At 37.5% G+C, this 72,089-nt stretch overlaps 1 protein-coding gene across 1 annotated transcript; it reads left to right on the top strand.

Annotated features, from left to right (window-relative positions):
• Positions 1–43,820: 43,820 nt before the first annotated feature.
• Positions 43,821–68,247, top strand: TENT5B (terminal nucleotidyltransferase 5B). Its single transcript, XM_053706994.1, has 2 exons — positions 43,821–44,326; positions 61,802–68,247. The coding sequence occupies exons 1-2, from the start codon at positions 44,150–44,152 to the stop codon at positions 62,825–62,827; spliced, it is 1,203 nt and encodes a 400-aa protein (XP_053562969.1). The 5' UTR covers positions 43,821–44,149; the 3' UTR covers positions 62,828–68,247.
• Positions 68,248–72,089: the final 3,842 nt, after the last annotated feature.

Raw genomic sequence — 72,089 nt, 5'->3', positions numbered from 1 at the left:
TTGTGGTCCATCACACTAAAAATTACAACAACAAAAAGGAAAGAAAAATTGACAAAGGATGTGACAGAGCTGTGTGCTATAACTATGTGGGGAAATAATTTACACTCATTTAGTGGCATGTGGTTTGCATTCTTCAGCATGGAATTGTGCAGGGGCGTAATTTGGCTAAGCCAACTAGGTCTGTGCCTAGGGCAGTAGGATTTAGGTGTGGGGGCTTGTGATCAGTGGCCCACTCAATGTTTTGTGGGCCGATCCATGACAGAGAGGCTGGTATAATGGGTTATGTTATTGGCAGGGCCAGGAGTGTTATGCACAATGTTGGGTGGAGTCATGTGGTTTGTGGGGATGGTCGGTGGAGAAGTCTCTAGAAAGTGGGACATTTGCAATGGTGTGAAAGATGCAGGAGAACATGCAGACCTTGTAAGCCGTAACAATCCTGGAATAAACAGAACAGTTTGCAGTAGAAGCATGAAAAAATGCTGTAGAAATGTACTTCATGTATGCTAACAAGTGTCTTATTCCTCTGTAAGTGCAAAGTTGTTAATTTAGCAGATTGTTTCCCCCCCGCAAACTTAATTTATTTTCTAAAAGTGCTTAGTCTAATGGAAAAAAAGGTATGGTGCATAAGGAAAATCAGATAAAAACTAATTCATGTGGAAATAAAATCAGTTTAATGTCCTAAAAATGGCTTCATATCAGAGGCATAAAACAGTATAGCAGTGAAATGGTTAAAATGCCCCTTGAATAAGGGATCTAAAGCTAGTACTGCATAGAGTGTAACTGACGCATTTACTGCTCTTTACACCATAGAAAACGTTTATCCTGCAGAAGTTCTATCAATGCAATGCTAAATAATTTGAGGTTAAATGTGAGAATGAGAATGCCATATTAGACTTCTAACTGTGAATGTAAAGTGTATGTTTTGTTTACCCCACTTCAAAGTGATGCAGCATGGCTTTAAAAAGCTGACTAGAAAATATCACCTGAGCACCTCTATGTAAATGAGGAAGATATTTACCTCACAATTTCATACTTATTCACACCCCACTGTAATCAGGATGGTAGTAACATAACTTGCAAGGGAGCGTGCATCTGGCATGTGCAGGCACAGTCATGTTATTTTACTATTCAGTTTAAGGAAGTTTACTATGAAAGTATAACTGTTCACAGAGCACTTACACTGGTGAGCTGAAGAAATTGTGAGGTAAAATATCTTCTCTTTTTTCATAGAGATGTTCAGGTGATATTTTCCTGTCAGCTTTTTAGTTCTGCTGCATCACTTTCAAGTGATTTAGCATATGAGTATTATGTCTATTTAAGAGGAATACATTTACTGCAATGCTTTAACCAATGACAATTATTGGTTGAAAGGGGCAGTAAAGACAAAAATAAACTTTCGTAATTCAGACAGAGCTAACAAATTTAAGATACTTTTACAATTTACTTCTATAATCAAATGTACTACGTTCTCTTAGTATCTTATATAGAAAACCATATATAGGTATCTTCTAAAGCAGAAATGCACTACTAGGAGGGAGCTAACTGGGCATTGAAGCCTAATTCAATATGCTTCCTTTGGCTCACCATATGTCTTCAGCTAGCTCCCAGGATGTGAAGATAATACAAGTGAAAGTTATTTAAAGGGACATGAAACCCAAATATTTATTTCAGGATTTCAGGTAAGCAACATTCAACTTTATTTCTATTGTCTAATTTGCTTCATTCTTTCAATATCCTTTGTTGAAGAAATAGCAATGCACATGGCTAAGCCGATAACACTAGGCATGTATGTGCAGCCACCAATCAACAGCTACTGAGCCCATTTAGATATGCTATTCAACAAAGGATATCAAAAGAAAGAAGCAAATGAGATAATAGAAGTACATTGGAAAGCTGTTTAAAATTGCATGCTCTTTCTAAATCATGAAAGAAAAAAATGTGGCTTTTATTTCCCTTTAAAATTGTACGGTCTATCTGAATCATGAAAGTCAAAATTACAAACTTTTATGATTCAGACAGAACAAGCAATTTTGTTACTTTTCAATTTGCTTCTATAACCATATATACTTCATTCTCCTGGTATCTGATATAGACAGACAAGCATACTCAGGTAGGTTCCAAAGTAGCAATGGGAGTTAGCTGGGGTTCACAGGCTACATTTATATGCCTCTTGTCTTACTAGATGTGATGAGCGCCCAGTAGTGCGTTGGTAGATGTTTAAAAACTGTGAGACTAAGAGCTAGGGAAAACACCTTTAGCTCTATACAGAGGGTTTCCTAGAAAACCTAACAAAAGAGTATGAAAAGGAGGGTGGTAGAGAGCGCCTATAAAAACGGCTAAGGTGGCTAAAATTGGGTATATGTAATGCGTAAATTTAATGAAATCCGACTGTGTCAAACAACTGTCCAACGTAATTAAAAATACAATATAATATACATTAAAAACATGGATCCATGTGTAAACATTGTTAAATAGCAGTCCTAAAAACAGTTGATATTAAAAAAAATATTAATACAATAGGGTTATAGCAATATGAACGTTATGACATATCCCTAATATAAAGACTCTCAAAGGGCGTATCGTTAGGTACACCACCTAATAAGGACTGGCCTTGAAGCGGTGGAAAAAAATGTGGAAATTCAAAGACACAAAAAAAGTGTCCAAAGTTACTTAAAAAAGTGGAGCCATATGTAAAACGTGAGCAGAAATCCAAAAAATATAAAAAAGCAAATAGTGTAAAAAAATGCCAAAAATATGTGAAGATAAAAAATAAAAATGAATGAAAAATAGAACTTGCTGTGTCTGGATTATCCCAATGTGTCCAAAATAGATTCCTTGGGTTTCCTAGAAATCCTCGGGGAAATCCTGAAGTGTCCTGTAAAAATAAGTGACAATGGTGCAGAATATCTAAACCACCTTTGTATAGTATTTGGAATAGGCTTACCAGTGTGTGTCAACGCGTTTTGGCCCCTATAAGTAGGCCTTTATCAAGACTAAAACTGTAAGTTTCTGGTAGCCTTATATAGGGTGTATTACTTATCCTTAATTGTATTGTTTGGGCGCCAAATTTGTTGGGACCTGCCCACTTCCTGTCTAGCGTCACTTCCATGAGATGAAATCCAAAACCGGAAGTGTCGTCTGTTACCGGAAGTGATGTAGTTTGTTTACCTCACTTTCGCTTTCGTCGGTCAGTTTTCTGAATTAGTGCGGCTTCCTGGGGGCTTCTTATATAAAATGAGTGTGTAAGTTATCTCGCAGATACCTGTTGGCTTTAGTTAAATATTTTCCATAGGGTGTATGTTATATTTTATTGCCCGAATTCTCCATCTGGGACTGTTTACTTCCGGGCTAATTTAGCAGAATGTCGTTTCCGATTTTGGATACGTATTGTCTTCATTAGTATTTACAAGTATATGGAGATATCTATGAGTATGGCCATAGGAAACACTGTTCTCGGTTTAACATGTGTTTGGTATATATAGTCAACCTACATCAACATTAACAGATGTATTCTAGTGAATATTATAAGTGTATAAAACTTACTGGATCTGGCAGCAATGGTAAGAAATATATTAGATAGAAAAACATTATAAAATAGAATAAAATAAAATAGAGGAACATTATGGAAAAGTCTGCATTGTGAAAATGCTGCAATACGTTGTCATGCTACTGTATCTTTAACAGGGGGCATGGTCCTGTCTTCCAACTCTGCCTATTTAAACACGCCTCAGGCGGTTTATCGTTGCTTGTTAATGTCTGTGTTACATGTGTTGTAGCACAAGCTAGTAAGCCACATTGTGTTCCAAGTAAATTAACTAGAGATTATTTCTCATTTGAAGCTACTTCTTTACCTTAGTAGTGCTGTATACTTTTCCAGCACTTGTCTAACCCCTACAGCCTTTTTTGACCGGCAACTTCACAAGTAACCGCTTTTGCTGCTGCATCATCAGGAAGACACACCTCCTCTCTCCAGCCTGAACCACACTGTCGGACCAAGCAACACCCAGCACATCCGCCATCACAGCGTGTCAGCTAGATCGGACGGATCTCACCCAGTAGCCAGCACCGGTGTCTGTGAGCTGGACTTGTGCCTCAATCCGTTACCATCGCTCAGGAAAGTAAGTCAGTTACTACTTGTAAGCATTAAGTGAACTGTTATCACTACTCACACTGCACTTACTAATCAGTCAAAACGGCAAACTGTTACACTGCTCTGAACAATAACACAGGATATTATCTAATGCTACTGTTTATTGCAACCTTTATATTCCGCTGCATTTACTAATCAGTGTAACTTACATTAACAGGTAGATCGCTACTGTCTCTTATGCGACTAACAAACTGATACCTTTGCTTCTTGTATCCTTGAATATTCATATATGAACATAACAATTGTTATCCCCTTAACTCCTTGTTGCGCTAAGCACTGCGTACCATTATTAACCTTGCAGTTGCTGATATCATCATAAGTTAACATATTAATTGCCTATAAATGCTACTGATATGACGAGTTGTATTTGGTAACATTTGCTGGCTACAAACTAACTATAAAATTACCACAAACCTTAACTCTGTAAAAACAGATCCAAATTAATTACCAAAGCATTACATACGTTAAGTAAAAATAAAAATAGAATCAGTTCATTGACTAAAATAGATCAAATTAGAATTGAGGGGATTTTGGGTCAGACTGCATACTTCATATTTCTCGGTATCTCTCTTAGTGTATAAGAGGTCCTGATATCTCAAATTAAACATAATTGTAATGTTCATTGGAAAGTCCTTTCTGAGACCTTCCGCTAACCGCTGAGTGTAGTTAAGAGGTTTTCTATCCGATCATTGTTCGACCGAAAGTGCAATTTATTTCACTCTCTGAAGGTCCCTGGCTTAGTGGGCAAAGAATGGCTTTTTGCATTTAATCCAGGATGTGTCTATAGTCATATGTTGTTTAGAGGAAGGTGTGTTCCTATATTTCCGATGTGTGAGTGAGTGGTATGAGGATTACCATATTTATAGTTGATCTTATGGTTTCTATGTTATATCTAAGCAACAGCTGGGAGAGGTGTGTTCATATAATGTGAGATATATGCTATATGTGTCTGTTTCAAGCAGCATATAGTATCAAAATATTTGGCGATGGGAAGGTCCAAAAAGTGGGTTGCCACCCTCGCCACTTAATGTCTCTTATTCCCTTGGATGGATGTAAAACAGCTTCAACCTTTGGTCTACTGGAATTAGTGTCCTATGTGTCTTTAGGATGAAGCTTTCAAATGTATCTCAATGAGGACTAGTATGGAAATACATGTGATCATAGTGGGGCTTTATCCGCTTCATCTGTATCCAGCATTTATATTCTTATGTTCTGGAGGTGTGATAAGTCTCCTTTGGGCCTTTTGGGTACAAGCAGTCCAAGGTGAATATCCACTTGGCTTCTGCGATCAATAATTTCCTCTCGTAGTCACCACCTCTCCAATTCTTTCTAACTTTTTGAATCCCAAGAAAGCTGAGGTCCTTGATGTTGCCTTGATGTTTGGCTGTAAAATGTCTGAACAGCGGTGACTCTATATTCATCCTCTCAATGAGCAGTAGATGTTCCCTGATCCTATATTTTAGCCATCTCGATGTCTGCCCTACATATTGTAGTTCACATGTGCATTGGATTAGGTATACAACTCCTTTGTCCTGACATCGAATAAGATCACGAATTTCGTGTTATGTGAAAGGAAGTTGTTCATCTTTAGGCCACATTTGCATGCCTTGCAGCTTGGACATGAAAAAAATAATTTGATCGCTTTGCCACGGAAGTCACTCACACCTTGTTTCTTTTGTTTCGGTATGCTGGGTGCTATCATGTTCTCAAATTGTTTGTTTTCCTGTAGATAAGCCTCGGTTGTGTGGGCAGTCTTTCTTTAATTATGTTGTCATTTCTGAGTAAGGACCAATGTTTTTTGAATATCTTTTTGATGATATGTTTGTTCGCACTGTACTCTGTGATAATTGGGACATTGATAGTCTCCTCCTCCATCTCTTTCGGGATTCTGTCCTTATATCTAATTAGATCCTTCCGGTCTATCTTCCTTACTTCATTTATTTTCGTGTTCAGTGTTTCCTCCTCATACCCTCTTTCTATAAATCTGTTTTTTTAGTATTATAGCCTGCTCTTCCCATTTTTCAGAATTGGAGCAGTTCTTTTTGATCCTCAGTATTTGCCCTTTAGGAATGTTCACTTTCCAATTTTTATGATGACAGCTTAACTTATGTATATAGTTGTTATGATCAACTTCCTTGAAGTATGTTGATGTTTCCAATTTGCCGGCTTTTATTTCTATCTTCAGGTCAAGGAAGTTGACCTCTGTGTAGCTGTATTCATGTGTAAATCTTAGGTTGACAAAATTTGCATTCATGATCTTTATGGTGTATTTTAGGTCTTCCAATGATCCTTTCCATATGATGATGATGTTGTCTATATATCTTCGGTACAGGACCAGTTCCGCGCTGGCCGGGCATGATTCCCAGAATATGCGTTCCCATTTTCCCATGTAGAGATTCACATAACGTGGCACGAACCTGGTCCCCATTGCTGTACCACATGTTTGTTTATAGAATTTCCCATTGTTACAGAAATAATTATGTGTTAGGATGTAGTGTATACTGTCCAAAATAAAGTCACCTTGTTCTTTGGGTACAGCTGGGTCTTCTCTTAGAAAGAAATCCACAGCGTTTAGGCCTTCTGTGTGTGGGATGCTGGTGTATAGCGATGTTACGTCGCATGTTGCCAATATGTAGCTTTCCACCCAAATTATATTTTTTCAGATGTTTAAGATTTGTGTGGAGTCTCTCAGGTACGAAGAGAGTTTTGTGACATATTTTTATAGATTTCTGTCCACATACTATGATAGGTTACTAGATAATGAGCCTATTCCAGAGATGATCGGTCTACCCGGTGGGTTTTGTAAGGATTTATGTATTTTTGGCAGATAGTAGAACACTAGGGTTATTGGATACTTGACTCCAATGTATCTGAATTCTCTTTCATTTAGAACCCCCAGTGTTCTTGCATTTATTAGCATGTCGTCCAACTCTTTCTTGTAATTTTCCACCTGGTTACTCAATTATCTCTGGTATGTGTTATCACTTAGAATTCTATTGCTTTCTGGATTGTAATTACTTCTATTCAAGATAACGTTCCTGCTTCCCTTGTCAGCTGGCTTAATCGTTAGGTCATGATTGCTTTTGAGTCTTCTTATGGTCTCCATCTGTGATTTTGAAAGGTTGTGTTTCACATTTATAAGCTTACTTGGTTGTATATTTCTTATGTCATTATAGACTATGGTTTCAAATGTTTCAATTGCATTCCCTTTGCTGTTGATTGGATAGAATGTGGGTTTATGTTTCAGGTCTGCATCTTTGGCTATATGCGTGCTATAGCTCTTGGATTGTGAGGAGTCAATTTAAAGTGGTGATTTCATGAAGAATCTCTTCAGGGGGAGTTTTCTTACAAATTCTTTGGTGCTGACAAAGGTTTGAAATTTGTCAAGGCTCCTTGATGGTGCAAAGGTTAGTCCATAGTTTAATACCAGGGAACATCTACTGCTCATCGAGAGGATGAATATAGAGACACCGCTATACAGACATTTTACAGCCAAACATCAAGGCAACATCAAGGACCTCAGCTTTCTTGGGATTCAAAAAGTTAGAAAGAATTTGAGAGGTGGTGACTACGAGAGGAAATCGCAGAATCAAAATCGATATTCACCTTGGACTGCTTGTACCCAAAAGGCCTTAACAATAAAGAAGACCTTTCAAACCTTATGAACATAAGAATATAAATGCTGAATACAGAAGAAGCGGATAAAGCCCCACTATGATCACATGTATTTCTATACTAGTTCTCATGGAGAGAAATTTGAAAGCTTCATCCTAAAGACACATAGGGCAGGGTTGAAGCTGTTTTACATCAATCCAAGGGAATAAGATACATTAAGTGGCGAGGGTGGTAACCCACTTTTGGGACCTTCCCATCACCAAATATTTTGATGCTATATACTGCATGAAATAGACACATCTCACACTATATGAACACACCTCTCCCAGCTGTTGCTTAGATATAACATAGAAACCATAAGATTAACTATAAATATGGTAATCCTCATACCACTCACTCACACACCTTCCTCTAAACAACATATGGCTATACAGGGAGTGCAGAATTATTAGGCAAATTAGTATTTTGACCACATCATCCTCTTTATGCATGTTGTCTTACTCCAAGCTGTATAGGCTCGAAAGCCTACTACCAATTAAGCATATTAGGTGATGTGCATCTCTGTAATGAGAAGGGGTGTGGTCTAATGACATCAACACCCTATATCAGGTGTGCATAATTATTAGGCAACTTCCTTTCCTTTGGCAAAATGGGTCAAAAGAAGGACTTGACAGGCTCAGAAAAGTCAAAAATAGTGAGATATCTTGCAGAGGGATGCAGCACTCTTAAAATTGCAAAGCTTCTGAAGCGTGATCATCGAACAATCAAGCGTTTCATTCAAAATAGTCAACAGGGTCGCAAGAAGCATGTGGAAAAACCAAGGCGCAAAATAACTGCCCATGAACTGAGAAAAGTCAAGCGTGCAGCTGCCAAGATGCCACTTGCCACCAGTTTGGCCATATTTCAGAGCTGCAACATCACTGGAGTGCCCAAAAGCACAAGGTGTGCAATACTCAGAGACATGGCCAAGGTAAGAAAGGCTGAAAGATGACCCCCACTGAACAAGACACACAAGCTGAAACGTCAAGACTGGGCCAAGAAATATCTCAAGACTGATTTTTCTAAGGTTTTATGGACTGATGAAATGAGAGTGAGTCTTGATGGGCCAGATGGATGGGCCCGTGGCTGGATTGGTAAAGGGCAGAGAGCTCCAGTCCGACTCAGACGCCAGCAAGGTGGAGGTGGAGTACTGGTTTGGGCTGGTATCATCAAAGATGAGCTTGTGGGGCCTTTTCGGGTTGAGGATGGAGTCAAGCTCAACTCCCAGTCCTACTACCAGTTTCTGGAAGACACCTTCTTCAAGCAGTGGTACAGGAAGAGGTCTGCATCCTTCAAGAAAAACATGATTTTCATGCAGGACAATGCTCCATCACACGCGTCCAAGTACTCCACAGCGTGGCTGGCAAGAAAGGGTATAAAAGAAGAAAATCTAATGACATGGCCTCCTTGTTCACCTGATCTGAACCCCATTGAGAACCTGTGGTCCATCATCAAATGTGAGATTTACAAGGAGGGAAAACAGTACACCTCTCTGAACAGTGTCTGGGAGGCTGTGGTTGCTGCTGCACGCAATGTTGATGGTGAACAGATCAAAACACTGACAGAATCCATGGATGGCAGGCTTGTGAGTGTCCTTGCAAAGAAAGGTGGCTATATTGGTCACTGATTTGTTTTTGTTTTGTTTTTGAATGTCAGAAATGTATATTTGTGAATGTTGAGATGTTATATTGGTTTCACTGGTAAAAATAAATAATTGAAATGGGTATATATTTGTTTTTTGTTAAGTTGCCTAATAATTATGCACAGTAATAGTCACCTGCACACACAGATATCCCCCTAAAATAGCTATAACTAAAAACAAACTAAAAACTACTTCCAAAACTATTCAGCTTTGATATTAATGAGTTTTTTGGGTTCATTGAGAACATGGTTGTTGTTCAATAATAAAATTAATCCTCAAAAATACAACTTGCCTAATAATTCTGCACTCCCTGTAGACACATCCTGGACTAAATACAACAAGCCATACTTTGCCCACTAAGCCAGGGACCTCCAGAGAGCAAAAGAAATTGAACTTTTGGTCGAACAATGTTCGGATAGAAAACCTCTTAACTACACTCAGCGGTTAGCGGAAAGTCTCAGAAAGGACTTTCCAATAAACATTAAAATTGTGTTTAATTCAAGGGATCAGGACCTCTTATAGACTGAGACAGATACAGAGAAATATAAAGTATGTAGTCTGACCCAAAATCCCCTTAATTCTAATTTGATCTATTTTAGTCAATTAACTGATTCTATTTTTATTTTTACTTCACATATTGCAGCATTTCCACAATGCAGACTTTTCCATAATGTTCCTCTATTTTATACTATGTTATAATGGTTTTCTATTGATTACTGCCAGAGCTGGTACTTTTTATACACTTATGATATTCACTAGAATACATCTGTTGATGTAGGTTGACTATATATACCAAAGTATGTTAAACCGAGAATTGAGGTTCCTATTGCCATACACATTGATATCTCCATATACTTGTAAATACTAATGAAGACAATACGTATCCATCCAAAATCGGAAATTACGTCCTGCTATATCGGACTGAAAGTAAACAGACCCAGATGGAGAATTCAGACAATAACATATAACATACACCCTATGGAAAATATTTAACTAAAGCCAACAGGTATCTGCAAGATAACTTACACACTCATTTTATATAAGAAGCCCCCAGGAAGCCGCACTTATTCAGAAAACTGACAGACGAAAGCGAAAGTGAGGTAAACAAACTACGTCACTTCCGGTAACAGACGACACTTCCAGTTTTGGATTTCATCATATCGAAGTGACGCTAGACAGGAAGTGGGCAGGTCCCAACAAATTTGGCGCCCAAACAATACAATTAAGGATAAGTAATACACCCTATATAAGGCTACCAGAAACTTACAGTTTTAGTCTTGATAAAGGCCCACTTATAGGGGCCGAAACGTGTTGACACACACTGGTAAGCCTATTCCCAATACTGTACAAAGGTGGTTTAGATATTCTGCACCATTGTCACTTATTTTTACAGGACACTTCAGGATTTCCCCGAAGATTTCTAGGAAACCCAAGGAATCTATTTTGGACACATGTCAGCCGCTCTGGAATCAATCCGGGATGTAACCCAACTGCTAGCGTGAATTGAAAGCACACGCTAGCACACTGAGAAATATCCAGGACGTGACCCACTCAGGAAGCAGATTAGAAGATAACAAAAATGAATATTGTTCCAGAATGCAGGAAAGCCACAAAGGATAAAACGTCCCTTTAAGTAGTACAAAGAACAAACAGGAAATGCTCTTACTTGAAGCTTCTGAAAAAGGTCCTCTTTAGCAGGCTTGTAAAACAAAGGAAAAGTTCTCTTTTGCAGCTTGTAAAAGTATAATGTCCCTTTAAGCAGGTTTATCACAAACAGAAAGGCAAAGTTCTCTTTTGCAGCTTGTAAAAGTAAATGTCCCTTTTAAGCAGGTGTATAACAAACAGAAAGGCAAAGTTCTCTTTTGCAGCTTGTAAAAGTAAATGTCCCTTTTAAGCAGGTGTATAATAAACAGAAAGGCAAAGTTCTCTTTTGCAGCTTGTAAAAGTAAAATGTCCCTTTAAGCAGGTTTTGTTTATCAAAGAAAAGGTTTTAAAGGTAAAGGCAAAAGCAAGGTCAGGCAGGCAGAAGTCGGCATCCAAATATCAGCAAAAGGTATAGGCAAAAGACAAGGTCAGGCAAGCAGAAGTCGGCATCCAAGTATCAGCAAAAGGGTAAAAGCTACAGGCAAGGTCAGGCAGGCAGAAGTCAATATCCAAATATCAGCAAGTAGGGATTAGGCAAGAGGCTTGGTCAGGCAGGCAGAAGTCGGTACACAAAAGAACAAAATTGATATGGTACTCACAATCCAGGGAAACAAACAAACGGGCCCAGATTCAGATCTCCCGCCGAGATTTAAAGGGCAGGAGCGTAACCGTCATCAGAGGGGTGTGAGAGAAAGCGTCATGTTGCTAAGCAACATGACGTCAGAGGCACAGAGAAGTTCCGGGAGCCGCGGCGACACGGCGATGAACGGAAGCAATCATGACAGCACCCCCTCCTCAAGGACCCCTCCGGGGGACAGGACCAGGTCTATCAGGATGAGTCTTGTGGAAGGTCTTGACCAATATAGGAGCATTTACTTGATGAGCAGGTTCCCAAGAACGTTCCGTGACTGGATAACCCTTCCAATGAATGAGATAATACAATTTCTTGCCCCGTAACTTGGAATCTAGAATATGGCTGATCTCAAACTCAGGATGTCCATGCACCAATAACGGTGGAGGTTTAGAAAAAGGCTTAGAATACCTGTTAATCATCACAGGTTTTAAAAGAGAAACATGGAATACCGGATGGACTTTGAGAGACTTGGGTAAAGCTACCCGATAAGCAGTGGAACATACCTGACCCAGTATTCGGAAAGGACCCACATATCGTGGTCCCAATTTGTTAGAAGGTTGTTTCAGGCGAAGAAATCGAGAGGAAATCCAAACTTTATCACCAGGGCGATATTTGGGAGCCTTCTTCCGTCGAAGATCCGAAAAGAACTTGTAACGTCTAGAAGTTACAGAAAGAATACGATGTATCTTCTGCCAATGTCGAGTTAATCTTCGGGCTGTAAGATCAGAAGCAGGATTCACTGTGGAGGAAGTATGCAAAGGGAATGTCCTAGGCTGATATCCGTAAGCTGCATGAAAAGGAGAAGTCTGAAGGGAGGAATTGTACCGGGCATTATGAGCCAATTCAGCCAAAGGAAGGTAAGAAGTCCAGTTAGAGTGATAATGATCCACATAATGTCTAAGATATGTTTCAAGACACTGGTTTACTCTTTCAGTCTGACCATTCGATTGTGGGTGGTGAGAAGTAGAGAGAGATATAGTAGTACCAAAATGTTTACAAAGTGACCTCCAAAATCGAGAAACGAATTGTACCCCTCTATCTGAAACAATATCTAGAGGAAATCCATGGATTCTTACAATATGTAGAATAAAAAGTTCAGAGAGTCTTTTGGCAGATGGTAATCCTGGCAAGGGTACAAAATGAGCCGTCTTAGTGAACCTGTCGACCACCACCCAGATAGTATTGTTCCCAGTGGACAAGGGAAGATCGGTAATAAAGTCCATGGATACATGAGTCCAAGGCTGGTGAGGTATAGGCAATGGTTGGAGTAATCCTGAAGGAAGTTGGCGTGGAGTTTTGTTCATGGCACATTGTGTGCATACTGAGACGTAATCCTTCACATCTTGAGAGAGTGTAGGCCACCAGACATGTTGTTTGAGGTTTCGAGTGGTAATACTGATGCCAGGATGTCCAGAAAGGGGACTATCATGAGCCCAAAATAAAATCTTGGAACGAAGGCGTTCAGGAACAAAGAGTAAACCATCGGGAGGTTTACAGGACAAAGGAAGATGCTCTTGAGCGGACTGTAATTCTTGTAACCAAGAAGTTGTTAACTGGGCAATGACTTCATGAGGTTGGAGAATGGTACCAGACTCAGGAACTGGGGTATCTTGAAATTGTCTGGAAAGTGCGTCTGCTTTAATATTTTTTGAACCAGGTATGTAAGACAAATTATAGTGAAACCGAGAGAAGAATAATGACCAGCGTGCTTGCCTGGAATTTAGTCGTTTGGCTGTTTGGAGATACAGAAGGTTCTTATGATCAGTAAGTATAGTAAATGGCAAAGAAGTACCTTCCAGCCAATGTCTCCATTCATCCAATGCCATTTTGATGGCAAGCAACTCTTTATTCCCTACGTCATAGTTAAATTCGGAAGGAGTGAATTTTTTAGAGAAAAAAGCAACAGGATGAATCCTTCCAGTCTCTGGTATTCGTTGAGACAGAACAGCTCCAGCAGCAACAGAGGAAGCATCCACCTCCAGAATAAATTGAAACTCAGGATTTGGATGACGAAGGATAGGAGCTGAGGAAAAAGCTTCTTTGAGAGATTCAAAAGCTTCTATAGCCTCAGACGGCCATACTTTACAGTTTTGTCCTTTTCTTGTGAGAGAAGTAAGAGGAGAAGTAATAGTAGCAAAATTCTTGATGAACTTTCTGTAATAATTGGCGAAGCCTAGGAAACGTTGTAAAGCCTTCAAAGAATCAGGTCTAGGCCAATCCAAAATGGCAGAAAGTTTAGTAGGGTCCATTTCGAATCCAGATGCCGATATTACATAACCCAGAAAGGGTATGGATTTTTGATGGAAAGAACATTTCTCCAGTTTAGCAAACAGATGGAATTCTCTTAGACGTTGAAGTACTTTCTTGACGTGGTGCACATGATCTTGGGGGTTCTGAGAAAAAATTAAGATGTCGTCCAGGTATATGATAACAAAAATATTCAAAAAATCACGAAAGATCTCGTTTACAAAATGCTGGAAAACCGCCGGAGCATTGCATAGCCCGAAGGGCATGACCAAATATTCATAATGCCCAAATCGAGTGTTAAAGGCAGTCTTCCACTCATCTCCTTTGCGTATACGGATCAAGTTGTATGCACCACGTAGGTCGAGTTTGGTGAAAATGGTGGCTCCCTGAAGATAAGTAAAAAGTTCAGGAATAAGGGGCAGAGGATAACTGTTCTTGATGGTAATCTGATTCAATCCACGATAATCAATACAGGGTCTTAATCCGCCATCCTTTTTTCCCACAAAAAAGAAACCAGCCCCTACAGGAGAAGAGGAGGGTCGAATAAATCCTCTAGCCAGATTGTCTTTTATATATTCTTCCAGAGCCATGTTTTCTGGTTTAGAAAGTGGATATGTCTTGCCTCGAGGATAGGCAGCCCCAGGAAGGAGATCAATGGGACAATCAAAAGGGCGATGAGGAGGAAGACGTTCAGCTTCTTTTTTGGAGAAGACATCCACAAAGTCATGGTAATGCATAGGTAAGGATTCCGGAGTTTCAACTGTGAGAGCAATAGTGAGTGGTAACTTAGTAATCTTTTGAAGACATTTAGTCTGGCATATAGATCCCCAGGAAGTGAGTTCACCGAAAGTCCAAGAAAAAATGGGATTGTGAATCTGGAGCCAGGGTAATCCCAAGATAATGGGAAATTGCGGAGTGGGAATGACATCGAAACAAATTGTCTCAGAATGAAGTATTCCTACGGTGAGGAGTAAGGGTTGAGTAGAAAACTGAATGTATCCAGAACCCAAAGGATCTCCACTGACCGTAGAGACTGAAATGGAATACTCCTTCTTTAGTAAGGGTATAGAATGAGTAGAAACAAATGTAGAGTCAATGAACACACCTCCAGCACCAGAATCAATTAGAGCTTGGGTATAGATCTTCTTATGTCCAATTAGAAGAGTTACTGGAACAAAGAGTTTCTTGTATAGGGAATGACCACTATTTTGGCTTAACTCAGTTCCCTGGACTAGAGTTAAGCCCTGGCTTTTACTGGCCTAGTAGGACAATCCCTTAATAAATGCCCTTTAAGGCCACAGTACAGACATAAGCCAAGAGTCCGTCTTCTTAAGCGTTCAGTCTCAGTTAATTTTATACTTCCTACTTCCATGGGTTCAGCCTGATCAGTAGTAGGAGAGGCTGGAGTGACTGGATTAGAAAAACGAGGAGCTAAACGAAAAGGAGTTCGAGTGGAAGTCCTCTGTGTTCTATCCTTTTCTTGTTGGCGTTCACGGAACCTGGCGTCGAGACTGATACAGAGATTTATTAAGGCTTCTAAGGACTCTGGAAGTTCACGATACACCAATTCATCCTTGAGACGCTCAGAAAGTCCTTTACGGAAAGCGGCTCTGAGTGCTCCCTGATTCCAATTGGTTTCAGAGGCAAGGGTGCGGAACTCAATTGCATATTGAGAGACTGGTTGATTTCCTTGACGTAAATCCAGGAGAGTAGCTTCAGCAGCGGATGACCTTCCAGGTTTATCGAATACGTTTGAGAATGTAGATAGAAATGTATCAACATCCAACAGTATAGGATCATTCTTTTCTAGCAAAGGTGACACCCAAGCCAAGGCTTTTCCTTTCATTAAGGAAATAAGAAACGTGATTCTAGAAGAGGCAGTAGCAAAGAGAGTAGGGCTATTTCGGAAATGAAGACGGCATTGATTCAGAAAACCTCTACATTCTTCAGGATTCCCATCATATTTATCCGGAAGAGGTATCCTGGGACTTAGTTGTACCTGAGACTGATTGTTAGGAATCGGAGGAGGTAATGCCTCAATCGGATTTGGATTGGGATTAGGATTGGGAGGTGCGGTAGCAACCAAATTTTGTAATAGAGCAGTAATTTGATCAAGTTTAGTGTCCAGAGACTGCAAGTGAGTGGCATGAGAACCCAAGAGCTGTCCCTGGTGAGCCACGGCCATAGATAATTCAGTGGGGTCCATTTTTATGGCCCGTTTGTAATGTCAGCCGCTCTGGAATCAATCCGGGATGTAACCCAACTGCTAGCGTGAATTGAAAGCACACGCTAGCACACTGAGAAATATCCAGGACGTGACCCACTCAGGAAGCAGATTAGAAGATAACAAAAATGAATATTGTTCCAGAATGCAGGAAAGCCACAAAGGATAAAACGTCCCTTTAAGTAGTACAAAGAACAAACAGGAAATGCTCTTACTTGAAGCTTCTGAAAAAGGTCCTCTTTAGCAGGCTTGTAAAACAAAGGAAAAGTTCTCTTTTGCAGCTTGTAAAAGTATAATGTCCCTTTAAGCAGGTTTATCACAAACAGAAAGGCAAAGTTCTCTTTTGCAGCTTGTAAAAGTAAATGTCCCTTTTAAGCAGGTGTATAACAAACAGAAAGGCAAAGTTCTCTTTTGCAGCTTGTAAAAGTAAATGTCCCTTTTAAGCAGGTGTATAATAAACAGAAAGGCAAAGTTCTCTTTTGCAGCTTGTAAAAGTAAAATGTCCCTTTAAGCAGGTTTTGTTTATCAAAGAAAAGGTTTTAAAGGTAAAGGCAAAAGCAAGGTCAGGCAGGCAGAAGTCGGCATCCAAATATCAGCAAAAGGTATAGGCAAAAGACAAGGTCAGGCAAGCAGAAGTCGGCATCCAAGTATCAGCAAAAGGGTAAAAGCTACAGGCAAGGTCAGGCAGGCAGAAGTCAATATCCAAATATCAGCAAGTAGGGATTAGGCAAGAGGCTTGGTCAGGCAGGCAGAAGTCGGTACACAAAAGAACAAAATTGATATGGTACTCACAATCCAGGGAAACAAACAAACGGGCCCAGATTCAGATCTCCCGCCGAGATTTAAAGGGCAGGAGCGTAACCGTCATCAGAGGGGTGTGAGAGAAAGCGTCATGTTGCTAAGCAACATGACGTCAGAGGCACAGAGAAGTTCCGGGAGCCGCGGCGACACGGCGATGAACGGAAGCAATCATGACAACACATTGGGATAATCCAGACACAGCAAGTTCTATTTTTCATTAATTTTTATTTTTTATCTTCATATATTTTTGGCATTTTTTTTATATTTTTGGATTTCTGCTCACGTTTTACATATGGCTTCACTTTTTTAAGTAACTTTGGACACTTTTTTGTATCTTTGAATTTCCACATTTTTTTCCACAGCTTCAAGGCCAGTCCTTATTAGGTGTACCTAACGATACGCTCGTTGAGAGTCTTTATATTAGGGATATGTCATAACGTTCATATTGCTATAACCCTATTGTATTAATATTTGTTTTTAGTATCAACTGTTTTAGGACTGCTATTTAACATTGTTTACACATGGATCCATGTTTTTAATGTATATTATATTGTATTTTAAATGTATATTGTATTTTTAATTACGTTGGACAGTTGTTTAACACAGTCGGATTTCATTAAATATACTCATTAAATATTCACAATTTTAGCCACCTAAAATTTCATTAAATATACCCATTAAATATACCCAATTTTAGCCACAGCCTTTTGTGTAGGCGCTCTGTACCACCTTTTCATACTCATTGGTAGATGTTCGTAGTTATTTAACACATTGTTATATGCAATCAATAATGCATTAAAGAATTCATCTAACACATTACTGTATTTTCTTTTTGCAATATTATATCTCTAACTGTGAATCACTTCAATAACGTGTAAATACCTCATTATTTAGGTGCACTACTAATCTTACAATGTATTTTCTACTAATGTAAAATGACACCTGGATGGCTTATTTTAGGATCCTGTCTTTAACATAGATTTGGTGAAATATAGTCATGGATATATCAGGGCTTGACAAACCCACATGCCAGGGAGCCACTTGAGTCTTAAAATGAGACACTGGAGCCCTGGTTTAGAGTCCCCAAAACATGAAATGGTGCACTCCACTTCTCCCACCGGCTGCCACCAGTCACACATGAAATTTTAATTGGTGTGCAGCTGTATCCTTTCAGGTGCCAGATTTTCCAGAACCCATTACAAGACACCTCAGACATAAATTCGGGACACCTCATAAATGTTGAGGAGGAGTTAAAAATAAAAAAACTGTTGAAATGTTTTAATGTATACAGGCATGTGAAAACAGATTACCTACAATGAAAGCCAATAGTAAAAAATATTAAGATACTGCATATATAGAGGGGGGGCGGAGCCTACAGCTGTTGCGGCAGGACATGTGTGTGAAGAGCTCCTGGACTCAGTTAGCTTTTTTAGACTTTTCTAAATTTTCTGAATTTCAACTATTCTTTTCTGACATACAAATCCTGGCATGACTAGAGAGGAGTCTGAGAGTTTCTAGCATAGATCGGACCAGTCTATGTTCCTCAACTAACTTCAAAGCGGCTGGCCACAAGGTTGAGAGGCTTATTAGTGAGTCTGATCATCTGTGCTGTTGGGGCGGCCACGTACATATACCCCCACAGGACCCTGGGTTATCAAACCAGTTTAGTTATAACTGGCCAATTCTACACCCTAATTGCTCAGAGAGAACCGGCTACCCTGGTATAGTGGACACCTGTAGACTTTCGAAGTGGATCAGTTTACCCTATGCCAAGAAAATGGAGAGCATAGACAGATGGGAACAAAACCTGAAGCACCTCATACAAGACTACCACCAAAGTATACTGAGAGACTTATGCAAATCTCTTCCATGCACCGTGACTCGTTGTGGGAGCACACCCTGCTGTTGTTGACCAGCCCTCAGAGAACTATGTCTGCAGCACCACTCCGGATATGGCGGGACTGGCCGGCATACAGACATCACTCTGCTGCGATCAGATGGTCCAGGAATGCCTCACTGACATAGATCCTGGGCCCCACTAACCTGTGTCCTGAGGTCGATTACTGCCCCAGTGAGGGTTCGGGAGCCTGAGGAGAGCACAGTGGCCCCTTCTGACCCAACGGAGCCAGGGGATCTTGGCACCCACATGGCAGCAGAACCTGCTTATGAGCACAGGAGCAAGGCGAGCACTGGATTAGACAGGCTGCAAGCTACTGATCTGACCGGTGTTAACAAAGAGGGCTACACACTTCCAACTTCTGATAATGCCAGTGCTACAGCTGGAAACAAATTGAACTCCGATCATTCCTGGAGGTATGTGGCAATGGGTCAATCTCTAGAGACCTACGGATGGGACTGGCAATCATATTACTTAGATTATTATTCCCCAGAGGGTGTCCGTCAGGTCTGGCTACTCGGTGTGGGATAAACTATGATTTTTGCTCCGGGACTGACCCACATGCCACAAGCTGGACACAACTAAGCTGGAGAGACGTTTTTGTTTTTTCTGTAATTACCTATTGATGCTCAGTAGCATGGTTGTGGGCATAAGACTTGAGAACACTGCTGGCTGATTTGACCCAGAGGACTTTACAAAGCTCTACAATTAGCCATAACATATACCCTCATGACCTCCATTACACTCTTGTCCCTCTAAATGTTTTTCACTTACTTTACATGAGTGGAATGCTGCGATATGAGCTGTTTATCTGTTTGATCCTATTCCTTTATCCCAGTTACGTTTCCTTGTTTATGTCGATAAATATGTATAGGATGATTACTCAATTTGTACTACACTTCTAAGCTGAGGATGTTCTAGTTTGATATGTTCTATTTTTTTCTTTTTGCAATTCTGGGAAAACAATTGTTTTAATGCCTGGAGAGATACAGCTAAATGTTTACTGCCTTGTTTCTGGTATTTAGCAGTTTAACTACATAACGACTGTTCAACATATTTCCCAAAAAGTTTTGTAACCTAAATATGAGCAGGCTTATTTATCACTGTTTACAATAATCCCTGACCAAATATATTTGGGCAACATTAAGAACCCTACTATACACCGGATCATTATCAACCCTACATAGAAGGTAGAGACCTACATATGGTTAGTGAGTCAATATAATCTACTCTAACAGAACAATGTGCTCCCTGTGGTAGAGATGACACTTCTTGGCTCCCCTTGCTGACCAATACCACTGGTCTCAGATGGTAACTGCTCATTTTAGAACTAATATGGAATTCTCCCATCCCCCCACCAATATCACAAGACCCCATAGTTGTTTATTTATGCAGAGATGCACTACCCTTCATATTACTGATCTAGATGCTCCTACATAGTAACACATTCCTCTTTTATACTAAATGAGGTTACTATTGTTCATCCCCTATCATATACAATGAGCTGGTTCCCATAATGTTACGATTGACCATTCTACCATCTAGACCCAAAGTGGTCTTTTCCACTACTTTTCTCAGCACTCCCCATTTCCGTTCTATCTAAGCCATTGCAGCCCAAGAGTGGCTGATAAAATAACCTATGGGGACTTTACTTCTCGCTAAATATTCTGAACAACTCAAAATTTTAATCCCCACGTCAGTTCCTAAAGTTGCTAAGAAGCACAAAAGTGGCTTCTAAGAGAAATGGGCGATTTATTATGTATAAGTATAAGGTAAAAAAGAAAATGAGGTTGTGCGTTAACTAATTTGCCAAATGACTCATAGCTAGGCAACATATGGTTTATAGTTATTTGCGGTGTTCCTCTCACTTGATAATGTCATTCCCGTGATATATGTATTTGTCTATATGATGGCTCCGCCATTGATTATTGCACCTTGTGTAAGATTGTACCATTGTCTTATAGAGGCAAATTATGTTTGCAACTGTATTTTTCAAACCTCAATAAAAACTATTTATAAAAAAAATTTATTAAGATACAACTATAAATGCTAAAGCCCCAAACACATATCACCCGCCTCTGTGTGCCAGCACATGCTGTAGCTGTATCTACATATCTAATTTAAAGGATGCTAAGATTTTAACATATACTTAACCCCTTCACTACCGTGGCTTATAGAGAAAAAATTGCCCAAAATACCGGAGAATTTTTAGCATTTTTGCTATCACACCATTTAAACAGAAATAGAGCCTTGATTCTTTTTTTTTTTATTTACCTGTCAAAACTATATATATTTTTTAAGTAGACAACCCAAGGTATTTATCTAGGCCAATTTTGGTATATTTCATGCCACCATTTCACCGTCAAATGCAATCATATAAAAACAAATTGTTAACTTTTTCACAAACTTTTGTTTTCTCACTATAATTATTTCCATACTGCTTGTGCAATCATGGCAGAAATTATTGTAAAAGCTTCTCTGGGGTCCCCTTTATTCAGAAATAGCAGACATATATGGCTTTGCCATTTCTTTTTGGTAATTAGAAGGCCGCTAATTGCAGCTGCGCACCACACTTCTATTATTTCTGGCAGTGAAGGGGATAATCGGGTAGCTTGTAAGGTTACACTGCCACAAACAAAGTCTGAAGGGAAAAAGCACTCTCTTTCAGTCTGTAGAAAACGGCACAATGGAGAGTGGGTAATAGTATTCTTGTAGTGTTGGTCGGTCAGTGCTGCAACAGGTGTGTCTACTCCACACACAAAAATACAACAGGAATCCAAAGGTAGTGCGCTCCAACTCCCAACAAAGGACTATCCACAGCCGGGTAAAAAGAAAATCTTCAAACTTTATTTTTCCAAGTTAAAAACATCAGAGGTGAAGTAAAGAGGCTTACACAGGTAAGTGTAGTCTGGTCAAACGCAGACGTGTTTCGTGCGCATGCGCACTTAGTCATTGCATCTTGTAAGGTTAATTTTAGCTTTAGTGATCCCTACCTGATCCCTCCCAAACAGCTGTCTTACCTCCCTCACCCCACACTTAAGGCATTTTTTTTTTTAAATAAATATTTTTATATATTTTTATTTTTGCTGCAGTGAGTGTGGGATCCCCCCTTACCCTCCAACCTCCCTGATCCCTCCCAAACAGCTCTCTTACCCTCCCCCCTCTAACTATAGCGCACCATCTTAGGTACTGGCAGCTGTATGCTTTTGTTTTATTTGTCTTTATTTTTTCATGTTCTGTAGTGTAGTGGTCCACCAACCTCCCCCCTCCCACAATCATAAGTTAGGGCACCCCACATCCCCACCCCACCTTTTTTCTGTAGCACCCCTTCCCTCCCTCTCCCTTAATTTTTTATTGAAGGGCCCTACCACTCCCTCCCCCTCTGCTGCTGTTCGTTACAGATGGTGACACACACAGTGTCACCATCTGTAACAATCTGGCATCTGCCCTCATATGGAACCTGAGCACCGATCACGCTCCTGTTCCATATTTATTTAAATTTGCATTGTTCTCTTGGTATCTTTCATTGAAGAGTAAAACTAGGTAGGCTCATAAGAGCTCAGGACAAAGTTACAAATAATGTTGCAAAGCACTGCTGCCTCATTTGCCCTAGCTTTCCCTTTAAATTAAATTGATTAAAATTTCTGCAAAATAAGTAAAAAAAACAAATGGTTATATACATGCACATATCTTTATATTGGGAGTGTGTGTGACTGCCTTTTAAAAAACAGTAATAACTCCAATAAAGCTATAGGTTTTAAAATATATAAATAAATAATAAATTTATAAGGATATGTGCAAATATACATATATACTGCTCAGAGAATAAAGATATATATATATATATATATATATACACTTACACACATAGTAGGATGGCAAAAGTTTTTATTTTTAAGCATTACAGCAACAATACTCAATAAGTTTGTAACCTCAGATACACATACACACAATAAAGTGTCATAAGGTCTTTATTACTGTGTGAATAGAATGACTGGACAAAAGGAGATTTACACCAGCTACCAGGGAAACACCCTTGGCACCTCTTTGTTATTTTGTGTAGCCCTTGTCCGATGTTATAATGAAAGTCTGATGCCCTTGCAAGTTTAAAATGATGTTAGTAGACAATTTTAAAACACACACACACACACACACACACACATATATATATATATATATATATATTGAAATATAACATTCCAAATTGGGTGCTTACATATATCTTCATTACACTACTATGATATATAGGAATATATATAATTGCAACAAAAAATGCAAAATGTACTTTTCTTGTTTTCCAAGTAAGACCACAAACATTTAAAGTAAACAGAATATATATATATATATATATATATATATATATATATATATCATCCAATTCCAGATACAGAAAACAAAAAAAGCAAAAACATCTGCACAAAGCAAAAATTACACAGATATGAGGAGGAACATACATTGTTAATTTTGACAGAATGCATTCAATATAAACAATATTCATATTGCCATAAGTCAATTTCTGCCATATCATTTATAATTAACCAGGAATTGGATAATTTTCTGAATAAGCAAATGCAATACATGAGCTTGAACGACAATCATACAAGCAAACAAAAAGGAAAAAGTATCATGAAAACGTGAATTATTAAATTTGACAGTATCCATTTAATAGAGCATTATTCACTTGCTATAATCAAGTCCTGTCATATAGTTTATAACTGAACAAAAAAATGAGATATTAGTCTAAAAAAGCAAATGCAGCACATAAGCATACATAAAAGAGAAAACAAAAAAAATGGGTAACCAGACATAGAGGGGGGAATACCAAAATTTGTTGACAATGCGAAGGATATCAATCCAACTGTAACAGTTGGAGGAAGAGAGGGGAGGCACGAAATGGATCTAGGATTTGCAGTCGAGTCTCAATAAAAAGTGACAAAATAACTTTCTCCCATTTTAATAAAAAAAGCTTTTAATTTATTATCTGAGTATATCACTGGGTCTTGTTGTTCAACTGCTAATTGAAATAACATATTTTTAATAAAAGCAGAGATAGTTGGTGCCTTTCTGTCCTTCCAGGTTTTCAAAATCATTTGTCTTGCCACTAGGATTGCCAGATTGATTAACTGTTCTGAAAGCATCTTTGAATAACCAGAAAAAAACACTTGTTTAATATCTAATTTCATTCTAGTGGGAAGAAATCTATTAAGCCAGTAGGAAACTTGCATCCAAAATTTCTGAAGTTTAGGACACAAGAAAAATGTGTGAAGTAGATCTGTTGCCGACTTACTACATCTGGAGCATAGATTATTGCCCTGAGGGTACCATGCCATTTTTTTTGGAGTGATATATGATCTGTTTAATATTCTTATGTGTGCTTCTCTGAGAGAAATAGCCTTGGTATACTTGGCTACATTGGAGAAACTATTGCTAAAACAATTAAAATTGAGGCCTCGAATATCTATGCACCATTGTTGAAAAAGACCTGTAATTTTATCTTTTGCGTCCTGAGATATTAGAAGATTATATATCATTGAAATGGAGTGATTTCCAGAACTAAAACGATTAATAATAGTATTGAGGTCCCCCGAAGACCAGGAGTTTTGATCTAACAGACTATGACACAATAAAAAATGTCTAACCTGTAGGTAGGCAAAAAAATAGTTTTTTCTCTAAATTGAATTCTAGCATTAGTGATTCAAATGTTTTAACCATTTTGGACTGAGGATCAATTAATTGGGTTATGAACTTAAGGCCATTTTGTGCCCATTTTTTGAATACGTGAGTGTTACGAGCAATTTCAAATTCAGGATTAACCAAAAGTGAAATTTGCAAACCTTATTCCATGCTAAAAAGATGTTATTAATAGTATACTTTGGTATTCTCTTTTTATAGAGATTAATCTTATTTGGATGCAAACGAGCTCTAAGAGATTATGGTGAAACTAGGACTTCTTCTTCTGTATAGTTAGTAATATAATCAGAGCCAGTGAGCCAATCCAATGCTATCTTAGTCAGAGATGCCCAATTATAGAACTTGATATTAGGCAGAGCAAAGCCACGATCCTTTCTAAAATGTGACAATTTGTTTCTTGAAATACTAGGATTCCTCTTATCCCATAAAAACAGAGAACAGTTGGAGTTAAAAATTATGTCTTGGGAGTGCAGAAAGACTGAAATATTTTAGATCAAAAATAATATTTTGGGGAATATAATCATTTTAATAAGGGATATTCTAGCCGAAAGAGATATATGAAGCCAAGCCCAGTTGTGGAGGTGAAGTAAACATTTTTGCCATAAGGAAGAAAAATTAAGATCATACCATTCATTCGGCATGTTAGATATAATTATACTGAGATATTTAATTTTTCTATCAGCTTGCATAAAAGGGTTTGACACCAAACTGTCTTCCTTTTTCCCGATCCAGAGTATTTCCGACTTTTTAGGATTGATTTTATAGCCCGAAAATTTGCTAAATTCTGAGATTATATCTAAAAGTCAGGGTATATTTGTTTTGGTATTACCCATGTAAAAGAGAATATCGTCAGCATATAAGGATGGGATAAATCTTTTTTCCCCAATTAATATGCCCTCTAAGGTTTTCCTACACAATACAGCTAAAAGCTCTAATGCAATATTAAATAGGGGTGGCGAGAGAGGGCAACCCTGTCTGGTTCCTTTATATAATGTTATACTAGGTGAGAGGATTCCATTTATGCTTAACTGTGAAATCGGATTTTGATCAATCAGTTTTATAAAACTGGCAAAACAACCTGAAAAAACGAATTTCTCTAGTGATGTAAATAAATTATCCCATGCCTTTTCAGACTCATAAGTAGCGCAAAGTCATTCTGGATATCTGTCTTTTAAGTTGGGATAAAAAGTGCTCAATTAGCAACATAGCTAGTTTAATATTTTTCTGTGAAGTTCTGCCTGACATAAAACCTGTTTGGTCTGTGTATATTATATCTCCTATGATTTATTTTAATCAGTTATAATACTAGCCAGAATCTTATAGTCAGTGTTGAGGAGGGATATTGGTCAGTAGGAGTCCATGGAGTCAGGATCTTTGTCTTTTTTTAAGGATAAGTACTACATTGGATGCAGTGAAGTATATAGATGGTTTGTTTCCTTGGATAAAATAATTATTATATAGGCTAACAAGAAAGGGAGAGATTTGCTCCTCTAAGACTTTGTAAAATTCAGATGGTATTTGATCTGGGCCTGGAGCCTTACCGTTAGCTGACTTATGAATAGCCTGTGTAAATTCTTCTAATGTAATGTCACTGTTTAATATTGATAATTGATCTGGTGATTAATTTTCCCCCAGAAGCTTTCTTTAGCTTCGATATTAATATTATCAGGTGCATATAACTTCTGGAAGAACATATGGAATTGAGTCAGAATATCTTTAGGCAGATTATACTTTAACCCATTAACTTTGATTGCTCCAATGTAATTTTTTTTTTTTCCTACTCTTAACTAAATTAGCCAAAAATTTAGCAGATGTTGCCGTATACCTGTTGAATATTGCACTCTTTTTAATGTCTGCTTGTGTTGATTGTTGGTTGAAAAAAGCCTCCCTCTCCGTTTTAGCCTTCTGGCAGGCCAACCAATGGATTCTAGTAGGGTTTTCTATGTATTTAGCATATTTATTTTCCAATTGGTTAGCTAGTTGGAGGTCTCTTTTACCAATATTTTTTTCCTTTTGGACATATAAGCAATTATCTCACCTCTAAGAAAGGCTTTCACAGCCTCCCCAAAAAAATTCTGTTTTCGGGAGATAATTCATATTTAGGCTTTTAAATTTTCTCCATTTGTTGGAGAGCCAGTTTCTAAAATTAATATTGGAGGATAAAAATGATGGGAAGAAAAACATCCTGCACTGTTTTTTCCAAATTTGAATAGTGAGGGATATAATCACATGATCTGAAATTAATATATTCATTATTTTGGTAGAGATTTCAGCACTCAGGAGGAATTCATGAATCAGGAACATGTCAATTCTTGAGAAAGATTTAAACGACTTGAATTCACAAGAAAATGATCTCTCATCTGGGTGCTGAAGTCTCCATATATCTTTGATTTTTAAATTTTTTGCAAAATTGGATACTAATTTTGCTTCCTTTTGATATCTCTTCACATGCAAAGTGTTAAGACGATCCAGGTAAGGATTAAACATGCTTTTAACACCCCCCCCCCATTATCAGTTGTGTATCAACAAAATGTATTAATATTTCCAAAAAGGCCGGTTGGTACTCATTGGGAGCATATAAATTACACAGAGTAAAAATAGATCCTTGCGATTCAATTTTTAAAATTAAAATATCTACCCTCTTTGTCTTGGGTTTGAGAAATCACCTTAAAATCCAGGTTTTTATTGAACACACATGCCACCCCTCTCCTCCTCCCCACCGCTGGGACAGAAATCATCTCCCCAATCCATCCAAATCTCAATTTATCTGCCTCAAGGCAGTTCAGATGTGTTTCTTAAAGAAACACAATATCTGGGGAAAAATGTTTAAGGTATTGAGCTATTCTTTTTCTCTTGACTGTAGAGGTGATTCCCCCCACGTTCCATGAAAGGAAGTTAATTATATTCTTTATTTCTGTTTAAGCGGGGGGAAATAAAAACCACATTGAACGATCCAGCATAAAAAAAATTTCGGGTACATATTGTTTGAGACATTATAATTTAGCATTATCTATAAATTGTTTCACTTCCTCTACTTTATCTATAATAACGACTTTGGAATTATGAACATTTTTCAGTTTAGCTGGGTAGATCATAATAGCCTTAAATCCTAGATTGATTAGTTGTGTGCAGAGGGGAGCAAATATATGTCTCTTATTAAGTGCATCTGCAAAGTAATCTTGAAATATCAGGACACGTTCTTTATTAAAATTGAAAGACATTTTTTGGCGATATGACGCCAGAATTTTCTGCTTGTCCTGATATTTCAAGAACTCCACCATTATTGGTAGATTCTGGTGTCCCCACTATTTTTAGGTTATTTCTATGTGTTCTATCTTCTAGTTCGTCTAAACGAGATTGAAGAATTTGTATTGTCTTAGTTTGATGGTCTATAGAGTCTTGTTGGGAGTGTTGGAGATCATCTATATCTGAAATTCTATTTTCTATGTCTGATAGCCTATTAGAGAATTGCTTAATTTAATTAGTTAGAGATGTAAGGTCTTTATTTTTTTATTCCTTCAAAGTGTGGTATAAAGATGTCAGATATTTGTTTAACTAGAATATCGGTGTCAATAGTAGAATTGATACTAGATGGCTTATCTTCAATGCCTATTTCTAGGCTACAGAGACTATTGCAAGATTTCTTATCCTTTGGTTTTGGAGGCATGTTGGAGGGGTTAACCTTGCTAGTTAATAAAAACCTATCCATCAACTAGAGACCTGATAAGCCCAGAAAAGTTAGAGAGAGAAATAATTAAAGTGACAATAAAGTGCTTTAAATTAGTACTCAGAGGTTAGGGTTTCTGTAATAGAACAATAAGTGAAAAGTAGTGCTGTAAAGAGTGCAATAAATAAGAAGAGAGTGAAAAGATGAAAATGTGATTACGGTCTTCAATTAGACCAGATAATAGTGCAAAAATGTGAACAAGAAAAAATGAATGATATATAAATGAATGGGATATAGGTAAGTGGGCTTATTTTGTAAATGTATAATAAAGGGTGTGTAAGGTGTCTGGATAAATTGGTTTTACTTTCTATCCCTCCTCCTTTCCTCCAAGTCCCTAGTAACGATTCAGATTTAGCTATCTTACATTATCCTGTATGTTTGTCTTAGTAGATAAGAGATACAGTCAGGGCACTAAAGATAATAGGTCCAACCACTTGTATTAGGACACAAATAATTTCGCTTCTGAGAGATCAAAAATATTAAAGGGACAGTCAACCCAAAAAATGTTCTTACTCCGACAGATAAAATTTACTACGATAAATAGTTGAGACTGTAGCCCAATTTTGTTAAATATATAGTTTTCAAGTAAACTTACTTACTACATGACATGTCCCTCAGCCGTTTTGAAATTGCTGCTAGTCCCCTTCTCTATTTCGTCATATCTATCTTCCTTCCTTCCTCTTCTGCCAGTAACATCTCAATCCTCTGCATTCCCGTTTTTGGTGCATGCGCAATGTGCCGATTTAAAGTGAAGGGGCCTTTTGAAGCAGGAACTAAAAATAACCACTCAGTATCCTAGCGGTTCCTATATGCAGCGGACCAGTTGGCTTCTCTTCATCTACCGCCGCTTATAGGAATCACTAGGATACTGAGCGGTACCGATACTTGTCAACCTAATTAATTATAATATGAATAGGTGTTGGCTGAGGGTTTAGAAGAAAAAAAAATGCTGTATAGTATTTAGAGATTCACTTGCCAGCTCTAAACTTGTCACTTGTAGGTGCTAGAAGCATTGTTGTGTAGCTTTTAAACACAGCACGTCACTGTCTCAGTGATGTATCTGCCTGGAGATTGCACAACTAATTTGATTTCAAAACACCTCTGCACTGGAATGTTCCAAAGTCTACCAAAATAACCATTAACTTATCATAGTTTTTGGACTGCAATTAAGAACTATATTTGGTAGTTTAGAGCTGGCAAGTTTAGAGCTGGCAAGTAAATCTCTAAATACTATACAGCATTTATTTTCCTTCTAAAGCCTCAGCCAATAACTATTCATATTAAGTGGTGGACCAGTTGGCTTCTCTTCATCTACCGCCCCATATAGGAACCGTTAGGATACTGAGCGGTTCTGATGCTTGTCAACCTAATTAATTATAATATGAATAGGTTAGAGCTGACAAGTGAATCTCTAAATACTATACAGCATTTATTTTTCTTCTAAACCCTCCGCCAGCACCTATTCATATTGTAATTAATTAGGTTGACAAGATTCAGTACCGCTCAGTATCCTAGTGGTTCCTATAAGCAGCGGTAGATGAAGAGAAGCCAACTGGTCCGCCACATATAGGAACCGCTAGGATACTGAGCGGTTATTTTTAGTTCCTGCTTCAAAAGGCCCCTTCACTTTAAATTGGCGCATTTCGCATGCGCCAAAAACAGGAAAGCGGAGGATCGAGAGTTACTGGCAGAAGAGGAAGGAAGATAGGTATGACGAAATAGGGGGGGGTATCTGGAGGCCATTTAAAAACGGCTGAAGGACATGTAGTAAGTAAGTTTACTTGAAAACTATATATTTAACAAAATTGGGCTACAGTCTGAACTATTTTCCCTTTTAAACTTTAGCTGTAGGAGTAAGAACATTTTTTGGGTTGACTGTCCCTTTAAAGTCAAGGTGTGCCATAAGTTTCTAAAAGTCATACATCACTATTTAAGCGTATAAGTAGTACAGCATGGATTAAACCTTAAGACAGGTGTACTTAAACCTTGTGACAATCAGTGTTATATATATGACCATTTGAGACTATCACCTAGATCAGCGGTCGCCAACCAGTGGTCCACGAGAAGATGTTGGTGGTCCCTGACACCATCAAGCAGGAATTAATATTCTCTGATGGTGTCACCCTTGTCACACGGCAACTCCCTACAGTGCCTGGCTGGACATCAGTGAAAACCGGAGGAGGAGTTAAATTACAATTTCCCTACACATGTTGCGTAGTACTGCGCAATTTGTGTAGCTAGATTGTATATTTAACTCTACCTGCCCGGCGCACTGTTCAGAGAGGTTGATATAGTGGAACTGAAATAGTGGAATTAAAGTATATTAAAAAAGAAAATCTTTATTTTCATATATTTCATATATTTATTTTCATATATTTCATTTATTTTCTTTCATTTATTTTCTTCCCTTTACCTGTCTCTTTGTAGTAGTTTTCCTAATTTCTTCAGATGGACTTACATCTAAAAAACCTAAGCTACCCATTGACCTGAAAAAGGTATTTGTATGGGCATTGCCCTTAAAAGGGCATTTAGCTCTTTTACTGCCCAGACCCTAAACTAAAAAATAAAACCCACCCAATAAACCCTTAAAAAAGCCTAACACTAACCCCCTGACGATCCACTTACAGTTTTTGAAGTCCCGCTTGAACGATCTTCATCCCGGCGGCCTCTTCAATCTTCATCCCGGTGGCGATGTCCTGATCCAAGTGGCGAGAAGTCTTCATCCAGACGGCCTCTTCAATCTTCATCCAGGCGGTATCTTCTTTCTTGATCCCGTAGGTGCGGAGCGGGTCCATCCTGAAGACATCCGGCACTGAGTATCCTCTTCATAAGGTCGCCGACGTACATTGAATCTTCAATGCAAGGGACGCGTTTTAAGATGGCGTCCCTTGCATCCCTATTGGCTGAAATTTTTGAATCAGTCAATAGGAATTAGGGCTGCTAAAATCCTATTGGCTGTTCAAATCAGCCAATAGATTTTAAAGGGACACCGAACCCAATTTTTTTCTTTTGTGATTCAGATAGAGCATGCAATTTTAGGCAACTTTGCAATTTACTCCTATTATCAATTGTTATTTGTTCTCTTGCTATCTTTATTTAAAAAGAAGGCATCTAAGCTTTTTTTTTGTTTCAGTACTCTGGACAGCACTTTTTTATTGGTGGATGAATTTATCCACCAATCAGCAAGAACAACCCAGGTTGTTCACAAAAATGGGCCGGCATCTAAACTCACATTATTGCATTTCAAATAAAGATACCAAGAGAATGAAGAAATTTTGATAATAGGAGTAAATTAGAAAGTTGCTTAAAATTGCATGCTCTATCTCAGTGATTTGCAACCTTTTTTTTGCCGTGGCACACTTTTTTACATTAAAAAATCCTGCGGCACACCACAATCCCAAAATTTTACAAAATGACACATTGTAGCCTAATACAGGATATATATATATATATATATATATATACACACACACACATACTGTATATACACACACACACACACACTGTACTGTGCTATCATGCCATGCCTCCTACAAACTATACATGACATATTGAAATTATTTTACAAACAATCATAATGATTGTCTGTGAATGAATGTCAATGTCATGGTTGTAAATGATGCCTGATGAGCCTGTCACATACCTCCCAATATTTCAAAATTTGAAAGAGGGACACCCCTGCACTGTTGTCAATCTGCCGTGGCACACCTGAGGATCTCTCACGGCACACTAGTGTGCCACGGCACACTGGTTGAAAAACACTGCTCTATCTGAATGATGAAAGAAAACATTTGGGTTCAGTGTCCCTGTAAGCATCTCTCATTCTATTGGCTAATTCGAATTAGCCAATAGAATGAGAGATGCTTAAATCCTATTGGCTGATCGGAATAGCCAATAGGATTTTAGCAGCCCTAATTTCTATTGGCTGATTCAAAATTTTCAGCCAATAGGAATACAAGGGACGCCATCTTAAATTTCATCCCTTGCATTGAAGATTCAGTGTACGGCAGCAAACGTATGAAGAGGATGCTCCGCGCCGGATGTCTTCAGGGTGGACCCGCTCTGCGCCGGCTAGATGAAGATCGAAGAGGCTGCCTGGATGAAGACTTATTGCCGTCTGGATGAGGACTTCACCGGCTGGATGAAGAGCCTTCAAGCAGGATGTCAACAACTGTAAGTTGATCGTCGGGGGTTAGTGTTAGGTTTTTTTTTTTTTAATTTAGGGTCTGGGCAGTAAAAGAGCTAAATGCCCTTTTAAGGGCAATGCCCATACAAATGCCCTTTTCAGGGCAATGGTTAGCTTAGGTTATTTTAGATAGTTTTTTTATTTGGGGGATTGGTTGGGTGGTGGGTATTACTGTTGGGGGGTGTTTGTATTTTTTTAAAGGTAAAAGTGCTGATATCTTTGGGGCAATACCCCATAAAAGGCCCTTTTAAGGGCCATTGGTAGTTTATTGTGGGCTAGGTTTTAGTTTTTTTTTGGGGGGGGGTATTTTGGTAGGGCTATTAGATTAGGCGTAATTTTTTGTTGTTGATAATTTGTTTGTTATTTTTTGTAATTTAGTCAGTTTTTTTGTAATTAGATACTTTTTGTAATTTTTAGAGTAGTGTTAGGATTTTTTTATTGGTAGTTTAGTTTTATTTAATTGGTAGTTAGTTTAATTGTTAGTTTAAAATGTTTTTTTTTTACTTTGACAGGTAAGTTTTTAAATTTAAGATAGGGAAATTGTAATTTTAATATAAAGTTAGGGGGTCAATAGGTTTAGGGGATACTAGTTCAAATTAGTTTATTTCGTTGTGGGGGGCTTTCGGTTTAGGGGTTAATAGTTTATTTTAGTATATTTCGTTGTGGGGGCTTGCGGTTTAGGGGTTAATAGGTTTATGATAGCGGCTGTGTGGATGGATGGCAGATTAGGGGTTAATAATATTTAATTAGTGTTTGCGATGCGGGAGGGCGGCGGTTTAGGGGTTAATACGTTTATTATAGTGGCAACAATGTCGGGGAGTGGCGGAATAGGGGTTAATACATTTTTTTAGTGGCGGTGATATCAGGAGCGGCAAATTAGGTGTTAATAGGTGTTAATACATTTATTACAGTGTTTGCGATGCGGGAGGGCCTTGGTTTAGGGGTTAATAGGTAGTTCATGGGTGTACTTTGTAACACTTTAGTTATGAGTTTTATGTAACAGCTTTGTAGTGTAAAACTCATAACTACTGACTTTATATGGCGGTACAGATCTTGTCGTTTTAGAGTATAACGCTCGCTTTTTAGCCTCACCGCAAAACTCATAATACCGGCGCTATGGGAATCCCATGAAAAAACGTAATTTTTACGTATGTGGGACTGACGTTGCGTTACAGGCTAAAAGGTGTGCGGTACAGCTATACCGACAACACTTGTAATAGCTGCAGTGCTGTTTTAACGCTGAAAATGCCATATTTTCAGCGTTATAAGCCGCAACGCAAAACATGTAATCTAGGTGTTAGTTAATTCCAAAAAATTTAGCTATGGTTATACTAGTTATGTATAGTATGTGTGTGTATATATACTGTGTGTATGTGTATATATATATATACATACACACACACACACATTATAGAGGTTTGTACCTTTTTTTTAAAAAAATCATGTTAGTGGTCCACGGGATTCAAAATTGTGAGTTTAGTGGTCCCTGGGGTCCAAAAAATTGGCGACCCCTGATACAAGTTTTGCGCTATAGAGGGTGCGAAACGAACGCAACCAATGTTTTGTTATTTCACCCTCAATAGCGCTGGCATTACGAGTTTTTGAAAAGCCGCCTTGTACGTGCGATATGGTTCCGTTAAGCTCCATACCGCACAAAATCCAAGCACTACTTTGACGTGCTCGTGCGCGCTTTCCCCATAGACATCAATGGGGAGAGAGTGTTAGAAAAAAACTAACACCTGCGATCGCGGAATGAAAAGCTCTGTAACGCAGCCCCATTGATGTCTATGGGAAAAAAAAGGTTATGTTTAAACCTAACCTATTGTAGCTAGCTTAGGTTTTTATTTCACAGGTTTGTATTTATTTTAACTAAGTAAACTAGATAGTAAATAGTTATTAACTATTTACTAACTACCTAGTTAAAATAAATATCAACTTACCTGTGAAATAAAAGTAAAACCTAAGCTGCCTTACACTAAAACCTAACATTAGAAAAAAAAAAACCTACCATTACAAAAAATAAAAAAACACTAAAATTACAAATTACAAAAAATAACAAATGAAATTATCCAAAACAATAAAAAATATTCCTATTCTAAAACCCTGTTTAAAAAAAACACCCCAAAATAAAAACCCCTAATCTATAATAAACTACCAAGGGCCCTTAAAATGGCCTTTTGTAGGGCATTGCCCTAAAGAAATCAGCTCTTTTTCTAAAAAAGATAAACAAACACCCCCTAACAGTATACAAACCCCCACCCCCCAAATCCACAAAATAAAAATAAAGTTAAACCTAATCTACCCATTGCCCTGAAAAGGGCATTTGTATGGGCATTGCCCTTAAAAGGGCACTCAGCTCTTTTACTGCCCATTAAAAATAAAAAATGGCTATTCTAAATTTTAAAAAAAACACCCCAAAAAGGAAAGAAAAAAATAACACAAAATAACAAATGAATTATACAAAATAATAAAACGTATTCCTGTTCTAATACCCCGTTTTAAAAAAAAAACACCCCAAAATAAAAGAACCCTAATATATAATAAACTACTAATAGCCCTTAAAAGGGCCTTTTGTAGGGCATTGCCCTAAAGAAATCAGCTCTTTTGCTACAAAATAAAAACAAACACCCCCTAACATTATAAACCCCCACAGGTAAGTTTTTATTTATTTTAAGATAGGGATATTGTAATTTTAAATTAAAGTTAGGGGGTTGTTATGATTAGGGGTTAATAGTTTAATAGTTTAATTTAGTTTTTGGCAATGTGGGGGGCTGGCAGTTTAGGGGTAAATAGGTTTATGTAGTGGTAGTGATGTGGGAGGCCAGAGGTTTAGGGGTTAATAACTTTATTTAGTGGCGGCGATGTCGGGGAGCGGCGGAATAGGGGTTAATATCTTTATTATAGTGTGAGTGATGTTGGGGTGTGGGGGAATAGGGGTTAATAACTTTAGTTTAGTGGCGACGATGTTGGGAAGCGGCGGAATAGGGATTAATAAATTTTATTAGCGACAGCGATGTCGGGAGCAGCAGATTAAGGGTTAATAAATTTAATATAGTGTTTGCAATGCGGGAGGGCCTCGGTTTAGGTGTTAATAGGTAGTTTATGGGTGTTAGTGTACTTTGTAACAGTTTAGTTATGAGTTTTATGTAACAGTTTTGTTGAATAAAACTCATAACTACTGCTCTCAGATTGCGAAACGGATCATGTCGGTATAGGCTGTAACGCAAGCTTTTTAGCCTCACCGCAAAACTTGTAATAGCAGTGCTATGGAAATCCCATGCAAAAACTTTATTTTTTTGAGTGCGTGACTGACGTTGCGTTACAGGCTAAAAGTCTTGCGGTACAGTTATACCGACAAGACTCGTAATGGCTGCGTTGCTGTTTTAACGCTGAAATAGCCATTATTATCAGCGTTAAAACACAAACGCAAAACTCGTAATCTAGGTGTATGTGATTTTTATGTTATCGTTACCAAACTTTATATGGCATGAAGTTTTTGATATCAGTAAGTTAGAAAGAAAAAAATATGTGACCTTATAGTCTAAGAGTATTAACACATCTGAGATATAACAGGACCTAGCGATCTGGAACTTCCAGTATACTTAGTCCCCCTTTTTTAATGGGACAGAGAAAGTTATCGCACTGATTGGACCGTTAGAGTAGTGAGTATATTTAGCAGATTATATGCGGATGCAAATATTGACCAGCTACTCTCACTTAATCTCAGGAACCTTGATGTTAAAGCATAGAGTGTAGGTGTTGAAGTTCTTGATGATAGTCTTGCTTGTATCAATAGAAGTTAGGTCTCTTACATAAAGATATAATAGACTAACGCTTCAAGCAAGCTTACTTATCCCAATTACTAATACAGAGATATCATAACAAACTTCCGTATTCCTTATCACACGGTATAAATTGTTTAAACAAAAAAAAAAAGAAAAAATGTAGTGTTTAGAGATGCTGAAATAGTACATAAATGGCCAAGTACTTATGTTGGTGTATACAACCTTACAGCAGTAGACAGCAAAATTGAGTAAACTGACAAAGATACTACTACAGGTGGCCCTCGGTTTACAACGGTTCAATTTACACCGTTTCAGAATAACAACCTTTTTTTCCAGTCATGTGACTGCTATTGAAAAGCATTGAGAAGCAGTGCATTTATTAAAATAGCCAGTAGGTGGAGCTGTCCGTTGGTATTGCAGCAAAGCCAAGCAAGCTGAAATTAATCCGTTTAACCAGACCTTAGCTATCAAGCAGATTTCAAAGGAACAAGATCTTCCTGTCTATAAATCAGTCCAGATTGGAATGCATAGAAAGAACTGTTTGCAGAAAAATGCAAGTGAAGTCTGTGTTGTGTGATTATTTTATTAGGTTTATAATGCGGTTTAGCAAATGTTTTTGTTCATTTAACTTAGTTTAATTATATATTCTGTGTTGTGTGATTATTTTATTAGGTTTATAATGCTGTTCATTATTTAAAGTCTTCATTTCAAAGCTTTAAAAATAATGTATTAGGTGTTACTTATGACAATTTTGAGAGGGGCCTGGAACCTATCTCCCTCACTTCCCATTGACTTACATTATAAATTGGGTTTCAATTTACAACGGTTTCGATTTACAACCATTCCTTCTGGAACCTAACCCCGGCGTAAACTGTACTAGTTTTAAAGTAAGGACCTATTCAAAATAAAACAAACTCGCTTGAAAATCTGCATCCAGATTGCATATGCCTGAATTATATGCAGCATATTTTCTTTGCGTTTCTCTTTGAATAAGCAAGAAAATAATTATATTTATAATTAAAATTATTATATAATGTTTGTGATAAAGAAATATATATATATATATATATATATATAAATATATATATATATATATATATATATATCACAGGTAAGGCCTACAGTTTCTGGACCCTACATTTATAAGTTAGCGCCTAGATTTTGTACAAATTTGTCAAGCCCTGAGATATACAACCAATCGCATCCTACTATCATGGTACTCTATACTTCCTGAATGTGTTTGTGGAAACAGAAACATCTAAAAGTGTAATTCAAGCATTTGTATTCAAGAAAAAAGAACACTATTACACATATGAAAGAGCACCATTTACACTTACAATAATTTTGTGAGAAAGTTAAAGGGTATTCAATCTCAGAGAGCTGCTGGTGGTGGTGTGTATTGTGTCTGTTATGTCTTAAAGGGATGGTAAATGTCAGACTTTATAAATGTTGCAATGAAAAATATTATTAGTGTACAAGCAGTGCATATATATTTTATAATAAAAGATGTTTGATCCTACTTGGTATCTTCTGTTTCTCTGCCCCCTTAATTTCCTCTTTTGGCGGGGATGTGACATAAAGATCAGTCCCGCCCACTCTCTACATAGGCTTCCTAAGGGCTTTTAAAGGGTTGGACTTCAAGAGTGTCATATGACACACACACTGATTGGATGTTCATTGGAACTGTAAAAAAAAAAAAGTAAAAGAAAAAAAGAGTTCATAACATTGTAATAGAAGCATTACTATAGGCAAGGACAAACAAAACAATAAATATAATGTGCCTTTCAGTGCACCTTTTAGGCCAAGCACCCCAAGGTAACTGCAAAGTCTCAGGTCAAGTCTCTACCATCAAGTCCAAAGTCAAGTCTTAAGTCCTTGCAAGATACTTTAAAGTCGAGTATCAAGTCTGGGAGAGTCAACTTTAAAGGGACATAAAACAAGTTGAGATAGAAACAAAATATAATAATGTGTACTTTAATTACGTTATCTGCAAATTTATACTGCAGTACCTCGCCATTAACCCTTTGTTTTTAGTTTCTGAATTGTAAAGCTCTATCTCCCCCCACACATTTCCTTTTATGGCTGTATCTATATCTATTGTTGTTTTGGTCGAATGCAAAAGTGCATAGGGATTATCTGTTGGAGCCTGCCTAGAAGCTGTGAACTCAGTTGAAATACAATGCCTGTGTCTAAACACTGATAAGGGGGCGGAGTTGGCTTTTCCAGGCAACTTAACTATGTCATTCATTTTGCTTATTTTTTTTAAATATTTTAAAATACTTGCTAGCAATTTTTTAGAAAAACTATTTTTTCCACAAGATGCAAGTTGGTTGCTAAAAAATATAAAAGTCCTGAGTCGACTCCAAGTCAAGTCATTGAAGCGACTTGAGTCCAAGTCAATTGACTCAAGTCTACATCACTGCCAAATAGGGAGTCTGGCCTTGGCCCCATACATTTAAGGTACTCAAAAAGCATCGCAGTATAGTACATGGACTTGTCACTGGCATATTTAGGTTTTGTGCCTAAGGCACAAACAATGTTACCCCACATTGATATAAGATAATGTACCTTATATATTATTCTCACACCTAAGAAGTTATTTATTAAATAATATTTTTTTAGACACTTATTGATCAGTCACTCAGAACTCATTATATGGACTAGTGTTTAAAGGGACATGATTAACTTATTTTATCAAATTTACTCTGTTTTCTTGGTATCCTTTGTTGACAATCATATTTACATATTCTCAACAACAGCAGCAATGCACTACTGGGAGCTAGCTGGTGGCTTCATAAATATGTCTCATTTTGTCATTGGCTCACTAGATGTTTTCAGCTAGTTCAGCTAATCTAAGATATAATAGCATTTCCCATCAGCCATATACAGAGCAGCATTTAAAAATGTGCCTTTGAGTATTTGACAAATCTCTCTAAAAACCCATCACAGCCTACACAGCCAGATTATCAAACTTTAGTAAATTGGCTATGTAGAACAACATATAAACTTCATTGCCTTTGACATGATGTATTATGTTAGCCTTTCTGACTGGTTTAGGGAGCTGTGGGGGGGAGGGGAGTGGCACAACATGCTGTGAAAAACACTAAAGGAGTCCTAAACATCTGTGCTATTTAGACCATCTGGACTTGTATATAAGACAACAGAGTCCTTAAAGCCCAGGGACATGTGACTATATAAATCTCCAGATGCTGGTTAGCAGGCTAACCTTGTCAGCAATATTATTAGCATTTTTAACTCTTTCTAAAATTCCTTACTCACTGCAGTTGCATGTACAATGATTTCTGAGTGTCCTAAGGGGGCTTCTTTGCACTTACCGTATTCTGCTTATGCTAATACAATCTTCCACATATCAAATAACTATCTGAGCTAAGAGCATTTAAATAAGGCTAGAAACAAAATTACAATTATGGGTTATATTGAGCATAATATAATGTACTTACCCCTGCCCAGAGAGGCTTTTTGAGGCAGAAGGAATTAATATCAACATGAGGGGTGGAGGCATTAGCCTCCCTGCATAACAGATGTCCATAAAGCTGAGATCATTGCTCTCCCTATAGTGATGATTTCTACATAATTTCATTAGTAGGTACTTACCATTTGCAGTTATAACCTTTGGGCAGGGTGAGAGGGGCACAAGCCCCAGACCCACATTTTAGAGGGTTCCACTTCCTGCACTGTCATTAGGGGTAATGGTGTATACTGTATGTATAGTGTTAATCTTTATATATGACACACTGAATGTTGGGACAGCAGTGGGCTATAAAGGGGGAGTGGAATAAGGAGGCTTGCCCAGGGCTTTGCAAATACTTAGGGTGGCCCTGACTATGTCCCCTCTACTTTGACTTTGTGCCTCCTTCTTATATAAGGTTCTTGGAGACACAAATGCTTTTAGCTGGTATACAAAAGCAGGAGGTGCATTGATACGCAGACCACTTGCCCCTTACTAGACCACCAAGGAACATTATTATTATCATTTATTTGTATGGCGCCACAAATTTCCGTAGTGCTGGGCCTGGGCACAGAGATGGGGCATACGACAAGGATTTGAGATAAGATACAAAAACATAACAGACTAAACAAAACTAGTACAGGAGGAAGAAAGCCCTGCTCCGGAGAGCTTACAGTCTACAGGTTGAGGTTGCAGAGACATAAGGACTGGGGTAGCTAGTCACATGGATTGTGGTTGCTGCAGTAATTTAAAAAAGACAGTACTGTAATTAAAATAAAATAAGTATGGAACCCAGTGTCCCTTAAAATTCTGCCACTCTCAGTCATTGTAAACCTAGATTGTCTTGTTGTCCCTATCAGCCACATGCCCACATGGTAACAGACCAACATGTGTCAGTTATATGCTAATATTGGACATCAGGTCAGATCAAATTAATTCAGTGTCCATTTGTTTAATTAATTTTACTGGGCATGCAGTTAATTCATATTTTTTAATACTGTACTTGCCAGCTAAATAAATACTAGCAACCCTTTAGGTGGGTTTTACTATACATACGGGCCGGGGGAAACACATATATAGTGACTGGCGCAAGATGCCATACAAATTATAAAGATGTACAGGCATGCACATAGCTGCAATGCAAACACATAGGGATAAAATCATAAATCAAAGACACATTTAAAGGGATAGAAACGTCAAAAATTAAATGTGCATAGGTGCATTTAAATTTGAAATAGAAGCATTTTTTGCAGTATACTTCGACTAGCAAAAATGCTTCTAATAACAGTCATTGTTTTTCAGTGGCATACGCACATATCCTATGAGGGTCCGTGCACCAGTATTCAGACACCACATCTTCTTAGAGGGTCGTGGCTTGTATGACTTAAATGACATCTTCAGAAGCCATACAAACCACCAACGCTCTCTAAGAAGGGGTGGTGTCTGAATACTGGGGATCGGGACCTCACAGGATTTGTGCGTACGCCGCAGAAAAACAGTAATAACTTTTATTGCAAGCAGGTTTGCTAATGGAAGTATTTTACAAAGATGCTTAAAGTGAAGGTAAAGTTTTAATATGCTGAATTCAGTAATGAATTTGACATGACTTAAATAAAGTAATCGCTAACTTTTTTTCCACCATTTGTTATTTATTTATGATATAAATCTTTTTTAGAATTCCTTACCCTTCTGATTTTGACTCCTCCTAACTTCTATTTCCTAATTTTCTATTCAGTGACGTATAGAGCGGTCCCACCCGCTCTATACGTGTCTCCAAAGCGCGTTCTTGAACAGCGCATTGAACAGCGCATGCGCAAAGCGGCGATATCTCTCACTACTGCGCATGCCTTCTGTAGGAAGCCTATTACGTATTATGGGAAATCCATAATAACACCAGTAGGCATAGGCGAAACAGGAGCGCGCGTGAAGTCCGAGATCAATACATTAACTTTAGCGCATGCGCAGATCATCCGGGAGGCGGATGGCGTTGATTGCCGGCCGCCTAACGGACATATTTTCAATTGGTTCGTAAAAAAAACGTGACGAACCCAGGAAAAAAAAAAATATATCAACGGGTGGAAATTGCGGACCAACACAAAGGGAATAAAAACAGCAAAAACTTACTTTAGACTCATAATCTAAAAAAATCATGAATTAAAGTCATATTAATTTTGGGGGACTAATAGTATTACTGTTTCACATAAAGGTAAGTTTACCTACACTTTAAATTTCAAATTGAAATGCACCCATGCACATTTAATTGTTGACCTTTCTATCTCTTTAATCCCTTCACCCAATAAGACATATATGTATATCTTGCAGTACTTTGCCGATCGTGCAGCAAGACATATATATACATCTTAGCTTCAAGAAGCTGGAGCAGTCTTGGATGTTAAGTTACAGCCGAGAGCTGAAGCTCCAGGCATCTGCCACATATGGAATTGAAGCGTGATCGGTGCTCCAGTTCCATACGAGGGCAGATGCATCATCGCTACAGTCTGTAACGATCATTGCGGGTGCTGGCAGGAGGTGTGGGCGGAAGTCGGGTTGGAGGCCCAGCAGCGGAGGGGAAAGGGAGTGGAAGGGCCCTACACTACAGAAAACAAAAAATAAAGGGACAGGGAGGGAAGGGGCTAGGGTTGCCACCTCTGCCATGTTTTCCTGGACACTTATGAGTTACGCATGCTGTGGGGTGTGCAGCGTGGAACCTGTATTGTGCCTCTGGACATCACATGAATAGTGCTAATGAACAGCACAATACATGTTCCTCCCTCCATACCCTGCAGCATGTGTAACTCATAAGTGTCCAGGAAAATATGGCCGAGGTGGCAACCCTAGAAGGGGCAGCTACACTACAGAAAACGGGATGTGGGGTGTGTGGGGCCCTAAATAATGATCGTGGAGTGGGGGGGGGGGACACTACGCTACAGAAAATAATAAAATTAACATATAAAATATATAAACATATAAAATAGCCTTAAATTTTCATACTAGCAGACTGTCTGCTAGTACCTAAGATGGGGGTGACCAGTGGGGGGTGAGCAAGGGAAGAGAGCTGTTTGTGAGGGTCAGGGGTGGGAAATGTCAGGTGGGAGGGTAATCTCTACACTAAAGCTAAAATTAACTTTTTAAGATAACTAATTAACCTCTTCACTGCCGGGAATAATAGAAGTGTGGTGCGCAGCTGCAATTAGACGTCTTCTAATTAGCAAAACGCAATGGAAAAGGATCCCAGGGAAACTTTTATAACCATTTGTGCCATGATTGCCCAAGCAGTATGTAAATAATTTCAGTAAGAAACCGAGTTTGTGAAAAAATGTACATTATTTTTTTTTATTATTTGAATGTATTTGGCATACTAAAATTGGCCTAGATCAATACCTTGAGTTGTCGACTTAAAAAAAAAAATATATATATATATATATATAATTTTGACAGATAAAAAAAAAACAATGCTCCATTTCTGTTTAAATGGTGTGATAGCAGAAAAAGATAATAATTCTCCGGTATTTTGGGCGTTTTTCCTCTGAAAGTCAAGGTAGTGAAAGCAGGGATTAAACACACAGCACCTAGACATACCTCATGGACTCACACGAGCTCATTTACAGAATGGAGGAACTACCGTGACAAGCGGACAGTAGAGAAGCACAAAGATAGATTAGCGGTAGCAGACTAAAGGTAATTACATCCCCCTTCCTATAATTATTTTTCTTTTTCATTTAGGTTAAACTCATTTCATTCTATGACAGATCTGTTCCTTTAAATTAAATGGCATTCCCATTGCCATTGCCATTGCTAATAGCCTTCGGAATTCCTCTCTAGAGGGAGGGATGTTTCCGCAGCCAATATGATTTAAACCATAGGAGGACCTCCAATGGCTGCTTTCAATAGTACTGATTGACACAAATTGTAGTAGGCGGGCTTGGATGCGTAATATTCTCAATAACCAATCAGATTTGGGAGTCAGTAGGCGTAAAAATGATTGACATATATAGTATCCAATGAGTATCGTTTAAGAAAGTTATATAAGTATGGGAGTAGAAAGGAAGTGTCGGTCTGTGTGAGCAGCTGCTGTCAGAGGAAACATCTCGGCTTGTGTGTCAGTGGCTTCACGTTACACGCCCCATCTCTGACAGCAATCTACGCAGCACCGGTGAGCCCTGACCACGCTTTTTTAACTTCAACTTCGCCGAGTTTTTAATTTTTTTGAGTCGTAACTGTTTTTTAATTACATCTTAATCATCGTAAAAGAAAAATACGTTTTAAGAACATTAAAAAAAAAATCAATCATTACTACGTGAGAAGACTCAGCAAGGATTGACCCTTCGTCTATTTTATTGCGTAACATTCATCGGAGCCTAAGAAGAAATCCCTCTACAGAAGAGCCTTTGGTTTGCAATGTCCGCCTCTCTCCCTCAGTCTCCTCCGGCAGCTTCTCCAGTTTCCTCCCCACGTTTCAGCGTCCTCTCCTGGCCCCAAGTCCGCCGACTGGATGCAGTCCTCGGGGAGAGCGTCCCTATTCATGGCCGGGGGAATTTTCCCACCTTGTCGTGCACGCCTCGGCACCTCGTGCAGGTAAGTACCTACCTGGTGGGTTAAAAGCCAATCTGTGACCCGCTTTTGCCTGGAGCTTATTCGCTGGCTATAGGCGCTAATTAACCCCTTGGGTCCCGGTGCGAACTCCAGTTCTATATATCGCTTTCATTCCTTGCACCCTAAGGTTAATACATCTCTGGGGATCTTAGATTAAGGGCACATGGGATTCTTTCACTACTGGCATTTAAGGGTTACTACATCTCGGATTTTAGATTAAGGGCACACGGGAGTCTTTCATTCCTGGCATTTACGGGTTAATATATCTCTGGGGACACAACTCTGGGGATCACAGATTAAGGGCACATGGGATTCTTTTATTCCTGGCACCTAAGGGTTAATACATCTCTGGGGATCTTAGATTAAGGGCACATGGGATTCTTTCACAACTGGCATTTAAGGGTTACTACATCTCGGATTTTAGATTAAGGGCACACGGGAGTCTTTAATTCCTGGCATTTACGGGTTAATATATCTCTGGGGATCACAGATTAAGGGCACATGGGATTCTTTCATTCCTGGCACTTACGGGTTAATACATCTCTGGGGATCGCAAGTAAGGGCACATGGGATTCTTTCATTCCTGGCACCTAAGGGTTAATACATCTCTAGGGATCACAGATTAAGGGCACATGGGATTCTTTCAAGGACTTGTACATGCGAGTCTTGGGTGAAGGTGGTGTAATCATTCAGTAAAACTATTGTTCTGCATTTTATCTTCTATACCTATAGTTAATAGATCCGCACATGCAGTGTCATGCCAATGGCTGTCACAGCATTGCATTTAAAAAGCGTTAGAATACTGGATTGTTAATGAGAAACCGTGAATCAGAGTTTTTGCTAGGGAGTGTCTGGAAAGCCATGACAGTTAATAGTGTAGTAGTGAGGAAAGGCTGCCTTCATATGTAGCATTATGCTGTAACCCCATATCCTCCCTCAGCTCAGCCATGCCATTTGCACGTGGTTTAAAGGTCATTCTTGATTTTTTTTTTTTTTTTTTTTTTTTTCAAATGGTTGTCTCATCACTTCCCTCTGCAGATTACTCACTATCCCTGCACTGCTCACTCTCCTATATAGTAGCCCAGCTGTCATCTGCAGGGTAGAGTGCACAGCATATTTCCTGCTGTCACTACAGGGTCACATATTACTTACCTATTTTGTGTTAATTAAATGCTCTTTTGTGAGTATTAGAATTTTAAGCAGGCAACTTTTGCTATGTATTTAGCTCCTTCAGAGGGTTAGTAGATAGTTGCTCTTCTGGAACCACCACATTTTACTCCAGATCAGGATACAGCCAGTGCTTGCAGCATACGCGTGTATGCTTTTTTTGCTTGCTCACCATCTGAATTGGTACAGGGTCATAACCTTAAAGGGACAGTTTAGTCAAAATTATACTTTAGAGGGACATAAAACACTTTGAGATGGTAATATAAAATGAGTGTGTATGTGTATATGTATATATGTGTATATGTATATATGTGTGTGTATGTATATATGTGTGTGTGTGTGTGTGTGTGTGTATATATGTGTGTGTGTGTGTATGTATATATGTGTATGTATATATGTGTATGTATGTATATGTATGTATGTATGTATATATATATGTATGTATATATATATGTATGTATATATGTATATATATATATGTATGTATATATATATGTATGTATATATATATGTATGTATATATGTATGTATATATGTATATATATGTATGTATATATGTATATATATGTATGTATATATGTATATATATATATATATATATATATATATATATATATATATATATATATATGTATATATATATGTATATATATGTATATATATATATATATGTATATATATATATATATATATAGTAGCCGGTGGCCTAGCACTCCATCCACATCAATGTTTCCAGTGCCCGGGTGCGATCCTCAAGTGTTATAGGATACTAGTTGGGAAGGAGGGCACTCACAGGACTTCATACATTAAGTAATCATTTATTATAGTTCCAACATGAGTGTATTGTCGACGTTTCGGCCTTTCATTAGGCCTTCTTCAAGACAAATTTCATAATCACACTTCTGACGACTTTATCTCGCACTCACCATAGAACATACCTTGGAATGTATATATATATATATTATTTATTTTTTTTCTTTATCCCCTTTTCCTTTAATTCCACTCTGAAATTGTGAGCTTTTCAGTGCCTGTTAGACATGACCATAGTCCTACAATACTCTCCCCCCCCCCCCCCCCCCCACACACACACACACACCTTTTCTGACTCGCAAGACACAGAATTATTTCCAATGCTGGTTAATTCTGCTATTATACAACACATAGTTTCTTGTAATGTATTAAAATGCATTCTTTTAAACTTGCTCAGCATTTTGCATTTGTCCTCCCTGAATTATTATTTTTTAAAACTATAAATATATGGCAAAGGTAAAACCAATTTTTTTTTTTTTTTTTTTTTTCTCAGACGAATCAATATCTGTAAATATGAACTAATTAGCTTGGAAGCAAATGTTTAGAGCCATATGATAACTTGCAAGTTTTTCTTTCTTACTGATGTTACAGGCCAATCACTTCTGGAAAAGTATATTGCTTGATCACCAGGGTAGTGGCAGACCATGCAAACTAAACTTCAGTGCAGACTTGAGGATTACTATATGCACCTCCTAATGCTATCCTAACAATAGCTTTGAATTGTATGTTTTTTTTAACAGTGCTAAGTAATGTATGTTGATTCATGGGTTTAACAAAATTATGTCTGAAAGAATTGACTGAGTCACTTCCATGACACATTTCCCTATCAGGCTAGTGCATAGCTTACAGAAGAAAATGCTGAGTTAACAGTGCTAAGTAATGTATGTTGATTCATGGGTTTAACAAAATTATGTCTGAAAGAATTGACTGAGTCACTTCCATGACACATTTCCCTATCAGGCTAGTGCATAGCTTACAGAAGAAAATGCTGAGTGGGGATAACTGATTGGAACTGTTCCAGGGACTGGAGGTTGTGTAACAAACTCCATCCCGGTGTGATCCCTCTATGTAGTATGGATGATCATAGAGTAGTTGCTTGCAGCCCGTTTTAGAATATGCAATTTGGACGGAGGAATTGCTGCAACTCTACAAATTTAATGTGGCCTAAATAAAAGGTACCAAAGTTAGTGACAGTTCACCCAAAAAATGTCTCCTCTTTAAATTATTCCCAATGATCCTTTTAACCTGCTAGTGTATTAAATTGGTTACAAGTAGCTCCTTTACTCCTATTTCAGCATTTGAAATAGCTGATTTAGCCTGTGGTATCGCCACCTACACTGAACAAATTAATACTGGAGTATAGGGTATTGAATAGCCTAAGTATACACGGCCAGCAGAAGAGATTACACTCTCAGTGGGATGCAGGGCAGTTAAGTAATAAAATGATAATTTTCCATTGTTCTCTCTATGTATTGAGCTTTGGTGTTCCAGCCAAATAAAAGATAAGGAAGCAAGTCTGTTTACACAAACTTAGAACATAATGAGATCTGATATCACCTTTAAGTTCAACTCATTGTAATAGGCTGTGGTTTCAAAGCACAAAATCAGCTACTTCATATACACAAATAAGCATGAAAATGAATTTCTCAAATATTTTATACTCTGCAGTTGATATAATAAATTTAAAATATATTAATGGAAAAACAATTTTACAGTGTACTGTCCCTTTAACTTTGCTGGCATTTTTTTAACATGTTCAACATTTTTTGATAGTTTTAAGTAGTTTAAATAAAAACTGACATACAGGTATACCCTGCGCATACAGCGGGTTAGGGACCGGAGTCCTGCTGTAAAGTGAAAACCGCCATAAAGTTAGCTTTTTTTTTCACTTGCCAGTGTTTAAAAACTTGAAAACATGTTTGAACTAACATATTAGGTGTGCAATAGCACTAAGTTTAGTTTAACACTAGCACAGTATTCAATTAGTATTCAATAAATACTGTACCTGTAAAATTTGCCAACTATAGCACTGAGACACAGATTGTACAGTAATGCTGTAAACAGAGTGAACTGTGCATAACAAAATGGTGCCAGTCACTTTTCTCACAATCTCACGATGAGTACAGCACTGTTTTCATAATCCTTGGAGGTTGAACTTCAGCTCCACAAAGCGCTGTCAAGTGAGGTATACCTGCCAGGTTTTAGATTTTTGGGGGCTAGTTGAGCAAGAAGACCAAGGGAAGAAGGATCGATGGAGCAGTTTAGTATAGATTCCATATGATTACTTGAGACCAGTATGGCTGGAGCATCCCACAATCCCACCAAATATGACCAAGGGTGCCTTCCCCCTCCACACTCTCTCTCTCTCCAGTAACGTCCAGAGTTTGCTGACATTTTTATATGGATACGGGAATATTATATAGCTATGGATGGGGGGGGGTGCATTTTAGAAGCCTTGCCTCCTGATATGCCAGGTGCTGCTTTGTGATAAGAAAATGTGGTATTAATAGGGAAGGTGTATTGTAGAACTACTTTTTTTTTCTTTAATTTGAGGCTAATAGCTTGTAGAGCGTAAAATGTATGGCAACATTGCTTTTAGATTTATTTTTGTACAGGATATAAACACACACCCCCCAAACTTTAAAGTGGGGTGAGCTTGTTGAGAGCATAACTCATCTTAATACTCTAAACAAAAAATACTTCCTAAACTTATCTCTGTATACTCGGTGACCTGTACTCAGAACAATTAAAGGGACATAAAACCCATTTTTTTTTTCTTTTATGATTGTAATAGAACATCAAATTTTAAACCACTTTCTAATTTACTTCTATTATCATATTCTTTTTCTTGTTGTCCTTATTTGAAAAGCAGAAATGTAAGCTCAAGAGTGCACGTGTCTGCGGCACTATATAGCAGCAGTTTTGCAACAATGTTCTAAAATAGCAGGAACACTAGATGGCAGCACTATTTCCTGTCATGTAGGGCTTCAGGCATGTGCACGCAACCTACCTAGGTATCTCTTCAACAAAGAATAACTAGAGTGAAATACATTTGATAATAGAAGTAAATTGGAAACTTTTTTAAAAATTGTATTCTCTATCTGAATATGATATACATTCTTTGGGTTTAATGTCCCTTTAAAAATGCTTTAGTTCCTATCTCCTCTTCCACTGGAATTGTTTTTTTTTTTTTCTTCCTATAGCCATTACTACAGTAATGGTATTTTTAGTATAGGTGATGACTTCAACAGCAAAAGCAGCTATTTCAACTGACAAAGATATAGTCTAGTTGTAAACAATATAGTACACCCCAGCAGGTCAAGAGATTCATTGGAAACACACTAAAGGAGTCTGTTTCAGTACACTTTCCCTTTAACTATAGAACTATAAAGCATACAAAATGACATTGGGTGATCGGAGTAGATTAAAATGTATCTTGAATATATCTGGTCAATATAACTATTTTGTATTCATCGGCCAGTGCTGTAGTTTCACAAACTTCATGAATAACCCATCCACAAACTAAGCTTTATTGAACATTTACAAAAGTGTCTCAACTTTAGACTTTCTTTGACACCTTTACTATACTTTACAATTCATTGTGCACAGCTGGTTAAATATTACATGCCGGTGTCCCTTTATAGGACCACTAAACATAGAACAACAATCAACAAATGCATTACACTTTGCAAAAGTGTTTAGTTTGTCAGAAGAAAAATCTACTCTTTTTAAATAAACGTTGGTTTAATTTTCCTTCCCACTACATCATGTAACTGCATCAGCCAATCAAAGAGCATATATGTATATTCTGTGAACTCTTGCACATGCTCAGTAGCCACAGAGTGCATATAAAGAATATGTAAATTTAGATTATGAAAGTGTAAGTTGTTTAAAATTGTGTGATCTTAATCAGAAGTTTAATTTTGACTTTGTAGCTTTTATGCGTTTCATTGGAAACACATTAAATGGTCACTAGAGTATAAAATGTATGGGAAATCACTCCTTTGTATTTTTTTATATATGAAATAACTGTCTGGTAATTTAAACCACAACCCAATGAAATGGTTTGAGCTTCCACGGAGGGCAGACCTCATTACCTTATCTGTATAGTTGCACAATATTCCTTCTCATCTCAATACAGTGAGACCCTTAGAGAACTGTGGGAAAATTAACATTTTATTTTCTCTGGCCTACCACCCAATGGGAATGGGATTAAGTCTAAACCCTTGTTTGCATAGCTTTTCTATAACCAGTAGTTAAGTCGTGAAATATTCACTGTAGGTGGGGATATAACTGGCAAAATCGGCTATTTCAGATGACAAGATAAAGGTAAAGATGCAGTGTCTTTACATTAATATTGGTACCAAGGGGTGGATGTGTTGACCTGCCTGAAAAGCCAATCAGGATAAAAAAAAAATGTAACCCCTAAATAGTAAACGAGTTTCATTGAGCGGCTGCAAGCAAATGATGCGTTACTAGCAGAATTGTAAGGTCAAGTAAATGGGGTGCAGGTGTGAAATTGTGATTATATTTTACTACAGGAGGCTAAGTTAGTTGGCTAGCTCCAAGTAGTGCATTGCTGCCCATTTAAAGGGACATTAAGCCCAAAATATATCTTTCATTCAGATAGAGAATGCAAATTTTAAAGTTTCCAATTTACTTCTATTAAATTTGCTTCATTCTCATGTTCTTTGCTAAAGATACCTAGGTAGGTAGCGTGCAAGTGCCTGAAGCACTACATGACAGGAATTAGTGCTGCCATCTAGTGCTCATGCTTGTTTTCAACAAGGATAACAAGAAAATTAAGAAAAATGGATTACAGAAGTAAATTGGAAAGTTGTTTAAAATGGTGTTCTCTGTCTGAATTATGAAAGAAAAAATGTGGGGTTTATGTCCCTTTAACAAAGCAAATTTGATAATAGAAGTTAGTAAAATGTTTAAAATTGAACTCCTTTGCTGAATCAAGAAAACAAATTGTTTCATGTCCCTTAAAGAGATAATTACTTTTATCATCAAATTTGCTTTGTTAGTATTAATTGAAAGCTAAACCTAGGTAGGCTCATATGCTAATTTCTAAGCCCTTGAAGGCCGCTTCTTATCTGTATGTATTTGACTGTTTTTTTTAAAGCTAGTGCATTCATGTTTAATATTAAATAACATTGTGCTCACGCATGTGGGGTTATTTAAGAGTCAGCACTAATTGCCTAAAATGAAAGTGTTTCAAAAGATCTGAGATAAGGAGGCAGTCTACAGAAGCTTAGCTACAAGGTAATCAGAGGTAAAAAGTATATTTATATAACTGTTGGTTATGCAAAACTGGGGAATTTGTAAATAAATGTATTTTTAAAAATGTATGTATATTCTAAATCTCTGCCTGTTTCTAAAGCCCTTAAAGGCTGCCTCTTATCTCAGTGCATATTAGCTTTTCATAGCAGGACGGTGCTAGTTCATTAGGGATGAACAAATGTGCTGAAAGTGTAATTAATGTTTTAGAACAAATAGTACTATGGACATTAGTTTTGGACAATTGAATGTTATTAAGAATGAAAATTCATTAAAATTTGGTAATCAAATGTTTCCAGTTTTGAAATGTTATTTAAAAAAAAAAAAAATCATAATTAGATTGCATACCCACATTCAAAATTTCGAAATAACATTTGATTTTTATCAAATGCTATTCCAAATTTTAATAGTTTGAGTTATAGGGAATTGAGTAAATCAAGAGGAAGAACTCCCCCCCTTTCTGCAATGAGATTTTTCTGCAGGTCATTCTAAAATAGAATAAAATTAGGCAGTTTCACCAAAGTAAAATAGCAATGCTGGTTAACTGCAGAATAAAGTGGTTTTTAATGTTTATAATATAGTGTAGTAGTTTAAAATTGCATTGCAAATTAGCTGCTGACAAAAAAAGATTGTCAAATGTCTTGAATATTTTTTTTCCCCTTTTTCTCTTGGTCTAACATAGAAATGTAGTAATAAAAAGGTGCATTGCTCATCCGGATGTCTTCAATTCTTACAAAACAGCTTTGCAGACTGGGAAAGGTTATGGGCTGGGTTTGAAAACATGTAGAGCCAGTCAACAATTGATGCACTGCTAATTTGCAGCACTACTGCATATTTGACTGTTCTATTCAAATAGAACTTTGCTCAGGATGCACTGTTCTAAGGAAAAGTTAGAGCAGCCAGAGCACAGCTCTGTTTGAGCTGTGCTGCAAACTTGCACTAACCGTTCCTTCATGTGTTTTCTGCAGACATGATGTATTTTCTGAGATGACATCTCAGATCACTGCATGTTCTGCCTTGGGTTAGCAAATTAATCCATAATTGATACAAATAAATCAATTTGAATGTTTCTATTTTGAATATAGAATAATTAAAATTCATTTTAAAGAGCATTAAATACTATTACAAATATATCAATTAAAGATTCAAATTTGAATTTTGCATAAATCAAATTGAATTATTAGAAACATTCTAATTTGAATATTGCATTTAAAGAAAGCATAAAAAAACTATTAAACAAATGTTATAGAATGTTGTACAAACATTAGAAATTCTAAACAAAAGTGTTTATGCAAATCTGTGGAATGGGAAATAAAGGGATTATCTTTTTAAACTAAAAATGTTAGTGAACTGGCCCATTGGCTAAAAATGCAAGTCTGTCAAAATAACTGAAATAAGGGGGCAGTTTGCAGAGGCTTAGATACACGTTTTACCTCTGATTACCTTGTATTATAACTGTTGATTATGCAAAACTGGAATGGGTAATAAAGGCATTATCTACATTCTTAAACAAAAAACAATTCTGGTGTTTACTGTCCCTTTAAAAGGTAGCTGAAAAGCCTTCTGCAAGTGGGAAATAAGACACTCCCCCGCATATGAGAAGACTTTACACAAACAGAAGCAAGCTAGAGTAGGTATACGTCGGTATTCTCCTAAAACTGGTGCTTGGTTAGGAGTCTGAAAATCAGAGAAATGTTCTATAAAAATAAGCAAAACTATCCATTTAAAAAAAAAAAAAAAAAAATTCTTTCATGATTCAGATAGAGCATGAAATTTTAATCCACTTTCTAATTTACTCCTATTATCAATTTCTTTGTTCTCTTGCTATCTTTATTTTAAAAGCAGTAATGTAAATCTTAGCAGCCAGCCCATTTTAGGTTCAGCACCATGGATAGTGCTTGCTTATTGGAGGCTTACATTTACCCACCAATAAGCAAGCATAGCCCAGGTTCTCAACCAAAAATGGGCAGGCTCCTATGCATCAAATTCCTGCTTTTTAAATAAAGATGGCAAGAGAACAAAGAAACAATTGGATTAAATTAGAAAGTTGCTTAAAATGTCATGCTCTGAATCATGAAAAACAAATTTGGGTTCAGTGTCCCTTTAATGAATGGATCATCTACAAAACATTTATGTATAGAAAAAGTGTATGTCCCTTTAATCGTTGTGTGGGGTGGATCTAAAAAAAACCTATTGCTTTACTGTTTCTATCTTGACTGCTCTTAGGGATCAGACATGCAAAAACATGCATTTCCTCTTTCATTAGAAATTTAAATTAGTTTTACTTTTTGCATAAATAAAACCAACATGTTTAAACAGAAAACTATCATATGAAAGTTAAAGGTACTCAGTCAGCAATGGAGATCTTCTGTCTATTCTTCTTTATAGTAGTGTCTATTATATGAAAATTGGTGTATACTGTCTCTTTAAACACACTTCAGATGCTCAGAACACCATGGATTCTAAGGACCTGTCAATGTGTAGACTGTTATTTTGCTGTTGCATTTTTCAGTTTAATTTATATAGGCTGCAAATTCAGTAGATTACAAAAGTGCAACATGTTGAAAGCTTTTTAATGGAAATATAATTTTGTATTTATGGCAACAAATACTAGGATACATGATTAATCAACCCCTTAATGGTTTTGTATCGGGATCTTTTTCTGTCTTTAGAGATAAAAATATTTTTTTTTTGCTACTTTAACTGCAGGGTCTAAGGCAGAATACGATTATATTTCATCTGTAGTTACAGGGAAACCACAAAATCCAAATCCTGGAAAATTTCATTTTCTAAGCTATAGAGGCTTTTTTAGTAAAATAAGCAGTATTAAATTTAGGGTAACGTTAGTGTTCCTTAATGTTTTGTGCATAAATATGTATGTGTATTTCAGGTCTTTTGATAGACTTGCATTTTAGCCAATCAGAGCTGACTTCATGGTAAATTCACGTGCATGAGCTCGATGTCATCTATAAAAAAAAACCGCATGAACTAATGCCCTCTAGTGGTGAAAAACTATCAAAATGCATTTAGATTAGAAGTTGGAAAGTTGTTTTACATGACATGCTCTATTTAAAGCATGAAAGTTTTTTTTTTTTTGGGAATTTACTGTCCCTTTTAAGAATAACAAGAGAACGAAGCAAAGTTGATGATAAAAGTAAATTAGAAAGTTGTTTAACATTACATGCCCTATCTGATTCATGGAAGTTTAATTTGGACTTTACTATACCTTTTAATATAAAAAGTACACAGGTTACATATAAAGTGTGAGAATTTTAACTCTCTATAGCCATCATTAGCATAACAAGAAATATCCTCTCAGTATCTTATGTATGATTGAAAATTTGCGGAACGGTCTCGGAGACCCGACCCCAATTTGGAAGATTATTCCGCTAATCACGATCTATCTATATAACCTGTTTGCATCCTAACAACCTGCAAGTCTTTAAAGGGACGCAAAAGTCAAAATTAAACTTTAATGATTCAGGTAGAGCATGCATGTTTAAGATTTTCCAATTTACTTCAATTATGCAATCGTGAACAGCCTTTTATATGCATGCTTTGAGGCACCAGCTACTACTGAGCATGTGCAAGTGTCCAGTATGAGTTTTTAATTGGCTGATAGCTGTTACATGATGCAGAGGGTCAGGAAGCTTAAGTGACTTGAAGATGTTAAGAATAAAAAATCTGATGCTTCTAAAATTTAGAGTAAGTGCTATTGCATTGTCATTTGCAGAGGTGCATAGTCCTTATTTTTTAATTTTATTATATAAAAATATATAACTGCTTGATAAACATTTTAGTTTGATTTTGTGATTAATATCAGTATAATCCATGCTAACAAGTAAAAAAATTTCATCTGCTTGTGGCAAAATTCCTATATCAGGGCATGCTAAATCAAGGGACATGGCCATGGCTCCATTCTTTTATATAAATTCCTACATAAAGTTCTAAAGTGGCTCATTGAAAACGAATAAAAAGCAACTGAAGGCTGGCTTTAGTTTTGTTTGAGGTGGTCTAATTGCCTGATACAGTGAAAATTACCCTCCTGTAAATTTAAAATTTACCTACAATACTTCAGATCAGGATTTAAAAAAAAAAAATATCCTGTAGACATCTTGAATGCTATGTCAACCCAACCCAGCCATATATGCAAAAACGATATAGTGTGTATTAATCTGTTGCATTTGATAATTGATGCATGGAAATCTAAAGGTTTACTTTTCCATATAAAGACATTTCAGGAGCTTTGTATGTTTTATGTATATTTTACTAAAACAAAACTTGCAGTGCTTTTCCCCCCCTTTAATGTCTTAAAAGTTGATAAAGAAAATTAAACCTTTTTTGCATGAAATAACACAAGTGTTAAAGGACCAGTCAACACAGTAGATTTGCATAATCAACAAAGGCATGATAAGACAATGCAATAGCACTTAGTCTGAACTTCAAATTAATAGTACATTTTTGTTAAATAAAATGAAGTTATATCTATTTCCACTCCCCCTGTACCATGTGACAGCCACCAGCCAATCACAAATGCATATACATATATGCTGTGAATTCTTGCACATGCTCAGTAGGAGTTGGTGACTCAAAAAGTGTAAATATAAAGACTATGCACATTTTGTTAATGGAAGTAAATTGGAAAGTTGTTTAAAATTGCTGCTCTATCTGAATCATGAAGTTTAATTTTGACTTGAGTGTCCCTTTAAAGGACCAGTCAATACAATAGATTTGCATAATAAACAAATACAAACCAAGACAATGCTATAGCACATAGAATAAAATCTACTAATCATTTGAAGTTGACTCTTAAATTTCAAAATTATGTCTATTTCCACTCCCCCTGTATCATGTGACAACCATCAGCCAATCACAAATGTATATACATATGTTCTGAAGTTTTGCACATGCTCAGTAGGAGCTGTTGACTCAAAGTGTAAATAAAGACTGTGCTCATTTTAATAGTAGTAAATTAGTAAGTAGTTTAGAATTTTATGCTCATTCTGAATCATGAAAGTTTAATTTTGACTTGAATGTCCCTTTAATGTCTTGTTTTCCCATGTTCTCTTGACAAATTAAAAAGTTTACTTTTTGACAAGTGGTTTCTTCCACACCCACATATTGATAGCTGTATATCCACAGTAGCTAAACTACATTTATCTAGATTACCAGACTGTTTGGGGCTGTACATTTATCACTCTGTGGATGCAGTCTCCAGACTACATGCATCTGATTTCATAAAACACAAGACTGGTGCTGCTGTGTAAACCATAAAAGACTAAAGATTTAAAGCCCAGACAGTTTAGATTACTCCCAAATGTAATGTGTACTAGGTCAGACAACCATTTGCATGTTGCAAACCTGTTTGTCTTGCTACCCTGTGAAATTGCTTTTGGTTTAATTCCAGTAGTGCAACATGTGTAAAAAAACCAAAAAACTCAAATATGGCTTCAGACCTTTTATATATTTCTTTACTGTGAGGTAAAATTTTTTTAGGCTTATGCCTTCAATTTAAAGGGCAAATATGTGCAGCAGTGTTTGTTGTGGTGTTCTGACATCAGTGACAGTGCTAGTTTGCCCTGTCATCTTGCAAGGGTGGTGCAATTATGTTGTCAGACACCCAGCTGGCATTTCTGCTACTTCAGCGCTTGTTTTAGGCAAAGCCAGCTGCCAACTTTATTGGGGACAAGCCCTGATAGGTGTACCTCAGCTTTTTATTTACTGAAGGTTTTTATATAATCTATACTATTGAAAGATTGGGACATCCCTTTATTAGTCTTTAGTTGTGGCTCCTTGTCAGGCCATATATTTTAATAATGTATTGGTCTCTTGTGTTATTGCCAGTTCTAGTGTAAAACACCTATTTTATGCATTTGGCATGTCCCTTCTGAAACTGACTTTATAATCCTTAGGGCAGGGGCTTGGCAAATATAAGGAACTACGGTTTCTGGCAATGTCTTAGTTTTCATATTGCATATACATAGGTAGAATGAGCCCAAGCCTTGCTTTAAAAAAAGTGTATGTAAAGGGACACATGAAAAAAACATGTCGGGGTTCTTATACAAAACATTTATTGAAAACAGCCCTGACATATGTATTTTTCATGTGTCCCTTTTTAAAGCAGCAATATAAATAGCTTACATCTTCACTAGAGGTTGGTGTAGTCAACTTTGTGTGTATATTCATTTTTCAGTCTGACTGCAATGGTGCAAGATTTACAGCTTAGTGTAATGTATACAGGGGATTGAATGTATTGGAATCTAGGAAGGAAGACCTTAGTAACGATGACCTTTTCATTGTGTGAGCTGTCTTACATATTTGCAGTATTACTTGGTAAGCAAGATTCTTCTTCCAGGTTATATTTTTGACACTGATACGGTCTGCAATGCTACCTGACTACCCCCTCCTAGTAAACAGACATACTAAACGGTGTTACTATACATGGTATGCAGTTACTAACTGTACAAAAATCTTTATAGAAACCAGTTTAAAATGCTTTCAAGCTGGTCAGAGAATAGGCATTCATGCTTGCATGACACTCGCACAGCAAACACAGGACACATATTTTTATGGATGAACAAGTTGGCCCCTCCTAGCTGATCTGTACTCAATAGCTTTTAGTCTTCAGGCTCATTAATTCCTTATGTAAGAGCCCTGTCCTAGTTGTGTTAATGCCTTGTCAGTTTGGCAGCATAGTTTTAATTCCTATGCACACCAGCTTGTGGCAGACTGTCCATGGCCTAGTGGAATATGGGCTCAGAGGAATGTAGGATTTTAGGATGCACATGGCTGGCACTAGATTTGTCCTATAGTCTTAGAGGAGACTGGAGTTATTTTCTCGCCTACAATCCCATACTAGAGGCCAGCTGTGAAAGTCATAACTTAATACTGTTGTGCCAAATATGCTGTGTGTGTCTGCTAGGTGCGTATAGGTTACATAATCTTGCAAAGAGGCTGGGAGTGTCAGGGTTTTATTTCCCTTTAGAACAAAACTACTGGAGAAACACCTGCCAGATCAAAGCTTGGAATTCTGTCAGCCACAGACGCTAAAGAGTCCTGAAGGACAAGTCGCAGCACTAACCTGCTGAATATGCGGAACCTACCTATGTAGAACCCCATTCTATAGTGTCTAGTGATCTAGAAGGGAAGATCTTAACTTGTGTGCATTAGCAAAGGAGCTTTAGTTATCCTTATTTTTCTCTCTCCTGGCAACAATAGTTATTATAGTAACTAGAATCAGTTGGGCCATGTGAGCTGACTGCATTACATTCTAATGCTGAGTGAGTCAGAAGGGAGGAACCTGGGCTGTACGTTCACACCAAATGTGGACTTGCAAGCACGACCAATATCCTATTTAAACAAATGAGCCTCTGACAGCAACCGGATTCTAGTCACATTACTTAAAGGGATGTAAGTGCAAAAAGAAAATGCTCTGTTCTATACAAGCAATAGTACAATAATATGCAGTCTTTAACCCCTCTAAAGAGATTAAAGTCTGCTCCAGAGCAGCAATGCACTACTGGGAGCTAGCTGAACACATTTAAGCCAATAGGTGACAAATGTGTAGCCACCAATCACCAGCTAGGTGTTGAAGATGTAAGCTATTTATAATGGAAAGCACAAAATTATATAGAACTAGGTAATGTAAAGAGAAATGGGTACTAAATTAATACATACAATATATTAACAAAGTGAATGTCAAAAACTAGCTGCCAAGAGGGGTTGGAACCGTAAAGGTGAATATCCTTTTCCAAGATATTCGAAAATAGATGAAACTGTCCAACCCCTCAGCGCTACAAGATGAAACTGCACTTGGAATCCATTAGGTTGCATATAGGAATGTAGCTAGCGCAACAAAATATCAATAAATATATACAATGTATTTATAAGGAAAACAAATACATTCATATACATATATTTGTATCTTGTATTTAATAGTTATAACATATATGTAGGTGGAAATAGATATAAATCTATAGCTTATTACTGAGTGGAACAAGAAATGGAACACATTAGAGAGCCCCAAGATAGATGTAAATACCCCAAGCAGCTGAAAAACGGGGTTACAACTAACAGTCAAATGTTAGAGAAAAGTCCAATTATAATTGCACTAATAAATTATTTCTCTCACTATAAGAGGAGCAAGTGAGGATATCAGACTCCAAATGTTAGTGTAGTGACGATATCCATACAAAAAAGGTGTGATCTGGCAAAGCCCCGATAGGGGATCTACTTACTGGAACCAACCCCAATCATGAGGTAAGATGGGCGCGGGTAAGCGGTTAAAGCAGTGTCCAGAGCAGGATGCAGTGTCTGATGCACTTGGGGGCGCTTGGCGGTATTTTCCCCAGGATAAAGATCGTATCCAGCGTTGCCGTGTACAAAAACCAAAAATATAGACACATAGTGCAACTCCATTTTAATGGAGAAAGTAAAGCACACAGGCGTAACATAAATTACACTTACAAACTTAAACCTCAATGATATGTGGTAACTTTATAGCTTATATGGAAAAAGTAGATCCACGGAAGTCTCTGGTGGCCACTGGAAACTACAAAGTAGATGTATAGCAGCAGCGGGTTTCTCAAGAAAACAGGATATGGCTGATATGTACAGCATAAAACCTAGGTCTGTTTTACTTTCTCCATTAAAACGAAGTTGCACTATTTGTGTATTTTTTTGTACACGGCAACGCTGGATACAATCTTTATCCTGGGGATATCGTCACTACACTAACATTTGGAGTCTGATATCTTCTCACTTGCTCCTCTTATATTGAGAGAACGCACATTTATTAGTGCAATTATAATTGGACTTTTCACTAACATTTATTTGACTGTTATAGTTGTAACCCTGTTTTTCAGCTGCTTGGGGTATTTAAAGCTATCTTGGGGCTCTCTAATGTGTTCCATTTTTTTGTTCCACCCAGTAATCGGCTTTAATTAGATTTATATCTATTTACACCTACATATGTTATAACTATAACATTCATATACATATATATGTATTTTGTTGCACTAGCTACATTCCTATATGCATCTTAATTGATTCCAAGTGCTGTTTCATCTCATAGTGCTGAGGTGTTCAACAGTTCATATAGTGTGTGTGTGTCTCTCAATTTTAGATGCTACATTGTAATGTCCCTTTAAAGAAAAGTAAAATCAGTCAAAATAAATTTTAGAGCTGGGATTTTGCCTCCTCTGCACTTGTCTTCATTTGTTCTTTTAATGTCAATACTAACCTTAGTGCACAAACAACTGTCTGCTTAAATAAAAACAGCCTTGTATTTAGTAAGCTTGAATTTCCTTTGGCTCATACACTCTGGCAAGTTTAGCTGCATATTTATGCAGTGACTGATGCAGACTATCCATATAAAAAGCCAGCAGTTTTTGAAAATACTAATAAATGTAAAGTTAAAGGGACATAATACTCATATGCTAAATCACTTGAAACTGATGCAGCTTAACTGTAAAAAGCTGACAGGAAAATATCACCTGAGCATCTCTGTAAAAAAAAAAAAAAAGACCTCACAATCTCCTCCGCTCAGCAGAGAAAGCCCTGTGTAAAATGTTATACTTCTGCTGCTGTCCAGCTGCAGATGAAAAATACGGAATAAACAGCAGCTATCGGCATCAACAGTGCTGAGGTCATGGTAAACTCATGAGATTTGACTTAACTCTCATGAGATTTCATAGTAAACTTCCTTAAACTGAATAGGGAAATAACATGAGTGTGCACGAAGCTCACTCCCTTGCCTGTCCTGGGACAGACATACTGATTTGCTGCTTAAAGTCCTTTGCAATGGGGTTTGAATTCTTAGGATATTTTGAGGTACAATATCTTTCTTTTTTACATAGAGATGTTCAGGTGATATTTTCTAGTCCGATTTTTACAGCTATGCTGCAGCACTTTAAAGTGTTTCAACATTTGGGTATCATGGCCCTTTAAGTGCTTTATAGCTCCAAACAATCTGCTTTAGAGTACATCCTTTTAAGTTCCTAAACCTTTGATCCTTAGGTTTTGGTTCCTGTACAGGAGACTTTATATAACATTTCATTGCAGACTTATGCAAATTCTTTGTATTAATTGTGCTGCTACTTTAAACACAAGAATATAAAACTCAATTTTAGCTAAGACAAAAAACACAGCTTTTATCCAGGATTGTAGTTAACATTTGTGTGTTTTGCTTTCTTTTAGGTGGTTCGGAAAAGATTGGAGCAGAATGGAATCCTTGTACACAACGTACGGCTGAATGGCTCTGCTGCCAGCCATGTGCTTCATCATGATAGTGGCTTGGGATACAAGGACCTGGACCTTATCTTCATGGTTGATTTAAAAGGCCCAGAAGCCTTCGAGGTAGTGAAGCATGCTGTTCTAGATTGCCTTCTGGACTTCCTGCCCCCAGGGGTTAACAAATCAAAAATTACACCAATGACTTTGAATGAGGCTTATGTTCAAAAGCTGGTGAAAGTCTGCACAGAGAGTGACAGGTGGAGTCTTATCTCTTTATCTAACAACCATGGAAAAAACATGGAGCTTAAGTTTGTGGACACTCTGAGACGCCAGTTTGAGTTCAGTGTCGACTCTTTTCAAATCATTCTTGACTCTTTGCTGATGTTTAGTCAGTGTTCAGAGAGCCTTATGTCTCAAAATTCCCATCCTACTGTTACCGGGGAGAGCATGTATGGGGATTTTGAAGAGGCCATGGACCATTTGCGCAACAAGATCATTGCCACACGTAACCCAGAGGAGATAAGAGGAGGAGGTCTCCTTAAGTATTGCAACTTGCTGGTTAGGGGTTTCAAACCAAAGTCTGAGGTGGACATGAAGACCATGCAGAGATACATGTGCTCTCGCTACTTCATAGACTTCCCAAGTATACGAGAGCAAATGCGGAAATTGAAATGCTACTTGCAGGACCACTTTGTGGGCATGGAGGACAAACGCTATGATTGCCTGATGACTCTCCACAATGTGGTAAATGAGAGTACAGTGTGCCTGATGGGACATGAACGAAGACAGACTCTCACACTGATCTCTACTTTGGCTGTCCAGGTGTTAGCGGAACAAAATTTTGTCTCCACTGTGCCCAACTATACTTGCTACTACCAGCCATCTGCTTTCATGGGAGACTTAAACTACAACAGCTATTATTTTACCCCTGTACAGTCTGTAGTTCCCTGCAGCCACACCTACCAGACTTGGCTTCCGTGTTGCAACTGACAAGCAGGCCTGGCAGACTGACTTGAGCACTTCTCACTTGTTGGTTCAAGCAATAGAATAAATTAGGAATCTTACCTTTGCATTTTTTTCTGCATTTACTTTAGATGAATGTGGCCAGGCACATGCCTGCAAGTGTGGAAATCATGCATTTCTTAAAGTTTTTTTTTTGTTTTGTTTTTTTTTGAGACTCACCATGCAGGAGCTGGCCATGGAACAGAACACTCTTTTGATTAAAAGACTTTACTGGTGGATTGTACCAGAATTTGGTTTAATGTGTAAGATTCTGTGTCCCAATTGCAGGCTAAAGGTTTTATTTTTCCTTCTAAGGACCAAAGAGAACAAGTTAGATCTAAGTGCCTGTATGTCTGAAAATGCAAGAAACGTGTAGACACAAATGGTTTGATTCCTAGATGCTCAAGCGCTAACTGGTCTCAGTATTAATGCAATCAATCTCCCAATGACATCCCCACCTCCCTCCCGGTTTGGTTTTATGGAGGTGTCCTTTTAGCCCATGTGGGTTTTAATTTGCATGGTTTTTAAAACAAAGGCGGTTTTCCCTTTGTTTTTAAAAGGGAGAGAAGTAACAAGCATAAGTAATCTGCAATGAAAAGTGAATTCTTTTTAGAGGACAAAATTAATTTCTTCCATACTGACTCTTGATTGGCTGCAAGCATGCTTGCAGCCAATCAAAATATATAAATACTAAATGGATGTTTGAGGGCAGTGGAAAGTGATGCAACTTAAAGGGACATGAAACAAGTTTTTCTTTCATTACTGATGGAGCGTACATTTTTTAACAACTTCCCAATTTTACGTAAATTGACTTCATTTTATTCCTTGCTTAAGTAGCAATACACTGCTGGGAGCTATCTAAAAACAGGTGAGCAATTAATGAGGCATATGTGCAGCCACCAATCGGCAGCTTGCTCCCGTTGTGCATTGCTGCACCTGAGCCTACATAGGTATGCTTTTAAAAAAGGATACTAACAAAATTAAGCAAATATAATGGAAGTAAATTGGAAGTTTATTTAAAATTGTATTCTCTCTCAGAATCCTGAAAGACAAAATGTCCCTTTTTTAAAAGGGGAAGCTTTGTGAGGATTTTTAAACTTAAAACTAACTTTATTGCATCTTACTCCTAAAGCTTCCTAAGATAATTTTAAGTATTTGAACAGGTTGTTACTTCCTGAGGACTTAACTAATATGGGATTACCTAATATTACTATAATATTACTATTTTAGAGGAAGTGTTTTAAAGCTGTGTTTAAGGGATATAATACTAGAATTTCATTGTATATTTTTTTTTTAGCTTTGATTGGCAGCATTTTGACCTTGTGTCCTTAATGTGTCTGCAAGGTGTTTTTTGGACTGGAGTTATACTATGCACTGCCAATTACACACTACTTTAAAAGACTTCTTGTCCCATGCAGTTTGTAAACTTAAGTTGCAGGTTTTTTAAATTTCTCTACAAAGTGGACCATACATACTAACTACATATATTCTACATACATACAGTTTAATGACCCATAATTGGTGGTGCTACTTGCTCAAATGAGGTTTTTGTTAATTAAAAGGGACACTACTATACAATGTTTCCCCTTAATATGTTCCTAATGACCTAATTTGTTATACCTACTACAGATTAATGTAGGAAAACTAATCCTTAATTTTTTATTTTTATTTGAAATAGCTGGTTTTTCTAAGTAATACTTTCTGTTCCCCTCATGCCTATATAAATGTACTGTGCCTGCAGGGAAAGCAGACCTGCTAATGTGTTGTCTTTACACACAACGTAATTGTTAGGTATTGAAATGGTAATTATGGTTGAGGGTTCAGTGAGCACAACCTACTTATTTCAGATATAAAAATGTTTCTCATAACCCCACTAGGAGTTTAATTATATTGTCTCCTGTTTGTTTAGCTTTTTTGCAAAGCATTTTTTTCCCTATTCAGTGTGCTTGGCTGTTTCTACTGGAAAAAGTCAATTATTTCAAATATCATACAAAGGAGTTAGCAAATACTCAGCAGGTAAAGTTAACCATTGGGAACACATTAAAGGGGAAGACGTACCATGTCCCTTTAACATACCCTGCTCACTTGTTGTGACAGTTAATATTCACTAGAGGAGATAGTTTGAGATATTCTATCATGTTTTTTTAATAATAAACATACCTACGTTATCCGTTAAACATAAAGGGGGAAAACTTAAGTGTCTTGCAGAGCTATAAAATATATCTTTGCATATTTCCCATATTCAAAAATTTGTGCTAGCAAACTTTTTTCCCTCCATACTCTGCACTGTATTTAAAAAAAATAAAAAATGGAAAAAATTCTATCTGATTTTAATGTTATTCATAACTTCAGATAGGTGTTTGTTTTTACTAACAATCTCATTTTTTTCCACTCGTGTTTTTGTTTTAATAAAAAAATAGGGATTTTAATTTAGTTGTAACAATGTCATCATGAGGTGGTGCAAAAGTAAACCTGTCTCAAATAAATTAAATCCTTAGAGGAGCCTGTACAAAATAAAAATGAAGGGTTGTGGCATTCAATGTGTTTAAATGAGTCATCTACATAGTAGTGCAAAATTTTATTTTTCTATTAATATTTTAACAAGGGCTCAAAACCTTTGACTAACAATCTAAATTATAGCCTAGTGATAGTTTGAATGCAATTAACAACCTGTTCAGATTTTAATCATCTTTAATTAGAAGTTTGCAAACTACAAGTAATGGGTGTGGTCATAATGTTAATGGTTTTTAGCCAATCCATTTGCCCCAATAGGGGAAACTAGGAAGTTAAACACTAGGACATTTTTTTTCCTTCATGTTGGGAGGGTTACATATAAAACATTTGAGCCAATACTGTCCTGTCTATGTGCCAATATCTGACCAATTGCTGTAGTTTTAATACTCCCAATGCATAGTGCTCTACATTTAACAACTTAATATCACGCTGCAGTCAACTGGTTAGATTAGTTTCCTAAACTGTTTAAGAGCAGGAGTGCTGTGCAAATACCAGAACACAAAGGAGGGGGCAGACTGAAACATACCACCTGACTAGGGCCACACTCTCTTAAGGGGATACTACATCTATTTCACACCTGCCTTTAATCATGGCTACCACCATTTTGGTTACACTGGAGGTATCTGAAGGAGAGTTGCTGCACATGTGCAAATAGGAATATAGTGAAAGATGGCTTAACATGGTAGTACCCATGCCTTAGGGAGGCGGGAAATAACCTTAATACTATGATTATAAAATGCATTTAATGTTTTATGGTAACATTGCTACACAAGCCTCTACAGCTGTAGATAGTTTGCTTGTCAGCTGTACACAAACTAGCAATATATATTTTGGGGCACAGTTCTTGTGAATCCTTTGAAGAGTGCCAGAATGCGTGATACATTTTTAGGAAAAGCTAGGTTTGGAAGGAAATTCTAGAGGTTAAATATGTGCTTACGTCATATATTGCATATCAAGGGTTGATAAATGCATTGTGAACTTTTTTTTTTTTACACACAAAGGGACAGTCAACTCCAAAATTTGTATTGTCTAAAAAGATAGAAAATCCCTTTATTACCCATTCCCCAGTTCTGCACAACCAACCTGGTTATAGTAATATACTTGTTACCTCTGATTACCTTGTATCTAAGCCTCTTGACAGCCCCTTGATCACATGGCTATCTATTGACTTGCATTTTAGCCAATTAGTGCAGTGTCGGCCACAACTCCATGGAAGTGAGCACACTTATCTATATGACCCACATGAATTAGCAGTCTCTTGTGAAAAGCTAATAAAAAAAGCATGTGATAAGAGGCTGTCTGTAGTGGCTTGCAAACAGAGGTTTAAATGTTATTAAGTATATTAATATAACAACGTTGGTCCTGCAAAGGAGGGCAATGGGTAGTAAAGGAATTATCTATCTTTTTAAACGATAACCATTTTGGTGTTGGCTGTTCCTTTAAGCTTAAAAAAAGGACAGTGTGGCATAGGTCATGATTTAGATTTGTTTTCCTTCCATTTCAGGTTCTGCTCAGACTACATGAAGTCCCCTTTCTGTGCACAGACCTCAATGATTCTATTTCATTAACAGCTGGACTAACTGAAGGCTGCAGTGCTTAGTGTAGTGTTGCACTGTGCGTTTTTTTAAAATGTTATTTTCATTAATCCGTAAATATATCTTAATATTGTACTAACAGAAAACTGTAAAACATGTGACTTAAAAGTCTTCAGAAGTGATTTACTGTCTTTAAGAAATTGTGAAAGAAAGTTGTTTGTGGGCTTCTACATATCGTAGCTCAAGGTTTTATTGTGTATTGCAGAATGTTCCTATGGTGTATATAAGCTTAGCCTGAGTGCACACTGCAGCATGCAATAATCTTAACTGTGTAAAACAGGCTTGCTTGTTTTTTTCTTTTCACAGCAGGTACCTTTCCTAGCCATGCTTGTAAATAGTGCCTGTTTAACATGTACTATTTAAAGGTCCTTTTGTTGTAAACAAGGCATTCAATTAAGTCTCGTGATTGCTCTGTCATAGTGGGTATCAAAAAGGAAACACAAAATCTAAAAATCATATACATGTCAAACTCAAAACAATAGTTTGCAACATATATTGTTAAACTTCCCAATCCTCTGCTTAGTACCAGAGCAGATATCAAATATTATTTATTGTGTTTATCCATGTCTCAATTGTGATTGACTCATCTGCTTTAGCAAGAAAATCCTCCTTTTTTTTTTTTTTTTTTTTTACAGAGGGTTTAAACATTAGGCCAATCATTCTTCCCTACCACAATAGTCTACTACCAGAGAGGAAAAATGCTGGAGTACAAAAATATGTTCAGTCTACTCCTGGAACTGTCAACACTCCAGAACAATTAAAACTCTCCTCCTCTGACCAAATTTAGGCAGCTTGCTCTTCAGGCCTGGGAGTGCCTGACAATCAGTGACTTCATTCTCCAAGCTGCCTGCTCAGCTCATTCCTGCAAGCGTAGCACATTTAACCCACTAGCTACTGTTATGCTGCTGTACTTTGGAAAGTAAGGTTTAAATGCTGGCATACTTGATCCATTTCTGATCACCTCCATATGCAGCTTTTATTCTAGTTTACCATGTGCCTTATTAGTTTATCATAATGGTGCTAAGTTTGCAACATAAACCTTTTTTTTTTCCCTTTGGCCCTCAAAATAACCAATTGGCCCCAGCCATTCAAGTCCAATGGTTTATAAACACAATTAACTGCACAATTCTGAATGAGACTTTCTGATGTCCCTCTACTGCACTAAAGCTTGTAAAATGATCTGTTTTTGTATCTTATGGGATGGGAGGAATACAGTGTTCATTTTGCAAATGTTACTTGAGCCTCAAAGTTGAGAGGCTCTTAAAAAAAGAAAAAGGAATAAAAATATATTTTCTCAAATTTGTCTTTCTGTGTGAGCACATAATAAGCATGGTCATAACTTGGCTGCTGGTGGGAATTATCAAGACGGGGCTAGTTTTTGTTTAGAAGACATAAAGCTGTAGCAGCAGTTCCAGGCATGTTTACAGCCAAACTAGCAGTATGAAAAATATGTGCATTTTTGTGTACAGCAGCAGTAAATACCAGGGGGTTGTTATGAATGTATCGGATATAAAATCTGTTTTCCACCCTGGGAAATGAAAATCAGAGGTACCCCCAGCATTTGCAGGGCTCTGAGACGCACATTTGTGGATTCCCTCAGCTTCACCCCTATATTCCTTTACCCTTGATGGCAAACTATTATTAGTCCTCCCTATATAAAAATCCAAGCATTAATAATAAAATTATCAAATTACCACAAGTCACAATCTTCTTTGCCTGTGTCTTGGTTTGCTTTTTGTGTTCTAAAATGCAAATTGCTAGTCAATTTATTTAAAATAACAAATATTACCTTTCGGTTTACAGTACTGTACGGTTAATGGTACACTTGGTTCTATCCCTTCTTCACTGTCCCATCTTATAGATTTAAATATTCAGAAATCCAAATCTTTTCCAGAGTAAGCATTTTGGATAAAGAAAATTTCTACTTGTATCGCCCCCTCTGTTACATAAACAATTCTTCATAAGCTAAATACTGGATGCATATTGCACCTTCTCACACTCACCCCTGATAGCAGGGAGGGTGTTCCACTTGCCCAGCCCAAATATAAATATATATTACACACACTTGCATGCATATATCTACTTAGGTATGGGATGAGAGATTATTCTGCTGCTGAACCTGTAATCTCCTACTATGAGTTCTTTTTGGTATCTGAAAAAACTTTTTTTTTTTTCCTAGGAGATGATGGCTAAGCTTCGGCAGGCAAGGGGTTACACTGTGGGTCATACAGTAGGAGTACTTTTCACACAGATTACAATCCTTTTCTGTTTCAGCAGGAAAAAATAGTTGTTGGCAACAGCAAGCAGTGTCACTGAGAGAATTTCCCCAGTGATCAGGGTCTCAAGTGATTCCGCTTACACAAAAAGGTAGACACATTAAAGTAATGCAAATTAGTTTTATATACCAGGGGCATAAAAGTTTTAATGCACCAATCAAGTTCATAGTCAAGTTTTGGCTTGTTGAGTGGTACAATGTCATCAACCAGGAAAATACATTTTCTCCAAACTGAAATAAGCAGTTTAATATTAAAAAATGCAATTGTATTGCTCCGAAAATAAAATTCTTGTTTTATACATCAGCCTTCAAAAATATTAGTGATATATCTTGCTTATCCTCCATCTTGTATACAAGCTTCTGGTAAACAATTGGATCAGATTTCCATAACACACCCCTTTTTTTTTTCTCAAAAAAGAGAAGCTCTGAATTAATTGCTCATAAATATCACATTTGACAGGCAGATAATATATTTTAGCATCCAAGTTAAATGCCTTGAGGTTTTAACCCTTTCCTGACGCTACTTATCTACATCGGAACAACATTCTGATGTAAATATTGAAATCATGAGTGTGATTTCGATGATGGGATCTGGTCAGGGGGGGACCCCCTCCAGCCTGCGAATCCCTTTCAGGAAGTGCCTATAGCTTCAGTACAGTCAAACGGCTAGGACATTCCATGCTGTCCTAACTGGGCTACAGCGCAGTTGGTGCGGTATGCAATGTCAACAGTGGGAAAGGGCTTAATATAAAAGGTTTAGTCATCCATAGTAAAACAATGTTGCCCTATACCTTCCTTACTTATTTTGCCCCATTTTCCTGTAATTTAGATCTGAACATTGTTGCTTTTTCTAATCTATACCTTCCCAAGAGGAGTGGAGACATTTTATTTATTCTGCCCTGATGATGATCTTAGCAAATGTTATCCAAGCTCCTTTCTGGTTCCCACAGAACTGGAGGGTAGTGTAAGGAAGAATCTTCAGTGTGGAGAACGGTGTCATGCTACAAACAGCATTGAGGTATGTTCAGTCTTTTGTTTCTGGGGAGACTTGTTACATCAGAACAGGCTGACAATATTCCCTAGCTGGGGAGGGGTAAGCAGTATGCACTATAGAGAGTAATAGTGTACCTGGAATTCCCTATTTTTCTAATTATTTTATAGTGTACTGGCATGTCAGTTTAAATTTTTCACAGCTTAAAATCTTTATTTGTGGGCTGACGCTGGGAGATGCGGTTAGAATGGTGTTAGACTGCTAGCTGACATGAGATGTTTTCACACGGTGATGCGATTTTTGCACGCTGTGTGTGTTTATGGGACACATGGCTAATTCTGGACCGACATGTTGCTTTCTACCCATACGGGTCTTGGTTAAGATGTTACGCCCACGGTGGGCGGGCCGGAGAGGCTGAGATCGTTCCTTCAGGTTGCTCTAGGGGCAGGTAGGCGAGGTGCAGGGGCCTGATTTAATATATTTGATAGCCTTGAGTAATATTGTTTGGTCAAAATTTATTTAAATTGAGATGTAATATTCTCTATCTAGTGGTGCAATATTAAGCTATTTAGGACACACAAGGCTTTTTTTTTTTGCCAAAAGCTTTTTTGCCTTTTAACATTAAAAAAGTTGCACTTTATTTAAAGGCACAGTACACTTTAGTTAAAAAAAAGTTTTAATATATCAAGCATTAAACGACTATTATTGCTACTGCTAGTCTGTTTAACACGTCTGAACTTGAGGAATCTACTTGTTCTATGTGTTTAGATGCCACTGTGGAACCCCCTCTTACTTTTTGTCCCTCGTACTGAAAGGGCCTTACAATGTAAAGAGTAGATTTTATTTAAAGAAAGTGTCTAAGGATGATTCTCAGTCTGAGGAGAATCAGGGTATGCCGCCAAATTCTCCCCAAGCGTGTCAACCTTTAACGCCTACCCAAGCGACGCCGAGTTCTTCAACTGCGTCTAATTCATTTACCCTGCAGGATATGGCTGCAGTTATGTCAACTACCCTTACATAGGTGTTATCTAAGTTGCCAGTGTTACAGGGCAAACGTAGTAGGACAGAAGTTAATGTATACTGAGTCCTCTGATGCTTTGTTGGCTATTTCCGATGTACCCTCATAGGGGTCTGATTTGGGGGTCAGGGAACTTCTGTCTGAGGGGGAACTTTCCGACTCTGGAAGTGCGCTACCTCAGACGTACTTGGATGTCATGTTGTTTAGATTTAAGCTTGAACACCTCCGCCTGCTACTTTGGGAGGTTTTAGCGACTCTGGATGACCGTGACTCTATTGTGGTACCACCAGAGAAATTATGTAAGATGGACAAATATTTAGAGGTACCTGCTTACACTGATGTTTTTCCGGTTCCTAAGAGAATTTCTGAGATTATTAAGAGGGAATGAGACAGACCGGGTATCCCGTTCTCACCTTCTCCTAATTTTAAGAAAATGTATACCATATCTGACACTGTGCGGGACTCTTGGCAAACAGTCCCTAAGGTGGAGGGAGCTATAGCTACCCTGGCTAAGCGTACAACTATTCCTATTGAAGACAGTTGTGCTTTCAAAGACCCAATGGATAAGAAATTGGAGGGTCTTCTAAAGAAGTTTATTCATCAGGGTTTCCTTTTTACAACAGACTGCCTGCATTGTACCAGTTACCACTGCGGCGGCCTTCTGGTTTGACGCCTTAGAGTCTCTTAAGACTGACTCCTTTAGAGGATATTTTAGATAGAATTAAGGCTCTTAAGCTGGCTCATTCTTTTATTACAGATGCCTTTCAGATTGCCAAATTGCTCGCTAAGAATGCTGGATTTGCCATTTTAGAGCGTTATGGTTAGTCTTGGTCTGCTGATGTGTCATCTAGCTTTTG

This window comes from Bombina bombina, chromosome 3 (assembly GCF_027579735.1).
Source record: "Bombina bombina isolate aBomBom1 chromosome 3, aBomBom1.pri, whole genome shotgun sequence".
Classification (NCBI taxonomy): Eukaryota; Metazoa; Chordata; class Amphibia; order Anura; family Bombinatoridae; genus Bombina; species Bombina bombina.
Note: the sequence above shows the minus strand (reverse complement) of the source record. Positions and strands in the feature narration are given on the sequence as shown.

Bases quoted from the DNA above. Each gene is read 5' to 3' on its own strand.
- TENT5B (XM_053706994.1), top strand. From the start codon at position 44,150: ATGTCCGCCTCTCTCCCTCAGTCTCCTCCGGCAGCTTCTCCAGTTTCC. The intron at 44,327-61,801 runs GTAAGTACCTAC...GCTTTCTTTTAG, and splicing joins CGCCTCGGCACCTCGTGCAG to GTGGTTCGGAAAAGATTGGA.